Raw genomic sequence first — 52,936 nt, forward strand, 5'->3', positions numbered from 1 at the left:
CCATTTAGGACCAACTAATTATATTTTTAAGAAATATCGTAGTAAAACCCCATGTCAGTATCACTATCCACTCAGGAGTAGTTCCAAAAAGAACAATTTCAAGATTGGCCATACTGGATGTCAGATGGGCAATATTTTCATCTGGACAGAAGTCATCTTTGCTAACCAAGGTTCTGATATGTTAACCCTATCTACTCCTTGGTGGATCAAGCAGACAGTTCTATGCTTCAGGTCTGTAAATTTCATTGGATGCAAGCCACTGCATCCAATCAAAATTAAGTAGTTCAGATCTGAACACTGTTCCTACATGATCCAGACAAGGGAGCAAACAAACTGAATGGACTTGTAAATAAGCACTTTTCCACTGCCAGTCCATGTTTGTACAAATACCTTTCACTCAAATACACCTGTAATGGCTTCTCTTTGGTGTGTAGTCATACATTCGATGTTAAACTTACTAAGTATCCTACTGAAATCAATTGCTGCCACCATTTTTGGCTGATGTACAATGTACCACTGTTACACTCTCATAGGTGTCAACTCCTTGTGATGAAAACCTGTATGCCAGACCAATAAAAACATTACAAAGACCAATAAAACCTTACACGAAAAAATGTATTCATACTAATATTATATCAGATCAACAGTTTTAAAACAGCAAATGCTATACACAAAGTTTTTTTTAACAAATATTTACATAATTATTTACATTTCTGAAACTATTTCATTCTTTTAACTTATACCACTATCATCTTCCTGCTGGGACTAAGCAAAGAAGCTTTTGGTGGATGCTCCCTTCTTCATTTCAAAATTTCTGTCATGCAGTTTTGTCCTGAATTGTTCCTCCAGATCATACAAATATGCTCAACACCACCACTTTAATGTCTTTACTGCATATTTTACAAAAAGCATGTGAAGATCCTAACTTGGATACATCTACAATGCCAGGGAAGTCTTAAATCCAATCAGCCTGAAACTTGCCACCACCTTGGTCAGTGTCTTCAAGCTTGTGTTTCTTGAGTTAGACTCGGCCATTTGATAGATGGAATATTTCAACTAGATAAGAGAAATAAAAAATTAAAAAATTTAAAACTTTAAATTTGATATGTGATATAGGAAGATCTCCCAATTACAAATGTGTTATGAATTTATATTTTTCCCCATAAACCCCAAGATATTATGCCAGGAACTCTCCAAAAATTAAAATCTAGAAATAAAAAATTGACACAGTAGCAGTCCAGAAGTTTATACATCGTAAGCTGTTGATCGTTTCTATTAAAATTGCGTATCTGGTGTTTGAAAAGTTATAAATTTGCTATATGGTGTGCCGATTTTGGTCACAAACTTGATATAAATTGGCAGTGTTGTGTGACATATTTTCCAGCCACGAGAACGACATCACTCAGTATCTGTACTACGTCCGTCATTATGGCAATGCATCTTCCTGTTTGCATCACAGGGGCTCGTATCGTTGCTTACAATTGACCTGTCATGTACTATATAATAACTAGTCATTATATAGTACATTTATGACAGGTCAATTATTATTAATAACTAGTTATTATATAATACATGTATGACAGGTCAATTGTAAGCAATGATATGAGCCCCTGTGGTTTGCATTACGCATCTGACAAACTCAAAACTATAACAGCATGATAAAATGCCGGTGCTAAAATCAGTCGAGTATTTATTTTAAATTAGTATGTTGTTAAAATTTTAATAAATCGACTTTATCTCTTTCAGAAAAGTTGGATGAATTACGGTTACACCAACATGATTGCCACACTATGTAAAGTATGAAAATTGATGTAAACTTTATGCATTTGATAGCAATAAGTATAAATAATAAAATAATAATGTATAAAATAAGAAAACATACTTACTACACAGATAGTTAGTCAATATTAGAAATCCGAGTGAGCGTCAAATGTCAGAGCAATAAACAACAAGATCTTCACACACAGGAGTTGAACCAGGAATGAAACTCACTTCATTATCAAAGGAAAAGCACGGTTTTCAGTATGACTGGATTGGTTGTTTCGGGCCACCCTTGTCTCACTGAATTCACACAAAACAAAAAGGCTATAATAATAAAAAAACGTACAAAATGGTTGCACGGCCGTACACTGACGAAAAAGAAAAACGTACAAATTACGGGTAAACCATACAAGTTGACACCTATGCACTCTACTGATTAGCTGGCATTACATACTATGGGAGTCAACTCAAGAAATCCAATAGATGTCGCTAGGACAAAGCACTAAAATATCTGCTCGATCCACCAAGGTGTATATGGGGTTAGCATATCAGAGCCTTGGCTAGAAAAATGGAAGCAAGTAGACCTCAGAAGATTATCACTAACGTAAAAAAGAATGTAACAAGTGCAGGCAGTTTGTTATATAAATATAAACAGAAACTAGGTATTTATAAAGCAGAAAGGTTTACATAAAGACAGTCAACTCAATATTACAATACAATAACTTATTTTTGCCCTTTATATATGTACATGGTCCTCATGTTTCTGTGATATGAACTTGGATGATCTGATGCATATTGGACTTGAAATGATGACCTTTGAAACACTGCACTCATTATTTTGCCACTCGGGCATCATTTTAAGGGCAAACTAATGCTAGAATTCATGCCTGATGCAAGTTTGTTCATGTCATGTGACATTTCTCTTATTGCTACTGAAGCTTGTTTTCTTGTCATTGGCTTAATATGTTCAGTCCCAGGCAGCCCTTGTCGTTTGGCATCCTGTTCAAACAATTTCATGGCCTTGTCATTTATTTTAGCACACTCCTCACGCACAACCCTGGCTGTCTCTGCTTTCATCTCTTCATGATTCTGTTTGATTAAATATTAAGTATCAGTATTATTATAATACATGAGTTACACAACCCAATAGTATCATTATAATACATGATTTATAAAACCCTATAAGTATTATTGTAATACATGGGTTATAAAACCCTATAAGTATTATTGTAATACATGATTTATAAAACCCTATAAGTATTATTGTAATACATGACTTATAAAACCCTATAAGTATTATTGTAATACATGATTTATAAAACCCTACAAGTATTATTGTAATACATGATTTATAAAACCCTACAAGTATTATTGTAATACATGATTTATAAAACCCTATAAGTATCATTATAATACATGATTTATAAAACCCTATAAGTATTATTGTAATACATGATTTATAAAACCCTATAAGTATTATTGTAATACATGATTTATAAAACCCTACAAGTATTATTGTAATACATGATTTATAAAACCCTATAAGTATTATTGTAATACATGGGTTATAAAACCCTATAAGTATTATTGTAATACATGATTTATAAAACCCTATAAGTATTATTGTAATACATGATTTATAAAACCCTATCTGTATTATTATAATACATGGGTTATAATTAAACCATATCAGTATTATTGTAACACATGAGTTTTCCACATGTTGTTATTTATATCAATAAGAGTCCTCAGTATTAATGATAATAACCATTACATAAACTGGACAATGTTGGCATAAAAAATGTAGACCATTTTATAGAGGTGGCCACCATTTAGAGGCATGATAATTTTTGGAACCAAACTATTTGTGTGCTAAGGAAGCTGAATATTCATTGTAGTAGTAATAATAAAAATAATAATAATAAATACACACTCAAACTCAGATTTAACACACAGGTTTTAGTATCAGATTTACATTATATTATACTGTCAGCCAATCAGATATACTAAGTCATGAATAAAGATGCTCACATCATATATTGGTCCCAATAAGGCCATTTTGAAACTAATCAAATTTCTTTACAGTAGCCATCTCTATAAAACATCCAAAATTGCTGGTTCCAACAGCATCTGGTTAATGGAAGTTTTACTATTTACGATTATGAAGAAAATCCGTCTTGCATGTCTTGAAAATCTAACTTGGTCTTTCAATACAACATGTACAAGGCTAATTCGATATGAATTTCTTAAAACTTACAAAACATTTCTTCATTTACCTTTCTTCTAGCTTCAGCCTGTCTCTGTTTCTTCTCAATGTCCTCCATAGTTGTTATTTTTGCTTTGCATTGTTGGTTTTGAAACCGTTTAGGAACTTTGCCTCCATTTTGGTGACCAAAGTCCACAGTGAAGGATGTGGAAATTTGGGACACTTTTGGAAAGGCTTTGTCTTTGTTTTCTTCTGTCATCTGAATAAAAAAAAAATGCATACTGACAGTATACTGTATTTCAAATACCAGTTCATATTTTAAAAGCTGTAGTGTTATCTAGAACAAATTACCCCTAAACCTTGCCCATGGCTTTTTAAACTATAAATGTCCCTGGTTCTTTAATGTCAAATTCATCTACGTTTATATATGGAAATAGTTTTATTTTGGGGTTTTCTATACTACAGTGTAACAAGTATGTTTTTAGTTCTGGGATATTGGAGCAAAGTGCTTTGCCCATGGAATGTCCATGTAGCCAACCCAGACTGATTCCATAATAGGATCTGAAACCTGCACCCATTTTAGGATCTGAAAGCTGCACCAATTTGTTTACAAGTCTAGCATGATAGCAACTGTTGGTATACTGCATTTTAGTTAAATCTTTAAAATTAGTTGGGTTTTTTTTTTTCTAAGTTTAAAATACTGACCTTTGACCTTCTGAACAACATAAATTGTCTCCTGTTACTTAGTCTGATGACATTCTACTGGCACAAACATGAAAATCAGTTAGACAGGAATGAATGGATGAAAAGATTTTATGGCCAAGAAGTTTAAGATATTTAAGAATTATTAAAAGAAAGTCAATGAAAAACAAGTTGTCCTTCATCATAAGAACATCACAATTATAAAATTTCTCATAATGAATATCAAACTCGATACAAGCTGAGGTTTAGTCAACTTCATAATGCAAATACTTTTGTTACCATACAAGCTTCATATGGACTGTAAATTGTTAATTATTGCAACAAGACCACTTTATATAACATCTCTTTACATATATAAAATAAAATTTTACTTCACTTATAAACGGTTTTTGAGACTGTAAAATCTGGATAACAATTTTATATATATATATATATATATATATATATATATATATATATATATATATATATATATATATATAATATAGTATGATTATTTTTTTTAAATCAGTGATGGTCACATGCACAATATTTACATGCTCTTACCGATAATGCAAGATATTGTGATACAGTTCTGTGTTAGTTTCAACATTTATACATATTAAGCAATCCCCGGCAGAGTCATACCAGAGACTTAAAAAATGGTACTAACAGCTGCCTCGCTTGGCGTTCAGCATTAAGAGGTTAGTGTTAGGATTGGTTGGCCTGGTGTCAGGATAATGTGACTGGGTGGGACATCATGCTACATGTCTGCGACATGATGCCCCAGTGCTAGACATCACTATAAACTGCCACATTGCAGACATCGTAGCGATATGACTGAAAAATTGTTAAAGCTACGTTAAAAATAAAAATCACATCACATATACATATTAAGCACACTGATGTGCATATGACTGGAATGGACTATTTTTTAATGGCTTTTACTTTAAAAATTCACAAAATAACAATTTATCTTTAAATAGTTCCAATAACATTATGAACTTATTATTAACTATACAACTGTAACATGCATCATTGCAAGGATTGTGGACTTGACAAGATGGAAGAATTTACTAGTTCTGACAATGAGTATCCTATATCTATCTAAGCTTTAAGCAAATGTAAATGTTGATACATGTGTATTTTGCTCCTGGTGAGGCACTCAAAAGAAGCAAAAATGACCAATATGCTACCCTGAAGAGAATTGCGTTAAGCAGACTTTACCTGTATAGAGCACATCATAAGTGTTATCTTCACCACCAATGATAGAAATTAGCTTGAAGAATATATTTTGTATGCAAATGGTTCTATATCCATCAAAATTTATATTTTCTAGGTTATAAAATTCATATGCTTCTCAATAATAGGCAAATATGCACAAAGAAACATTTATATTTGGCAAAAGTCATAATATCTAGGCACTACAAAGTTTATGTAGCAGGAGCATATATATTATAATTTTATATATTCATGTTGTAATTAGGCAGAAGTAGGTATTTTATTTTATGTAGTTAATGTTTATTAGTGAGTGAAATAAAGTCATCAGTTGCAATTATTGTGTTTATTCTCATTTTATACATATTTAGCCACTTAGGTAACTTTGAACCAGGATTAGCTGTTCAAGTTTTGTTCACTGAGCAATGACGCTAACCTGATTACTGTTCATGCTGGGTTGTTCTACTGTATGACAAAAGTGGTAAGTTACTTTCTGGTTGGTTAGTTTGCAACTTGTCTGTATGAACAACATATTAGTGGTGGTCAGTCCATTGGAGCTTCTGAAGGGTGCTGGTTATGGTAATGCTTTAAGAAAAGTGCCTGATGATTCTTTTGCTTGAAGGAAAATGTGAATTGGCCTTTGTCCCATATGATAAGGGTGTAACAAAGCAGGAGAAATGTATCAATCTCCACTTATCAACCTCAATGCACAATAAACCCAATAATGAACAAATACTGGACTTGTATCGTCTATTCAGTGAGTAGAAGGCAAGTGCTGTAACATTTACAGCAGTGCACTTTACAGTTGTATAATTATGGCAACTCAAAACCAACAACTATATGATGTATAGAAAGATAGGTAATTTTCTATTCATTCTTCTGTCAAAAAAAATACATAAATGGCCCCTATAAAGAAAATATAAAACCAAAGAAGAAAAATGACACACCAAAGTGAAGTCATACATGTTTGGCAATTAATTAGGAAGTATTCAACTTGCAGAAAAATAGTTTTATATTGTATCTTTTTAAGAAATTTTACGTACATGCAATAATATTTCATGTGTCATATATGTGAAATAAAACATATATTTAAAAGAAAAATATTACATATCGGACAAATTCGTATATGTGAAATAAAGAATTATTGTTAATTCTCATTTTTAGGTTTCTGATGCCCGTAGTGCTCACTTTTCAAAAATCTTTCAGAAACCGGATGTTTACAATCTTACAGTGTGACAACAGTCACGTGATTTTTGGCTCTATTGGTGCCGAAGGTAATAGAATCCTCTTAAAATTATATCCTCGGTATAACACATTGCATTACATAATAAGACAAATTAACTCGTTGGAGCTATTTTACCCACTGTAAACAATAAATAGTTTAATTCAACAATCAGTCATATACTACATACAATTATAATTATATTTTATGCTGGGGGGGGGTGTGCGAGGCCGGGGCCTGATGTCCCGCTTGCCAAAGGAAAGTGAAGCGTCTCTCATAGCCTCTCCTTCTCAGGTGTAGTGATCGCCGCAGGACCACTGTCTCGCTTTGTGGGGCAGGAGGTTACTTGCTTATGGCCTCTCCTACACTATTGTGTCCACAGCAGCACCTTCACGCTGGGCCCCCTGTTTTAACAGAGCCTGATGTGTGGCGCGACCGAGTGCTCGGTGGTATAACTGGGTGGGCAGATTGGGCTCGTTAGCCTTGGCAGGCAACCAGTCTAAGAGAAGGGAAACTCTGACTCCAAACCCGGGCAGATGAAGCTCGTTAGCCTTGTCAGGCAGTTCATCTAGGAGAAGGAAACTCTGATTCAAAACCTACCAAGTCCCATCCATTGGATTCTGGCTCCACTGCCTTGTGGGTTTCTTCGGAAGAAGGAAAGGCTACGGGAGTAAACCCAGACAGAAAATCCGGAGTGGAGCCCCTAAGGCGGCTGGGGGTCGACTACGACTTCCTTCCGGCAGCTCCTGCATCCAAACTGGTGCCAAATGTCATGCTCAGCATTCCTTTGGACCCCACCAGCAAGGACGAGAGGGAGATCCTGACGTCTTGGCAGCCCAGGATCTCCATACTCCACGCCCAGGCTTGCGCCCTGGAGAGGACACTCCAGTCTCGCTACAGAGTGAGGAAACAACACAGAAGCTGACAGTTTACGGGTTATAAGTCCCACCCGATTGGCGTAGGGAAGGGGCGCCACCGGTCAGCTTTGACGGTGGGAGGGATCACCGTGTCCCACTGGCCAACTATCGCCCGCCTCAAGCCGGGCAGCCCCCGGTCAATAAGGTGTTGACCCGCCATCGTCTGCCTGCTCCAGTGGGTGTCTGGAGCTCAGTGTGTTGTTCAGCATGACAAGCAGACGGTAATTCCACACCAGACAAAAGAAACAAGAAACCAATAAAGAAGACTTCAGCTCTTCGATTTGCAAGCTGGAATGTGCGCACCATGTGTACAGGCATCTCCGACGACCTCAGAGAAGTGGACGACACCAGAAAGACGGCCATCATCGATAGAGAACTCACCAGACTAAATATCAGCATAGCTCCCCTCCAGGAAACCAGGCTCGCCTCTGGTGGCTCCCTCAGAGAGGAAAACTACACCTTCTTCTGGAAGGGTCGAGAACCTGAGGAGCCCCGCCAGCACGGAGTGGGCTTCGCCATCAAAAACAATCTCCTGGCCTCGGTTGAACCTCCCACAGGGGGCACTGAGCGTCTCTTGTCCATCCGTCTCACCACTGTTTCAGGTCCTGTCAACATCATCAGTGTCTACGCCCAAACCCTCACGTCGTCAGAAGATGCAAAGGATCAGTTCTATGGGCAGCTGGACGAACAGATCAAAGGATGCCCCAAAAATGAACCACTATTCCTCCTCGGCGACTTTAATGCCAGAGTAGGTGCGGACCACGAGTCCTGGCCTGCCTGCCTCGGATATCATGGCACTGGAAAGACCAACGAAAACGGTCAGAGACTGCTGGATCTATGCACCTACCATGGCCTGTGCATCACAAACACCTTCTTCAAGTGTAAGCCACAACACAAAGTGTCATGGAAACACCCAAGATCTCATCACTGGCACCAACTCGACTTGGTCATCACCAGGCGCTCTGCCCTTAACAGTGTCCTCTCCACCAGAACCTACCACAGTGCAGACTGCGACTCCGACCATGCCCTCGTGAGCAGCAGAGTACGACTACAGCCACACACACTACACCACTCAAAACCAAAAGGACGTCCTCGCATAAACACCGCGCAGATGTCAGTCCCCGCCAAAGTGGAGGAGTATGTGTCCGCCCTGGACAAGGTTCTCCAGGACCTGCCTGAGCACGACGCTACAGCTAAGTGGAATGCCATGAAGGGTGCCATCTACAGTACAGCTATGTCAACGTTTGGCAAGAAGGAACGACCCAGCCAGGACTGGTTCAACGCACACCTATCAAGGATGGAACCACAAATCGAGGAGAAACGAAAAGCCTTCATAGCTTACAAAAAATGCCCTAATGAACGGACACTTGCTGCTCTCAGAAATGCCCGAAGTAACACCCAACGCATCGCTAGACAGTGTGCGAACGAGTACTGGCAACAACTGTGTGAAGGGATCCAGCGCAGTGCCGAGTCCGGACACATCCAAGGTATGTACAGTGGCATCAAGAAGGCTCTAGGCCCTACAGTGAAAGGGGTCGCTCCCCTGAAATCTCTGATGGGAGAGAAGATCACAGACCGTGGGCAACAGATGACCAGATGGGTGGAGCACTACTCAGAGCTATACTCCCGAGAAACGTCAGTCACCGATGCAGCCCTCAGCAGCATAAAGAATCTGCCCATCATGGAAGAGCTCGACAAAGTGCCAAACTTAGAGGAGCTCAGCAAAGCAATCGACTGCTTTCCAAACGACAAAGCACCAGGTAGTGACAGCATCCCGCCTGAAGCTATCAAACGTGGAAAACCAACATTGATTAAACCACTTCATGAGCTACTTTGCCTCTGCTAGGAGGAAGGAGTAGTCCCCCAAGACATGCGCGATGCCACAATTGTGACCCTTTACAAAAACAAGGGCGACCGCAGTGACTGTAATAATTACAGAGGGATCTCGCTCTTGAGTATCGTTGGTAAAGTGTACGCCCGCATCTTACTCAACAGGCTGCAGTTGCTGGCGGACCGTGTGTACCCGGAATCTCAGTGCGGCTTCAGAGCAGGCAGGTCGACGGCAGACATGATCTTCTCCCTACGATAACTCCAAGAGAAGAGCAGAGAGCAAGGTCAACCACTCTACAGGATGTTCATCGACCTCACTAACGCCTTTGACTTGGTCAGCAGGAAGGGCCTTTTTGAACTACACACCAGGTCCGACGGGAGGCTGTTCAACCTGGCACGACTGCGCTCAAAGACCAAAGTGAGAGCTGTGCTTATCAGGGAGATGCTTTTTGCAGATGACGCAGCTCTTGTGACCCACACCGAGGAAGCCCTCCAGAGACTGGGAGACCGTTTTGCTGATGCCTGCATGCAGTTTGGTCTCACCATCAGCTTGGAAAAAATAAATGTCAGCATGCAAGATACCACCATTGCCCCTTCCATCAAAATCAACGGTGTCACCCTGGAAGCAGTCAACAACTTTACCTACCTGGGGTCAACCATCAGCAACACTCTCTCGATTGATATGGAGCTGGACAGAAGGCTTCGAAAGGCAAACACCATCATGGCAAAATTAACGAAGAGGATGTGGGAAAACAACGCGCTGACAGAGCACACCAAGGTCCGAGTCTACAAGGCCTGAGTTCTCAGCACCCTTCTATATGGAAGTGAGACCTGGAGTACCTACATGAGGCAAGAACGCCGGCTCAACTCCTTCCATATACGGTGCCTAAAACGCATCCTGAAAATCAGCTGGCAAGACCGTGTTCCACACAGCGAGATCCTGCAGCGTACAAGTACCCCCAGCATGTACTCCTGTTGAGCAAACGCATGGAGAATGGAAGGCGGCCAAAGGATATCCTATATGGACAGCTGGCCACTGGCATGAGAAGAGTCGGCCGCCCCTCACTCCGTTTCAAGGATGTATGCAAAAGGGACATGAAGGCATGCAACATTTCACCCGATGGCTAGGAAGAGCTGGCCGAGGACCGAGGCACCTGGAGACTGACGGTAAACAATAGCATATCAGTCGCTGATGCGAGGAGAGGCCAATTGGCGGCGGTGAAACGTAAGAGAGAGAAGAACGCGGCAGCAACCACAGTAACACAGACTTCCCAGTATAACTGCATCAATTGCAATAGGGACTGTCACTCACGTATAGGTCTGCACAGTCACAGCAGACGATGCCAACAGAGACAGACAACACCCCAAGGGCGCTATTCGCATGGTCTTTCGAGACTGAGTCGCCAATGATGATGATGATGATGGGGGGGGGGGCGGTATAAATGCATACCCATCCCCCAATTATAATTTACATTTAATTATCTATGCAGGAAAATTATATTACGTGCAAAGATTCTACTCTCTGTTAAAGTACATGCAGTGTTAAAATAAACATACCTAATGGCTGGTCATTTTATTGATTTTGATAAACTGAAACAATAATAACTCTAGTCCACTTCGAACCTATGTAATCTGGGGGGAGATAATAAGTGCGCAATGGAGTTTTTTTGCGAAATGAAACAAAGAGGAATTATATTGTTTCAAATGGAAATACGGTTATTTTTGGCGAAAAGGCATTCATTATACGGAAACAACTCATTACGTAAATATAAATGCGGAATGGAGTCATTGTACACTATACCTTTTTTCTTAATTTGTTCAACTATTTAATACTATTTTACTTATTGTTTTACTTCAAACTTCATGCAAGCTATAGTTTATTTAATTGTTATAATAAAATCAGTCATCACTTTAAATGATATTGCAAACTGCAAACTGGAAAATTGGCATGCGGTATGAAGCATTGACAATTAACAGTTGCTAATTCTTACCTTACTCTATCCGTAAAACCATGACACTTTTTTATATGAATTATTTGTTTACGGTATAAATATTTTACTTCATGTTTTTTCCTAATTGTTAACAATGTAAATTCCTAATGCGAAATGGATTTGAGGGATAAAAAATGGAATCATGCCCATGAAAAATGAGTACTGGTTTGCGAAATGATATCATAAAACAAACAATGCTCTCAATTATTATTTTGAAAAGAAAATATTTAAAATACTGTGATCATTCATCCCATTATATATAGATCAGAAGACTTTTGTGTGAAATATAAATGATTCGTACTCGAAATGTTATCATAACAACTCTCTTTAAGTTTAGAAAAGAAAAACTTTCACATAAAAAAAATATTGCATAGTTAATTTTAAAATATAAAAAATATTAGATATTGAAAAATGTACCTTTTCCTGTAATTTTTTTCCCGCAATATTGGAAATCGTCATGCAATATAGTGTTGTAAATTATACATAAATAATTATTCCTGCTATGTAATGCTGCTTTATCTAAAACTTAATGCAAACAATTGTTTAGCTAGTTGCTTAAGTAAAAAGCAAATAGCCATCACTTTCAATCCTGCTGTATATTGATTTGTGTAGGAAGCTGGAAAGTTGCCATGAGAAATAAAGCATTGATTATTTATAGTTTCTGATTTTCTAAGTTAATGAATCAGTAAAATCATGAACTTTAAAACGTTTAAATCTTCATTTCAAAATTTTCCTAATTCTTCAAAATGTGTTTCGCATACCGTGTAGTCCTTACACCTATGTCAAATCCGAACGAGGAGTCAGGTGACCTGTTGTTGTTGAGTTTAATTATAGTAGCGTTCGCACAATTGTGCATGTGCCACTTTTTTCTGACTGCACCGCGGCCTGCCAGTTGTTCCTGGGGAAGGGGACGGTGCCACCTCCCCCAGGCTTTTATGGATTCAAGGAACCCTGATAGTTTGGCCTCAATCTGTGGGTCCATAAAGGTCCCTACAGTTGAATGGGTGGCTGTCATTAGTGGGAAGGAGAGCTCGGGAACGGTCCTGCTTGCTTTACATCGCTGGTTTCTTGTTGCATTTGCCTGATGTTTTTTTTTTTGTTTTTTTTTTTTTTTTTGTTTTTCTCTTCAAAATGTTCTAAAAGGAGGGGGGATGTTCTATGCTGTTTATAGAGGTTCTTAGTAGATATCATGTATGAAGAGAGATTTTCAAGGTTATTATGGGATTACTAGTCGAGGTGTTTAGGGCGTGTTTCCTACGTTATGTTATTTATAAGTTTTTAGATATTACCTCTTTAAGTTATTTATTAATTGATGTTTTTAGAGATTGAATGTTATTTATACTTTATTTAGCAAGAGACCGGAGTCCTAGCCGATTACACGGTTCGTTAAGGACATCTAGGAGAGGAATCCTAGCTGATTATTCGGTTCGTTAAGGACATATAGGACATCCGATTTTGCGGTTTCCTTAGTTTTTTTATAGGTGCTTCGTAAGTGAATTATTTATTAATACTTTTATAAAATTGAATGATATGTTATGTTTTTTTATGTGGTGGCTTCTAAATTTATTTAGCTAGTTACTGGGTCTTTTGGTTTTGTGGGGATAGTAATTATATTTTGTTCCTAAGTCCTGCTGAGTCTATGAATTGATTTATATTTTTATATGCTGATTGTTTATTTTTTATTAGAGTCCATCAGCTGACCTTGTTACGAAACGGCTAATAAGATATCAAGATACAAGATGCGGGAAATTTTCACGTCAGTAGTCCCGGTAATATGAAACATTAGTTTTTGAATAGTTATTTAACCGACGTGACATGAAGCAAATCCTACATTTTCAAAGGACAGGTACACATCCTGTTTTTGAATGATACATGTATTACAGTCCGAAATTTTATCTTTGTTTGATAGAAAGGTTTAATGCCAAAAACTCCTAGATTTTGTGCCACCGTTACAACTATCAAAGAAATAGAGTCTAATCGATTGTCTTCTTTAAATAAAGTCTAATCGATTGTCTTCTTTAAATAAAGTCTAATAAATTGTCTTCTTGGTGAGAAAGTTTCGATTTTTTATCACAGTTCCAAAGTTTGCGATCAGGTGTCGAGCTAAAGCCGGAAATATGACAAATCGCTCTGGGGAAGGAAACTGTCACATTCTGAAGCGCCAGACGTAAGACAGATACAGCGGGATTTCACTCCAACGTAAATACTAACCCCAAAGGACCCGACAAGACTAGATTATAGGTTGTGTAGCCAAATGATTTCTGCTACAATAATGTACACTCTCTAGATGGAAAAGTGAAAAGCAATTACAAAACTTAGCTCTCCTAAAGCGAGTGATTATTTGATATTCTAGTTTCCCAAAATGTCCGTATAAAACACTTAAAATAGAAGGGAAAGGATAGCAATTTACACCTTTAAGTCAGGCGTCAATAAAGGACACTCCCGCTCCGCTCTCTGTTTTTGCCAATAAAATCAACATAAACTGGATATGATGGAAAAGGAGGTGAAGGTGGTACAACCGGCAAAGGTTCTTTAGATGTGTTGATGTCTTGTCTAAAGCGGAAACAACATCGGGCAGACTTTGAGTAGAACCAAAGCCAAATATCCTCTACGAAGAGAGAATGTCAAAATCTTCACCATTTCCTGCCTCTGGAAAACTGTCCAAAATCGAAGATCATGTTTTCCATGGACACCTGCCAAAACGTTAACTCATCGTCGTCGCACGCAATGCGATCCTCAACGGAGTTATCGGTCAAAATCATTTCGAGTTCACATCACTTAAATGTGTCCAAGATGGAAGTCACCCGAGATGCACGGGTATTGTTTACCAAACCATTTGAATATACTGTTACAAGCCAGGGGTCCATACTTGACCGAGCGGTTGTCAAACCCTGGCGCGATTCTCGCTAGAAGTCATAAGTTTACCCCAACTTTCCAAAGACTTCCATACAACTTCAGTTGTAAATTAGAAAGCCCGACGTGTCCCTTCTATACCTAAATTTTATTCTAATTAATGCAAGACTACAGATAAAACAACCTGCCAAATATCTATCAACCGCACTTCTGTATGGTTTATCTTCATCAGGTTTCCGTACCGCCAGCCAGCCGTTCACGACGTAGAAACTATCGCCAATATAACTGCACCACATTTGCCCCCCTTAGCTACAAAAACGGTATCTGCCGAGTCCCTTTTTATTTATTCCTTTGTGTAATTTACCGGTTTCCTACCGTAAATACTGCCACTGAAGTCACACCACCAATGTACACCACTAGATTTTAATATGGACTATCTTAGACATTCATTCGGTTTTGGCCTGAATTCACTGCTAGTGAACCATGGCATCATGGAAACTCACTAACATTTCACTCCGTGATGACGTTTGCTCCTAGTAATTGGCTAATTATTTCAGGCTAAGGATATTTCCATTGCGCCGAATTCCAATAATCACACAAGTTATCACACAAATCTAAGAATTCCTGAAAACGGGGCGCTATAACCAAATGCGCATACTCCAAATTTATTACAATACCTTTGCTTAGAAAAAATGCCCTGGAGGTGTATTGTCCTGGATACAGATAAAAACCGATGATCCAGGACAGCACTCAACGGCCCTTTTCAGGGCCACCCATGTCTGTTTGAAAAGAGAGAAACTACACAAATCATTGTCAGTATGTGTTTTATGTTTGTATGTTGGTGTATGTATATGTCTATGTTCGTTCACAATCAACTACAACTTAAACACCCTTTAAGTACGGTTTATTTCTTAAGTATATTTTCGTTTTCATTGAAAATTTATATTTATATTTAGGAGTGACCTGCGTTTCCAAATCCTGGCTGAATCGCCATAACATAGCAATATATTAATTTCTTAATCATAAATAATGGACCAAAGCCGTGCAGATATTTGTACACGAATAATAGCTGCATGTTGCTGAAAACCAAACGTTCAAGACATCAGCGATCAAAGCAGTTTCGTGTACGTATGTTACCAACTCAATAATCAACAAATGGTGCAAGGTATTGGTTTTGGGATAAATTAATGACTTATTTAATACAGTAATCTCAACAATTTTCTAAACTTTATATTATTTTTATGTATTTTTTTTTAAAATCACAGCCCCTGCCCCGCTCCCACCTACCCCCTTGAAAGTTTAGTGGTTAGTTCCTACTGGTGCGGTGTCTTTTATGTGCAATGTGCTTTTCGTGTGTGTGTGTGTGTGTGGTCTGTTTTAGTTGCCTATTTGTCATCTTTAAAAATATTGATTTTATCGTTTAAGTTATCGAATTTAGTTGGTAAAATTAAAAACGTATATGGAGATAATTTGCGGGTGTGTGTGTGTCAAGATTCCGACTGCCTAAGGGCCTGCACAGGGATTAATCCAACACTGGTCATGGTGTGTCCTGGGGTGTTTAGTGAGATCGGGCACAAGGACATCTTAAATAATAATAACAATTATCCGACTTATAAAAAAAAATTAAAAATTACCATTTAAATAAACACGGTAACTGAATGCTTTTCAGATTAAAAAATCAAACAACAACAACAAAACAAACTCCATCTCTACTCCCATTAACAAACAGTACATCGTTTCCTAAGCAATACTAAGCAAGGGCCTTAATCTACCAGATGTGTTTTTTGCCCGCGGCAGGTTCCATTCACTGGTTGGTATTTAATATCCGGAGATGTTGAATTACGTGGATATTCGTCGATACAACACATATATAGTACTACGAAGCTTCTGCAGCCACGTGCTTATTGGCGGGTTCTGAAAGCAGTTGACTGGATTCTTCCACTTCGAGAGAGAAATGTCGAAGACCGAAAAGGATCACAGAGATCTGTATAGGGAAACACCGGTTAGATATCTTGGTGCGTATAAATGCTAATACTCGAGCGAGTTTTAGGGTCCCATTTATGAAATATGATCGGTTACTAGAAAAACCGAAATACACTGAAAAACCGAAATATACATGTATTTACATGTTCTTTCTGTATATATCGGTTTCCACACACAAATTATTAATTATTTTTATTTGAATAATAACATAAAGCAACATAAAATATAATTTATGTGATTTTGATACGTATTATTTACTTTTTCCTAGTTATGGGGGCAGGGTCCAGTTTTTATGTACAAATTTAATGCCGCAATCAGTGACCTAGTATAAAAAATCATAAAAAATCAAATACACAAGTGAGGTCAAAAAGGTCCATATTTTTAGATACCTATATTAAAACAGAGCATAAGAATAGTATTCACTTGACCAGAGAAGTCAATGGCAGTTCATAGCAGAAGAGGTTTATGCACCCCAACCCCTATTTTATACCTGCATTTTTCACATCCAAATGCCATTTTTGACAGCATGTAGTACTCACAGTGCAAACGCAAGCCCTTTCCCTGGATGAAACTTTTGAAAAACATTGTCTACTAAATAGTTTGATGCAATTCAGAATAGTTGTCATCCAAGCCGTTTTTGAGATACTCGGCTTGCCTTGAACCCACGTGTCTACTGCTATGGGAGGCTAGCTCTTCTTCCTAGCCAACTATTGGTATTTCACTATCAACATACTGCAGAGCAACTATGGAAGGTGTACATGACTGACATCAATTTCAAGAACAACACAAGCCCAAAACACCTAGTTCACAAATATATCCATATCTATAAATAGTAAACAATAATAGCTGAAAAAGTCACACCATAGCCTTAAGTTAAGAAATTTGCCAGGGGCCAAATTACGAAACTGGACCCTGCCACCTATAGCACGCGTCAGTTGGTCGTACTTTATTGGACAGGTTGATCGTTCCAAAACGGAACGAATTTAATCTCCGGCACGGACGGTGTAATTCGGCTTAATTCCTATTGTTTCAAGTCGCTTAATTAATGTTCTAATTGACTGCACTGCACACACACATTTATTATTCTCCGTTTGATCTTATTTCTTATTCAAGTTAAGAAAATCTATTTTTGTAAGTTGCTTAATTCGGAATGGACAGTTAAAGTCGGCTTCATCTTTTAAGTCGCATAATTCATTTTCGAATTTACTGCACACACTTTATTGTCATCCCTTTGTACCTATTTCTTACTCAAGTTAAAGCAAAATGTTGAATAACACGTTTTTTTTACAGAAATGCTTACCTGAGTTGTCTTTGTCTGTCATATATCATGGCTTGCTACAATTACAATATTAATCTCACTTTTGCATATATACTATCGTATACACTTTTGGTACTTTGTTACATTTCACTTTAACTTTGTGTATGTATTTCAATTCGCTGTTTATCATATATATATGTCAAATCAAGTAAAGAATAAATAATTCATATAAATTAAAATTATTTTGCTTTTTATTATTATTCAAACATTTATGACTATTCCCCGTTCACATATTTCGAAGAAGACTTTCTTAACACCCTTACAATCAAATGTCATATCATCATAACCAGTATGTATATGCCAAATATTTGGAAACCTTTTAAACAAAAATTAAATTAAATGTTATTTATTTGTCAAAAACTATATTATTAAAGGTTATAGTAAATATATCATATAATGTCGGCAAATACTTTTGATACTTCAATACATTTCCCTTTCACTCTGTGTATGTATTACTATGATTTGTCATATACTGTCGAATCAAGTACAACTGAGTGAAATCATTGCATAAATTGAGTTATAAATAGGAAAAAAGTAAATAATTTGTATCAAAATCTCATAAATCATATTTTAATTTGCTTTATATTATTATTCAAACAAAAACAGATAATAATTTGTGTGTGGAAACTGATATATACAGAGAGAAAATGTAAATACATGTGTATTTCAGTGTTTCTAGTAACCCAAATATGATATATAGCATTGACATCACAGACACGGCCAGACAGGATCCTGCAACACCAATGTAAACATGTTTCAGATAAAAAAACATATATTGCAGAGCAACATAAACAGAATATAATGTCCCACAAATTTACTGGACAAAATTACATAAAGAAATTTAATTTAGCATTATTAATGTTAATATTTGGTTTTGGAAAAGTTTTTATCAAATAATCGGAAAGAGTAAACTTGGAGAAAATTTGGGATATAGATTTTACATACCCCGCACCCACTCTGCAGGGTATCTCATTGGGTGGGATATATGTTATTTTTCACACTGCTGGTAGTTATCAGCTTTTAAATTTATACAGATACAAATTATAATAATTGTGTGATAATGTTGAAAAGTTTATTTGTTAATCATAATAACTAGAGAAGCACAGGGGCTTGTATCATTGCTTACAATTTACGTACAAATTAGGTCTACTATTTAATCCTACAAGGGAGGATACTTCTGTCTTTTCTTGCACAACCTATTTAAGAATGAACATTTGATATTTCAAGCAACACTTAGCATATATTAATGTATTTGGCACCTTTGTTGAGCTCAGGCATTCAACTTTATACGATTACAAAAAGCTTGACTTGCCAGACCATTTTCCCATGTTATTGCTTATGCCTAACGACAAGCTGATATTCAGTAGTATTCCATTCAGTGCATTGCACTTGCATATTAAGTGGGAATAATCATGGCCATGCTTAGCCACTGCCTCCCACTAGGTTTAATTTATGAAACGTTTTTTAAAGTAGGGATGGTAAAATACCTTACAAGTGTTTGGCATTTGCACAGATTTGTTAGAAATTACTCATCAGTGTCCAATTAAAAGTTTGTTGAAATATGAAACTGAATTAATTTGAGGCAGATCACATTACATAGGTCCCTTGATAGCTCGTGTATAATAGAAGTGAGGACACGAGTTACTGATAGACCTTTGCAAATCTAATAGAGGGACGGAAATCAACAGCGGGAGGTAGGACTGCCCAGGTTTTAGTAAACATCTATAGGGTACCCATCAATCCTGATTGGACACCTGGATACCCTATCAAAGGGAAGTGTGTTAAATGAGTACAAACCTGAACTGCTTTGTTATTTGTTGACATGGCATGAACAGCATGCAGATCACCAGATGTGGAATTTTGATTGGTCAGAGTGAAAATAAAAGAACCGCTTTCTGTGTATTTAGTCATATCGAAATATTTCGTAAATAAAATGAACAAATGGTGATAAAACTGTCATCTAGTAAATTGTTGTGGTCTAGTCATCATAAATATCGTCAAACTCCCTTTCCTTGGCTGACATTCATGTCGGTGCTGATGTAGAAACCAAGCTTGGGCTCTGTAAGTAAGACTTTAATTATACAGTTTGTGAAATCTGTTAAAAGTTGCAACTGAACATGTATTGATTGTGCAGCAAGATCAAATAATGACCCTCTGTTATTGCCACTGAGCAAGTTTCACACTTGTGCCTCAATCTGAGGGTTGTCACATGTGAAAAGAAGCTAAGGAATTAAGGTCAAACATTTACTGGAAGAGGCAAAACTCTGCTTGGCACTGAATAAGTTGTAGCTGTTGTAGGGTTTAATGCCATTCTTCAGCACAAAATAGGCTATACATGGTGGCCAGTATTAATGGTGGAGGAAGAACCCGGGAATACCCCGGAAAGAACCACCGACCCACAAGAAGCTACTGGCAAGCTTTCTCACATACCCACATTGGCCGAATCCAAGACTTGAACCCTCGCAGACAAAGGTGAGATGGCAGTGATCCGTAACGGATAGCACTTTAGACCACTCAGCCACACGGGGGCCCCACTGAATAAGTAAATGTATTAATGAACATAAGACTTATGAAATTGAACAGAAGCTGAGTTGCCTTTACAAAGCCAAAGGTTTATTATGCACTGGGAGAAAGCTAGTATATAGTAAAAGTGTACCCGGTGGCTTATTATCAATAGGTGGGTACTCGAGTACCCGTGTCTCCATCGGCAGTCTAGAGCAAGGAGAAAGTAGGGGAGGGTGGCATTGTTGAATACTGTTATTGTGTTGAAATTAACTGTAAATATCATTGATCTTGCAGTTCCAACATGCTAGGTCAGTGTCACTCATAATGGTCCCTGCTTTCATTGCTAAGAACAGGCTCCTATTCATGGGAAATCAGACTTTTGTGGTAAAACCCCATATTCTCTGGACACTTTCTTAATTTTGTTGAGGTAGATTTTGTCTCTTCTTGCTCCAGAAAGAGTAAAACGATGACATTAGCACAGATTCTTCATCTTGGATAAAATGGTTTATCTACTGTGCATATGGGGAATTAACGATCAGATGAAATTAATAATAATTTTGGTTTATGAATTTATGGCAGTCACAACAACAGTTGCATTTAAGCAAGCCTGTTCTGTAGCTGACATTATGAGCCATTGGACAAAGGTGTCATTAGGTGCCAGCGTCCATGGATTTACCCCAGCAGTTTTGCCACTAGCAACCACCTACATTCAATAAATCAGTACATATTTTTGAAGACAAAACATCGTATGTAAAATTAGTGAATAAGTTCCCTTTCTCTTGCATCTGCCTCAGAGATCTTCATCATCACCAGATTGGCTAGGCTGGTGGAGTCCATGGCCATGGCACAACACATTACATTCCCAGGTCATACTGTAGCTTCCCTGGAAGGTATTTTCTTGACAAGCTTGATTTGCATGATGCAAAAAATTTCCATTCATATGCTGCTCTCTGGTATATGGAGTCTAAATTTGAGCTGGACTAGAAGCTGCTTCCCATTACCTTGGAGGACTGGAGATGAACTGTGATATAGGTCGAAGTAAAGGCTTTGAAGCTGGCGTTGGATTGGAACTTGTTCTTTTAAGTTTTAGAACATTCCAAAAGCTATAATGTAGCTAGGATGAGGGACTTGAGTCCCAGAACAGGAAGGCAATGCAGTTGTAGCAGTTACATATAAAATTTAAATTAGTTTACCAACCCCACCCACCTTTCAGAAATTCAAAATATAACAAACTACATTTTCATTGGGATGTGAAGTGGATTCTGTTGTTATCGCAGATCATTGTTGGGATTTTTAATTCTTGTTTTGTAGCAACCAGAAAATCTATAACAATCACTACTTAATAAAAGTAAATTCTTACAAGAATAAATTGAAGTTTTAGATATTTATTGATGATACTATAATTGACCGTGATGTCATTATTTTAAATTTTCAGGGTATGCAAATGAAGTGGGTGAATCCTTTCGATCCCAGGTGCACGTTAATGTGGTGAGATTTTCTTATGTTGTGGCCAGTGGGTATGTAGTAGCAGATGCAGTATCTAAAGGGTTGGAAGCCTCAGTGGTAAATAATGACTTTATTTTGCTAAGTTGAGCTTTCTAGGACATTTCTGTGTGTGAGGTCTCTTTATCAGACATTATTTAAAGGAACTTTATGTGTTGGTATGATAAGGAAATATAACTTGAATACCTTATTTATTGTATATCTTGGGATAGATAAAATAAATTTTTGTTTCCTGTTCCATAACTTATGGTTAAATTCATCAAAAAACCAAATCAACAATTCTAAGTATGTTTGTTAAGGTGTTTGTTAAAGATTTTTTTTTACATGCCTTGCAGAGTCTGCCTAAAAACAATAGGTCAGTGGTAAAAGTAAGCACCCATCTAGTTCCTGAGAAATTCATTGAATGGGACCTAAATATTATAAAGGGTGGACTAGTAGAATTGAATACTGGATAGCACTGTGTTGGTTTCATTGTGTGGAAACTTTTTAAGCAATAATTTTGAAGAGACTGGAAGAAATTAAAATAATGCTGTACATTTCTCACATTTTTTAAAATTTTATTAATGGAATTAAACTAGCTAATACTTGTGTGTGATTTCTTTTGCCTTTTATATGCTTAAAAACATAATCTCTCTCTCTTTGTTTCAATAAAATTAATTTAATTAAATTTTGTTTGTTTTATGAAGCACCTAAATAATCTCAGTATTCTTTGCTAGAAATGTATCTTTCATCTCTTGCAATATATGCATGTGAATCCATTGTAGTGGGCGAGTGTTTGAATATGCATGTGAATCCATATGTAGTGGGCGAGTGTTTGAATATGCATGTGAATCCATATGTAGTGGGCGAGTGCTTGAATATCCATGTGAATGCATTGTAGTGGGTGAGTGTTTGAATATGCATGAGTACAGTTTGGAGCATTCTGCACTTTGTACTATAGTTGAGCCTACCAGTAAATTACACACATTGTAGAGGACATCTACCCTTACATGATTATATTGCTGCGACTTTCTGATTGGGCCAGTAAATCATAATTCATGGAATAAGAGCCATAACATAGTTCCACGAAGTTCACTTTGTCCATGCAGCATGAAAGGATCAAGATCCACCGTGGGAATGTGTAATTTCTGTACAAAAAAAAAACAAAAGACCAACAAACAAAAAAAACAAACCAGAAAATGTGATGCATGTGGTGTACTTCACAATGGAAAGTGATGTTATCTTATGGTTTCTGCCAGAAGACGCCTTATTTAATTTTAGTGATGCTTATTAGTTGGTAAAAGTTTTACCGACCTACCTAACATTTATAATACATTTGTTAGATTAGGTTCCCCTGAAACTTCAGTCAGAGTACTTCTTACTGCCATTTGTCTTATAAATTTATGTTAGGTAAGTATTCGGGGTCGTAAATTTATGTATTTGTTACCCTTGAAATTGGTAAATAGGTCTTGGAAAAGTTTTGGAAAAGCCATGTAATTATATTTTTAAAGGTTGCAGGAACGATGTGAATGGCTAGTCTTATTTTAATTTTTTTTTTTTTTTTTTTTTTTTTATTAACCCCGTAATAGGTTGACCAATGGGTCGGGGAACCATCCCAGGGTCACCTTACAATCAAACATTTCTGGTTATCAGATAATCTAGGGATAATAAATATAATCTACAGAGAAAGTAAAAAAGAAAACACACACACACACACACACACGCATATACACATGCATATGGCACACAATCTAGGTGACATGGCCTTTGTGATATTACAATATTTTGTTCCTGTTTACCATCAAGACAGAGACAAGTTAAATGTTCATTGTTGAGGTCCATTTTTGAAGAAATTGGTCCTCTTTTTTATTTACCTTAGCATTGTATTTTTCAATGTTCTTATGCATTGCAACTATTTGCTTGAAGGCAAAAATAGAAGGATTTTTCATATTGAATCTGCAAGTATAAATATAATATTTTGCCAAAATAAGCAGAAAATTACCCAAACTGTCCAGTTGTTCACTTCCTAAAAATGTTTCTTTTTTGGACAGATGTACAATATTTGGGCAAAAAGGTGCAAAATCTTCAATAAAACGGTACCAAAACTGTGAAGTAATACTGCAGTCATAAAAGAGATGCTGAATACTTTCAGTTTCACTCTTACAGAAAGTACATTTGTTGTCATCAAATATGTTAATTCTTTTAAGAAAATCATTAGTAGCGATTATTCTATGGATTAATTTAAAGTTAAAAGAGATCAACTTGGTATCCTTGGTACAGCGTTTTGCCCGGCTGTATATATCAGACCACTCCTCACTACTTATATTTTTATTAAATACTTGCATCCAAGCTTCTTGCTTCGCAGTGTGTTGCCTTTTAGTTTCCTGTAAAAGATCTTTGTAAACATACTTGAGTGAATCTTGTTTTCGCAAGTTCGTTATTTTATCCTCCTGCTTATCAAAATTATTATGTACTAGATGGCTTTTTATGGCATCTTTCCATGCTTTAGGAATTCTGGATATTAAGGAGAAGTATTTCAAGAAATCATCGCTTCCAGTTTTTTGTTTTATTATCTCAAAAGGTATTAAATTACCGTGGTCATCTACTAGATCGTTCAGAATTTCAAAACCAGCTTCTGTCCAGGATTTGTATTGATAAATCATTTTAGGGGGGACAAAATTTAAAATACTCATGGATAGATACTCGTTAGGACTTTGCGGTTCTTCTTTCCATTTAGATACTGCCAAAATTACATCTCTCCAAAAACTGTTTTTAATGAACTTACTAAATTCTTCTAATTTCCTTCTCCCTAAATTCCAAATATCCTTTTTATTTCTGAGTATAGTTGTATTGACTAAGTTCTGCCACGTTCCATCTTCCTTTTCCAGCAATCTTTTAACCCATCTTATCTTAATATACCTAATGAATGAAAATATGTGTATCATATTTAGTCCTCCCTCGTTTTCTGGGGAAACTAGTATATCACGTTTTATTCTCTCTACTTTTCCACCCCATACAAATTTAAATAACATGCGATTTTGTTCTGCTTCAACTTTTGCTGATGGGTTAGGAAGTGCTGAAAAAAGATGTATGAATATGGGCAGAACAAGAGTCTTTACAACAATTACTTTACCAACTATTGACAGATGTCTTTGACTCCAGCTTGCCAGTATTCGTTTTGCCTTTGTTAGTTTCTTCATATAATTAATTTCCACCATCTGTTGTAAATCTGGAGAAAATTCTATGCCAAGGAGTGTAAAGTTTGAAGAGGACCAAATTAGGCCCATTTCGGGACATATTCTTTCATTAGAAAATTTCCTGTTTCCAATCCAAATAGCTTTTGTTTTTGTTATGTTACATTTAAGTCCCGATAATAGAGAGAAACCTTGCAAGATATTCATAGTTGCTTCAAGAGAAAAACTAGATCCATCAAGAAGAATAAAAGCGTCATCGGCATACTGACCCAATTTATATTCACTGGCGTCAAAGATTACTCCCCGTACATCCACGTTTTGCTTTAAAGTTATAGCTAAAATCTCAACCCCAATGATAAACAAATAAGGTGCAAGGGGATCTCCTTGACGACATCCTCTTTCAAGTCTAAAAAAAGATGACATATGTCCATTATTTATAACACAACTATTAGAGTCATTACAAAACAGTTTAAACCACTTACAAACGGAATCACCAAAATTAAAAGATTGTAGAGCTTCTTCCACAAAGATCCAGTTAATTGAGTCAAAGGCATTTTCGAAATCCATTAACAATAATAAACCATATCTGTTTTCATTCTCAAGTTGGTCCATGATATCATATAATAGTCTGGTGTTTTCTCCAATGAATCTACCCTTCATATATCCTGTCTGAGTATCGCTGATTATTGATGGAAGAACCTTTTTAATCCTAGCTGCAATTGCTCCCGAAGCAATCTTATAATCAGTATTTAAAAGTGATTTAGGTCTCCAGTTTTTAAAATATCTTCTGTCTTTTTCCTCCTTTGGTAGACATGTGATGACTCCTTGAGTCTGAAAATCTGAAAGTTTTCCTACAGTATATCCGTAATTTATTGATCTACATATAAATCCCCCCAGAGACTTCCAAAAGAATTTATAGAACTCTACAGTGAATCCATCCGAGCCAGGACTTTTTCCATTTTCCATCCGTTTTAGAGACATACCGAATTCATTAATTGTAAGCAGACCCTCGCATGATTCTCTTTCCTCTCGACTAAGTTTAATATTGTGATAAAAAAATCTATTTCGAGTTTCTTGAGTAGCCTCATCATCAAGCTGAGCTATTCTGCTTTTGAACAATTCCATATAAAACTGTTTTTGTGCTTCTAAAATATCTATTTGGTCAGATATATTTGTCCCATCATGTAAAATAATTTCCTTTATTGTCTTATTAACATAGTTTCTTTTTTCAAGATTTAAAAAGTACTTTGTGCTTTTTTCCCCAAATTCATACCATCTAGCTTTAGATCTTAATATAACACCTTCTATGTATTTTTTCCTAGATTCCTCTAATTCTGCTTTTTTTCTCTCTAAATTTTCCAGAATTTCCTCATTTATGTTATTCGACAGTCCCCCCTGAATTTCTATTATTTCCTGCTCAATTTTCTTTAATTTTTCCCGTTTCTCTTTTGATTTCCTAATAGAATAACATATAGTTTCAGATCTTATTTTCATTTTCAAAATTTCAAAGAACATTTGGTCGTTACAGGAAAGAGAAACATGGAGAGAGTCATCTTTATTTCCCCCTACATAATATTCATTTACAGTGTCAGTTATACACTTTTTGACCAAATCAGTATACTCAGTGTTCCTCAACAGTTGGTTATTAAATTTCCAATATCCTTTTCCCCTTGGAAACGTTGAAAACGCCACACTCAAAACAATAGCTGAATGATCAGTCTTGTACCCTGGTAAGATACATGCATCAGCTGTATTCGTATGAATGTCATCCGATACAAGAAAGTAATCTAGTCTACTTTGTTTCAAGGGAGATTTTTGCCTCCAGGTATACATCTTTAAGTCTTGGTTGGAATTTCGCCAGGGATCAATTAATTCCAATTCGTTTTTCAGGTCTTGAATCGCTGCCCTAGACTGTTGGTGTTTGTCATGTAAAATATTATAAGTATCCAAATCTAAGTCTTGAACAGTATTCCAGTCTCCGCACATTATAATTGATGAGTTCTCAAAAAATAAAGTCTCCTCCTTTAACTTTCTAAAGAAGCTAGGATTATCATCATTATAACCATACAAATTCACGAGGGTTATTCTGTTGCCATTAATTGTAATATCTAAAATAATAAATCTCCCTTGACTGTCACATCTTTCTCTATGGATTATAAATTCAAAAGTATTTCTAAAAAATATTGCAACCCCAGCACTCTTACTAGAGCAGTGGCTAAATATACATTTGTATCCCCATTCAGCTGCCCAATATATTTCATCGTTCTTTGTACTATGAGTTTCTTGCAAGCATATTATAGATACATTCTTTTGTTTTACCCAGTGGAAAATATCCCTTCGTTTTAAGACTGAACCTTGCAGGCCTCTAACATTAATAGATATAATTTTTATGTTATTATCCATGAAAACAGCAGAAATTTTACACATACATATTCTTGTACAGGAATGTATGAAGTAATTATCACCTTGAGTTTATCATATGCATGGCTTTCACACTCACACTCACACAGAATACAAACATCCATAATAAAATCATCCATGGTGTTACAGTAAATGCTGTAGCTTTGGCTGCGTTTAACATTGATACAGTATACTATGGACAACAAGTGAAACAACTCCATTTGCGATAACTCTTATGCACCTCTGACAGACCTTTCCGGAGCTAAGACAGTTTTGTAAACCAAACAGCACAGATTAAAAAGAATATAAATTACAACTTAATGAATGAAAAAAGGGGTAAAAGGGAAGAAAAAGAAAGGGTGAAAGAGCGCATACATGGGAGTGGTGGGTGATTGAATGTATGAGCAAAAAAAGTGAGACTGAGAGATTTATCGTGGAGGAGTAATGTTGAGAAAAGTGAGTAAACAACTGAGTAAATGTGTATATGAGAGTATAAGAGTGAAAGATGATTTATAAACTAGTGAGGGAATTTATTAGGGAGAGATATAACAGTGGACCAGCGAATAAACAAACCTATTAATTAAGGATAAAATTGGTGAGGGAAAGAAATGTCTTATAAACAAAATATTAAAACAAATTAGAGTAGAAAAAGGAGTATAAAGACGAAAGTTCACATACCTATTCGGCCAATTTCATAAGTTCATAGAATTGCATATTACACTTATAATCTAATTTTCTCATCAATTTCATCATAGATGTCAAATTTTATCCTTTTTCCTGATTTGGTTTTACCATACACAGATCCATTAAAATACCATGCACTGTCAATTTCGTGATGCCTAGATAATTTATTGATAAGTTCAGTATTCAGCCTGGTTACATCCTCTACCAGTCTAATTCCTTTGTACTGCAGAAAATCCTTCCTCTTCTTGATAATTGGAAGTTTACAATCCAGACTCCAAAATTTGACAATCACTGGCCTTGGTTGTCCCTGTCGACCTGGAATCCTATGCACAGCCACTATGTCCCTGTTATCTAAATTATTAGATTATTTTAATGGGTTTTCACCAAAGGACTTCAAATGATGTCTTGCTACCGAATGAAAATCATGCCAGTCATAAAACCAATGTGGCTAGTTTTAAAATCTTGTTATTGCTCAGAAATGTCAAACGTGGTAGTATGAAATGAAGTGGAAACGTCTTATTGTCATGAATCATGAGTGAATGTACACAATGTTTCCGTAGTTATCCAGCTGAGCTGTTTTAGGGGGACTTCTTTGGCCTCTTGTTTTATGCAACTTGCTAATTTGGGACTTGGGACTGGCATCCATTTTTAGTCTGAAAATTCGATCCATTTGTGGAAATTCTAGCTGATTCAGAAGCAACATAACCTTATCTTGATGGTTTCAAACGTCAGAAAAGGATAACAAAAATAAAAGAACATCAAAGACAATTTTAGTAAGTTCTGGATCATAATTATTATTTCCTATATGTTTATTGTGGAATGAACTGTAAGTTTCTGAGCCACATAGTTTACATAATGCCCTTTTGATAGTATTTGCTGTGTGATTTAGGGTCTGACCCAATGCATGCAGAAAAAAAACTTTAAGCTCCTGTTGATGTCCCTGACTTGCCTTTCATGTTCAGCATCCCCACCCATTCAGTATTTACATTTCATCAGTCTGTATATATGACTGAAGCTTCTCCCAGACATTGCCTATTTTCTCTTAAATTACATAGCTTTTCATGTTAACACTGGTTGAACTTAACATATTCCTATGTTCAGACTGGTTCATACTTGCTTTCCCTCTTTGGTAGTTTGTTAAGAAAACTTAAAACCATTCGTTATCTCATCATCATCATCAGTCCTGTAGTCTGAAAGACGATTGGGGCACCCCACAAGACCTAACAACCAGCTTCCTCCATTCCTCTTGATTTTCCATCTTAGTGAGTCGCTCAGTGTCAAACCTGTCCTCTCTCGAATGTTTTCTTGCCACCTCTTTCTTTGCCTGCCTCTCTTTCTTCTTCCTTGTACAGTGCCTTGTAGGATTGGCTTGGCAAGTCCTAATTATCGTGAGACATGCCCATACCACTGCAGTTTCCATTTTTTCACTATGATCAGGAGGTAACTAGCAAATTCCAGGAGCCTCAGTCCTCTCTCATTTGTCTGTGCATTGCAGCAGCGCCCAGTTCATGTAAGCGTCCTCGTCTATCTTGGCATTCCAATCACCTTGCACTACCAGAATGTCTTTATGGTGTTTTATCTACAATTTCTTGTAGCTGGTCATAGAAGTCTTCCACATTCGTGTCATCATAGTCTGATGTTGGGTGTATGCCTGTATTGTGGTGATGTTGAATGGAAAAGCTCAATTTTTTTATCATTATAGAAAAAAATAGTAAATCACATGGAAATGATGTTTCAATAATGTTAATGTAATATTGATATATTTTTTTAGAGTTATTTTGATGCAGATATTAAAGTATGCAGTTTCCTGTTTGTGGCTTTTGGAGAGTTTGGTTATCAGGACCCCAGTAAACTGATTTCTTTGAATAGTGTATGGCATGTTTCTATACGTGGTGTATTGCTTTACAGCTACAGTTACTGTGGCTGAATGGATTTAGTGTGTGACTTAGACAATTCAGACAAACACATGTGAGCATGTGGTAGTTCGCACATACTGGTGGGAAATTTTCTTTCTTTTGCTTGCATGATGTTATAATTTCAGGTATATCTGCCTCATTTTTTTCCCAGACCATTTTTCTATGAGAGAGAGAGAGGAACTTTACAAAAAACTGTTAATGGTCTAGAAATTACTCATTTCTTCTCTTTTTTCTCTGATGGTAAATTGTGTGTGTGATTTGGATTTTTAACATAGTTTTAACAATTTTCCAGTCATATCACTATGATGATGCAGTGTGGCAGTTTATAGTGATGTCTAGGTCTGGGGCATCATGCCGTAGACATGTAGCTGCATGTCCCACCCATTCACATTATTCTGACACCAGGCCGACCAGTCCTAACACTAACATCTTAATGCTGAGTACCAAGTGAGGCAGCTGCGTGTACCATTTTTATAAGTCTTTGGTATGACTTAGCCAAGTTCGAACCCAGCGACCTTCCACATCCGAGGTGGACGCTCTAACTAATTTTGTTACAGTGTAGTTCTGCAGAATGGGAGTGGAACAGCTGTAGGTCTCATTATTAGCAATGACAGGTCAAATTACATCTATGTAAGACCATTGTCTGTTTTAACAACTATTCTAATTAATGCAAGGAATGGAAGACACCATATAATATTTAAAAACTTGATACTGGTTGTATTGATTTGTTCACAAGTTTTTCTTTCTGTCTCAAATATTTCTTTTATGCACGTAGCCTACAGTCATACAGTATGATTCTCCTATCCCTGAGTACATTGTATTACACATAGCCTAGTCATACAGTATGATTCTCCTATCCCCAAGTACATTGTATTACACATAGCCTACAGTCATACAGTATGATTCTTCTATGGCCAAGTACATTGTATTACACATAGCCTAGTCATACAGTATGATTCTCCTATCCCCAAGTACATTGTATTACACATAGCCTAGTCATACAGTATGATTCTCCTATCCCCAAGTACATTGTATTACACATAGCCTAGTCATACAGTATGATTCTCCTATCCCCGAGTACATTGTATTACACATAGCCTAGTCATACAGTATGATTCTGCTATCCCCAAGTACATTGTATTACACATAGCCTACAGTCATACAGTATGATTCTCCTATCCCCGAGTACATTGTATTACACATAGCCTACAGTCATACAGTATGATTCTCCTATCCCCGAGTACATTGTATTACACATAGCCTACAGTCATACAGTATGATTCTCCTATCCCCAAGTACATTGAATTACACATAGCCTAGTCATACAGTATGATTCTTCTATCCCCGAGTACATTGTATTACACATAGCCTATAGTCATACAGTATGATTCTCCAACCCCCGAGTACATTGTATTACAACTCTGTGGTCTGAAACTAAGTAAGATAAAAGAGCGAAAACTAACAAGTTTTGTAATATTCAAGAAATAAGTTAGTTTCCTAGAATACAAAAGTGAAAATTTAAAAAGAACGTACAATATTCTGAATTAAATCCCAAATAGTTCTAAAAGTTTTATCACAAGTCCAAATATGTAAAGTTCCAATTTAATTTCAGTGGTGTTCCAGTTAGAATCCAGTATTGAATGTGTTGATGTGCCTGTAGTATTGAATGTGCCAATGACCTCAGGTGTGGCGACGTGATAAGTCTTTTGAAGTAGCACAGTAATATAATCCAAAATGCCCTTGTCTGAATTCACTATAATTACAAGTTAATGTTTTTGTCCAAGAATATTATTGAATACTTTATAATTCCAGTGAATCATAATTTGAATAAATAAATCAACCCAAATTAAGAACTGAAAACAACAAAAAGACTGATTCTGCTTCAGATGTTAAGGCAAGAATTAGTAATTTTTCAAGTAAATAGCATTGATATAAAAAGTTATGGCACAATAATAGAGCCAGGATAAATGTAGGTAAGATTCCTTTATACAGCATTCATTGTTGTCAGCAAGTTGAGGAATTTCCAGGTGGAAAACTGATGTCAGGGTCTCTGCTAGGCTTCACATTTGTCGCCAGATGTGAAAGAATTTTGAAATTGCTGCTAATTTTATCTGATCGGTGAAAGTTGCTGGCAACAGATTTTTATAACATAAATTTTAATTTTAATAAGCAACTCTGTCCACTTAATGCCTGTTTTTGATGTCTGCAGCAGTCAGTGGATCATGTCGGTAGATGAATAAGAAATTCTTTGAACATGACTGCAACTAACTGCAAGCTGTCAGTCGGTTTTGGGAAGCAATTAAATGCTATTAGTAGGAAATAAGGAATTACTGGGGAAGATACTCTATTGTTAATTTATATTTATTGCAAAATGTGAGTGTGAGACACACTTGGGACTGCTTAGCGTTTTAGGGATTATTTACTTAGGTAACATGTTTTTGTGGTCTGAACTTAACTGAGTAACACAGGATGCTGCTACAAGGATGCAAGTTGTTGACCTAAAGGACCCAAGTCGCTTATATCAATGAAAAATAAAAAATTTACTTTATAAAACAAGTCTGTATCAAGCACAAGGAATATGGCTAATCTAGCTCAGAAAACAAAGCTTTATATTCAGCTGCATCTGAGGCAATTACCAGGTTACTTGTTGCCCCTATTTCTATTGATCACTTGAGTGTTGTTTAGAATTTTGAGTTCAGGAAGGCATTTAAGAAATGGTCTGGGGGAAAAATGAGGCAGATATTGATGAAGTGTCAGTGTCATTGTTCATAAAGACTAAGCAGTATTTTGTATTATCAGTTATAAGGAAACACTTTTATTCATTCTTGCCATTCATATGCTATACATTGAACTTCACCTATATATAATGGTTTGTTATATTTATTAATAATTATTCTTGTGCTTTGAAATGTAATAAAAACACGTAAAGAATTGTTTTGTTGTCATGTTTATATAGATTAAAAAGATATTTCTGTCTCTCTCTCTCCCTGTCCTCTGTAGAGATTGCTTACAAGGGAGATTGCTTACAAGGGAGATTGCTTACAAGGGTCATAAACAGTAAATCATGCATATATTCAGACCATCATTGTTGTTAACAGATGTAAATCCATGAGAAATTGTGGTTAGCAAAGCTATTGTCCACAAGATGCCACAACAACTCCATCAGGATATGCAGAGAAATGGTGTAGGTTATTTTTCTTCTTGATGCTCTTCACCCTCACCATGAAGCTTGGGGTTCTAAAAATTGCTTGAGCTGTACTTTATCATTAAGAAAACAAAGGCCTTCTTCATGACAGATCCTTTTTTTGTTTGGCCATTGTCATTCAAGGAAACCATAAATTCCACAAAGATAGATGTACTTGGAAAATAGTGAAAAACCAGAGTATATAAGAACGACACTTTTTTTTGTAATGGACTTATTTGCTGATAATTGCAACAGGCATTGCATAACATGATTTCTAACAACTACCAACTTCTGCATTATATCGTAAAATTTGTCTTTTACAGAAACCAAGTCCTAATGAGGATGTACGAAAGACCAATATCAGAAGGACAGTATTAGATACTTTAATCTGGCAGGGACTTGCCTCAGTTGCCATACCAGGATTCACGATCAACAGGATCTGTGCTTTCTCTCTCTTCATTTTGCGTCGAGTTTCCAGCATCCCAGAGCCAGCAAAGAAATGGACAACCACTGCTGTTGGCTTGGGATGTATTCCTTTCATCATAAAGCCAATTGACAGATCTGTGGACTATTTTATGGAACAGACTTTTCGAAAATGGTATCACCAAGATGCAGTCATGCAAAATGTAGTACATGACACTAGTGATGATTAGTTTTATAAATATTTTGTATCAGTTACTATTACAGTAGTCTTTCTTTCTTATACTAGGATACCTATTACTGCCTTTTCATAGATAGAACTTCACTTCTATCATTTTGCAATAATCAGAATATTAGATCATCTAATTTGTCCTTGTCATTATCAGATTAGTCAGAAAATTGAGATCTGTCTGTTTGATAAAGATTTTTTTTTTGTGCAAAGTATTATTGCCAGAATCAAATCATGGAAACAGTAGTACATTTGACTGCCAAAGTTATGACATAATTATGTAAAACTGTTTTGGAAATGGATATTAAAAACATATCTAACCCATATGTGAAACATGTACTGGTTTCCATGTACATGTATGTTAAATAAACATAAAAATAACGTAAAATATAGAGTTCCTCAGGAAAATATATAATTTGTTGTTATGCAGTTGATAGCTGGTAAATATGTATTACTAGTACATGTTTTTCTCAAGTCACAAAAGGATATATTTTACTTGTTTTTGGAATTTACAGATATTTCACATGACTGTGCATGTCACGTTTCTGACGTATATAGGTGAAATGTGGCAGCTTTAACCATATAGAGATGTTTATAGATATTTTATATCTGCTTTTACCTCTGATGGTCATGAATTAGAAGAGCTTATGGGATGATCCATGGTCCATTTTCTGTCCATGTGGGATGGTCCATGGTCCGTTGTCTGTCCATGTGGGATGGTCCATTGTCTGTCCATGTGGGATGGTCCATTTTCTGTCCATGTGGGATGGTCCATTGTCTGTCCATGTGGGATGGTCCATTTTCTGTCCATGTGGGATGGTCCATTGTCTGTCCATGTGGGATGGTCCATTTTCTGTCCATGTGGGATGGTCCATGGTCCGTTGTCTGTCCATGTGTCATCCATCCATATGTTATTGCTTCTCCTCCTAAACTACTTGGAGGATTGCCAGAATGTTCCACACATTGATCACATGATCTAGTTGACCCAAAATGAAAATAGTGTGGCTCAGACATCCAGTATGACCACCTCAGCAGCCATCTTGAAAATCTTGTTATCTGTATCGGCCTGATTGGATGGTCATATCAACATGGCATTGTCACTAAGACATCTTAGGAGGTTTAGTAAGTCAGATTGATATGGAGTTTGTTTTCACTGATTTCTTGTCATGTCTAGTTGACCCTTGGTGAAAATAGTTCTGATCTCATGACAAAATGTGGCCAGCATGCTGCCCATCTAAATATCTTGCTACAGCTGCTCTTCCTATATGGATAGTCAACATGGGATTTTCACTAAAAGACTTTTTATGATATCTACATTATTGTTAATGAAAATGGTGCTAATCTAACGTCTAATATGGCCACTACAACAGCCATCTTGAAAATTTGGTATCTGTACACCTGGAACAAAAAAGTCCTATTGACCTGGGTTTTCTTTCTAGAAGGCTTATGATGTATAGTTGAAAATCTTGTTATCGATACTAAACCTGATTAAACAAGTCATGTTTATATGGGGTTTTAACCAGAAGATTTCTTATGGTATCCTTCCAGAATGGAAAGTCCTATCAGCATGTGGTTTTGACCAGAAGGCTGATAATGTCTTGTTGGTCCTGAATTAAAATTGTACTGATCTATGGCCGCTGTGAAGTCGATCTTGAAAATTGTTATCTTTAATGTTAAATGGAATCTCTACCTTTCATACAAAGACAGCTGTATCAACATGCTGTGGACTTCTTAGTGATACCTAGTTTTTCATAATGAAAAGAGGCCCTGAAAAACTGAGTGGTCTGAAATGCTGGCCTTTACCAATAACTGGCATTTCAACTGTATTTGTGTGGGTTTGAGTTTCTGGCTTGGCCAATTTGGGTATGGGAGAAAGCTTGCCAGTTTCTTCCGATGGGTCAGTGATTTTTTCCAGGTTTTTCCTCCACCAGATATAGCCTCTGAAGCAGACCTTAATGAAAATGGTACTGATGATAATTGAATATGTCTGCCATGATGGCTGTCGTGAAAATCTTTGTTGCTGATCCCCCAGAATGGATGGTCTTATTGACAAGGTGTTTTCACCAACAGACTTATATTGATGTCTGCTGTTTTATACTTGAAAATGGTGATAGTTTGACATCAGCATGTCCACCACAGCAGCTAATTTGAAAAATCTTGATATCATTGAAGAATGTCATAGTTGGTTTCAGTACTCTGCAGTTAAAAGGACAAAATGGTCTTATCTTGAATTCCTGGAAAATCTTTCTGGCCAGCAAAGAGTTCAGCCCCTTTGATGGACTCTTGTTTGTTATAAAAGTAAGATTTGCTTAAATTATCTTGCATACACACTACCTCAATCTTGTGATTTTTGTTCCATAATGAGACTGGCTTATCAGAGAAAAACTAAATCAATTGGACTGCTGTGAAACCATTATGAGATATTCCAGTGAAATTCACTGGGAACCTAGGGAAGGCATTTTCATTGTGGAGTAATCACCCAAAGATGCAATTTAGAATTTTTTGAATAACCCTGGCATGTAATTTTTTTTAAATGCGTTCTCTTGGTACCATGTACATTTAAACAGCACAGCTTTATTTTAAGAAGTATCCATTTTTATTATTTTGCAATAATTACATTTTCCTCTTTACTGAAACTGCTAGGTATATAGTTACTTTCATTGATGAATAATTATTCATCAAGTTTATTAACTGAGTGGACGTACTGCTGGATATATAGTGACTCTCAGTGCTGAATGGTTATTGAGTGGTCATATGGCTGGATTTGTAGTGATGAGAAGTTCACTTCAGAGATGAATAATATTAAATTTAAATTTGTGACCCGTAACAATGAAAGAAAGTAAATTCACTGTTTTTTATGCAGAATTGAAGAAAGTGATACCACACAAGTTCAATTATAGAAGTGTAGTTCATCATACTAGAGATGGTATTTTGTATTATGTTAATTGTTTGTTGTGTTATGTTATACAGTAGTAATGTAGTTTTGATAGATAGTACATAATTTGTAGAATTTTGTCATAATACAGTATTAACTTACTAGTCATATGTGTTTGTTATTAACATTTTATTCAGGTTGTGAATTATAACTTGCTCAAACAATGCATCAGATCTCCTATGCAAAATTAACTGTGATTTAACTTTGATGCTTTATTACCTAGTGATGTTGTACTGCTAAGCAACCTTGTGGTATGGTCTTTCATCCATTGTGCATTGCAGCTTAACAGAAAAAAAAAAAAAAGTTGCAAATAATAATGCAAAAGGCCCTTCAAATTTGTTCAGTAGATGCCAGCCTTGTTCAGTATTGCCACTATTACAAAAACATAACAACCTTTTAACAAAAAGTTCTTAAAAACCGCTCTTCAGAATATGACCAAATTTGTCAAAAATGCGTCCTGGCATAAAAGTCTTGAAAATGACTTCAAATGATGCTGAGCTAACATCAAATATAGCCACCATTATTAAAAATAATAAAATCTTTAATGACTTCTAATATAATCGGACTAAATTCAGCAGATACATTCAGGTAAATGAGAGCTTTGATATTTGTTGAAAAGAGCCTGATTTGACATAAAATATGGCCGTCATTACTTAAAATAGGAAATAATATTTGACAGAAAAACATTCCAGCACAGAGTACTTTCAACTTTATACAACTGTGCCCATCCACAAATACCCACTTAATTTTTGTCATGTATCTGTAGGATGATATAATGGTGTACAGGTTGGATGATATAATGGTGTACAGGTTGGATGATATAATAGTGTACAGGTTGGATGATAAAATGGTGTACAGGTTGGATGAGGTTGGATGATACAATGGTGTACAGGTTAAATCCAACTGCAAACTATATAGATACAGGTATGCCATTGCATTATACATTGGCAGATCTGGGTTTGTGTCTTTTTGTAAGGACCAGTTCAGATGAACAACAAAACAGACCTTGATCTGCGAGTGCGTTATGTGATCGGTGTCTAAATGTTTCAGTTTGACCCAGCATACAAATGAGTATATACAGCAATTTTTTGCTTGGAAAATTAATGTTTGACTGGTTGCAGACTTCCATAAATGAAAAGTAGGTTACTATACTCTGTATTTGAAAAACATTACAATTATAATTCGACATACAGAATCTCTCATTTCCATGGTGGAACTTGAATATGTAAATTTATTAATAATGTAAGTTTTAGATGGGGAAGAGTAAATTAATTAATTTATTTATTTTAGTAAGTTGTATGCACAAGTAAATGTTGCTTAATCAGCTAGAGGATTCTACATGATATAAAATACAGTTGCTAGAATATCAACATTTGGATCATTAAAGGTTGGGACATATCTATGTTATCAAGTAAAATATTTCAGAAGAAATTTGTTAGCACTTGCAAATTTATGATGCATATAATCATAGAAATTTAAAGTGTTTTAGAATCAGATCTCTTGCATAGATTTGGATTCACCTTTTGGACATTATGTATCCCAGTTTCTTGGTTTTAATGATTTATATTTTATTCATGTACATGTATCGACTGGCATCACTGTATATTAATGGGAAAATGTGCCTTATTGACTGGAATACATTTCTTTTGTAAGAAAATATTTCAGTTAGGAATTTTTGGTCAAGCTTTCTCATTGGTTTATAACCTTGTGTGTTTTTTTTAAAACATGAATGTCGACACAAAATAATGTGATTGTTTTTGTTTTAGATGGTGCTTGTTTGTGTGTTTGATATAGTGACTTTCTGCATGATGGGGGGGGGGGAACTGTGGTAGTGCAGTTGGTTGAGTATTGCATTCATAATCCAAGGGTTGCTGATTCAGGACTTGTCTGGCCAGCCGGGGTCAGGTGTAAATCATGTAACAGATGTTAGTTACTGTTGGAGGATGCAGTTTTGCTGTGATAAAAATAGAACCAACACGAACAATGCAACAGAAATATGGCAAAATAATTTAAAATTTCTTTGCCCCTAAATAGCACTTGTTCTCTTTCTCTCTGTTCCGGCCAGTAGCTGTTGTGTGTCCTTGTGCAGGGCACATTACTTCAATTGCTAAAAAACTTATTTGTGCAGCTGTGTCATTAAACACCAACACTTGCATTACTTATCAAGCAGGCAAGGTGTAACAGTTTCTACCAAATACAAGATTTTCAGTGTTACTCCAATTGTTGCATTGTAGTCCTAAATTTAAATATGCACAAGTTCTAACAATTTCACTCAGCACAGTAGACAAAAGCTATTATTGTACTGCACCCACGCCACACCACCCCTGTCTGTTGGCATCCACACCTTTAAAAGAATATACATATGTGAAGCCTCATTGCACCTCAACAAGTCTTTGCTTCTATGCCCAAAGCAACAGTTTTGGTGGGTTTCATAGCACCTATGTTCCTGGTAAGCGGACAGCATTACATGTACCTTCTTTTTTGCATTCAGCCTGTGGTTGCTTGTTTTTTTGCAGCCTATGTACATAATATTACACCTGCAGTCATTAAACTTCTTGATGGGATCAATTAGTGCTAAAAAAAATAACAAAAGTAGGTCACTGCTACACATGCCACACTTTACTGTATTTTGTTATATTCTGTCTTTGTAGTTTATTTTTCATGCTAGAATCACAGGATTATTATATGGATCTTTATTAGTATTCCACCTGTACAACAAAAGGTGACTGACCTACATTTCACTAGCTTAGGTTGAGCTGGTGTGTGTCATGATTGCATAGTTGTCACATGCTATGTAAGAACTATCCTATCTAAAATTATGGAATTTGGTGGAAAGAAGAATTGTAATGAAAATTCACCCTCCCTAAAAAAAAAAGTCTCTGACTTAAAGTTCATTTAAAAGTAGGTTATTGTGGCCCATTCATAGCCACCAACCCTCACGATTTTGGCATGAATTTCACAACTTTCTACAGCAATTCACGGATTCACACCGCATGTAAAAAATTATGAATTCCCCAATTCTCAGATATTTTACTTTTTCCTGTTAAGTGCTAGTTGTGATATCAGCCCTTGCCAAAACAGTCTGGTACTGCTAGTTGCTTTATTAGTAGAACTATAGTCAATTGGTACAGTTGACCAGGTAGCAAGCATTTTAACATATTTTAATCTATATTTATAAGAGTAGTTTTAAAAATGTTTTTGAAAGAAACTGGGGCCTAACTGGAATTTTTCTCAGCACATGCGTCACCAACACTAATTTGAATTACCGTTCAGTATTGCATCTTGAAAACGTCTACCCCACCAAGGAAAATAAATGTATTGTACAAAAAATGAAGTTTTATTTGGAATATATCAAACATTTGCCGTGCATTCAGCCATCAAATACCAATATGCATCATGCTTTTTGCACATAGTGTGCCACAAATTTCAGCATTGGGCATGGTGGCAGAGACGATGTGAGGAAGCACATTAGTAGCGAAAAGCACATAGAGGTTCGGAAACTACATGAAGACAGATTTTTATAGTGTTGGAATGTTTTTGATTGAAAGATTAGCATATATATGATAATTTGCTTGAGTTCACCGTTTGATGTTTTATCTTCTGGATTAATACCATTTCGTAATTGAGCTACAATACACTTAAAATGTTTTCACCTCGAAGGAGAAAGATTTTTATTCCACAAAATGTGAAGTATAGAATGGACTACACCAAAATTTGGCCTAGCGTTCAGCCATCAAACATCAATGTACATTATGTTTTTCGCACAGTAGTCTGACAGAAATTTTACAATTGGGAATGTGCACAAGTTTTTATGTTAAGCTCATTATCACTATTTTTTTTTGAATGCTACATGTATACTATCCTACCAAGAATTTTGAAATCTGGTGAGGGTATGCAACTTGACAGGTACTATGTGCTTTTTTACAAAATGACACCTCTGTCCTATATTTAATGCAGCCACATTTGCCAGCATTACATAGGCCAAGATCACTTTAGTGTGAATTTTGACTTGTACATGATGGCAGCTGGAAACAACTATCAGAGAGGCTAGCCATGTAATTGTTTACTACATTCTGGATTATATATGCTTTAAAGTTTACAAAGAAAATAAAATTGGAAAATGATCCACAAACTTCTATGTTTCAGTTGTTTAATTATTCACAAATTATACAATTTCACATTTTTAATATATACACTGTACCAAGTATATATTACATCCCCTGATATGTTGTAAGGAAAGTACATGTAATAAAAATGATTTAATATAACAATGAGTGTCAGCATGGATCATGGCAAATTAACAATGTGATAATAAATACATTAACAAATTTAGACAGAATTACAAGATTTAAATACCAACCATTTTATCTTTCGAGAAAGACATCTTTTCGATATAGATGTTAACTTTTCCAAATGGAAAACAGAAATGAGTTCATCAAATACTCTCTTGTAAATGTAGACAGACATGGCAATCATAATTATTTGGAGCAATGGGGCAGGAATCCACCACTAACACCACCACCACCACCCAGGATATAATAATTGGGGTCTTGTGAAAGTTTTGTTTTCATAACGGCTTCTACTTTTAAAACTTGTGCTTTTGGTCCTAGTCAATGAATCACCATTTCAAGGATTGAGTCTGAAAATAGACACCATAATGTTTACTAAATGTTTGTTTAAGACAGAAAAAAGTACTTGTGTCTTGTAAAATTGACATAAATCTATTATTAACAGTCATAAACAAAAGACTAGATTGCTATATAATATTACAGTAACTCCAGTCATACATAAAAGCTATTTGATGAGGTGTACAAGTAAATGTGATGTCATCACGTGTATTCTCTTTCACAAGTATATGTGATGTAATCACATCTACTGTATTCTTCAGTCCGATTAAAATGAGATCTCTACAGTCCAACATGGAGATCTGACAGACACCAATAAAATTTCATGTTTTGCTAACCTTTGAAATTCTCAGTCGATTGATTTTAGTTGTCTTTCCAATAAAGCATGACAAATTCATGTTAAGGAGAGTTATCATTAGTAACATTATGTTCTGATTGATGTCACTTTTAAAACTTTGAAAGTTTGACTTGTTTGGTAAACCACAAGGTCAACAGAACATGGTATCTTAATGGTAACCATCAGATCTTCACATAGGACTGTGAATCAGATCTTCACATAGGACTGTGAATCAGATCTTCACAAAGGACTGTAAACCAGATCTTCACATAGGACTGAATCAGAAATTCACATAGGACTGTAAAATCAGATCTTCACTTAGGACTGTAAATCAGATCTTCACATAGGACTGTGAATCAGATCATCACCTAGGACTGTGAATCAGATCTTCACATAGGACTGTGAATCGGATCATCACATAGGACTGTGAATCGGATCTTCATATAGGACTGTGAATCAGATCTTCACATAGGACTGTGAATCAGATCTTCACATAGGACTGAATCAGATCTTCACATAGGACTTTGAATCAGATCTTCACATAAGACTATGAATTGGATCTTCACATAGGACTGAATCAGATCTTCACACAGAACTGTGAATCAGATCTTCACACAGGACTGTGAATCGGATCTTCACATAGGACTGAATCAGATCTTCACCTGGGACTTTGAATCAGATCTTCACATAGGACTGAATTGGATCTTCACATAGGACTGTGAATCAGATCTTAACATAGGACTGTGAATCAGATTTTCACATAGGACTGTGAAGATATGATTTTAATGAGATTGGACGACTCCTGCTTCACTAAATGTGATGTGATCTGCTCAACTCTCCTGTACAAGTAAACATTTATTTTGACAATATATAAACAACCAGTCAATTTTTAAAACAGATATGACAGGATTTCATTGTATCTGTCTCTCTACATCTGACTTTATTTTATTCTTCATTGTATTAAGCTGTTTTTAAAATCACTGGGTGTCATGTGCTTTGAAAAAGTCTTGGTTTGTGTGTAAAATCTGAATTTGGGACAAAAAATTAAATTCAGTATAAGAGTAGAGGAATTTATGTTACTGAGTTATAATTTACTGAGATACAAGAAAGAAACATCAAGACCAGAAATGTTATTTGGTTTCAAGGAGATTTTAGTTCAATGATATTTCTATCTTGAGGTTTTAGCATGCATGCATCAGTGTGACCTGTCCGCTTGATTTTTCATTTGAATAGTTGTCATAACATGATCCACTTGGGAATACGGTAAGGGAATATGCATCACTCATCAGTTGCTCTTGCTGGATGCACATGAAAATATTTATCTTGGCCATGCAAACTTGATGCATTATACTAATATATATTTGGCAAATGGACACGGCCCAGATGAATACAGAACTGAAAGGACAAATGGATACGTCAAACTAGCTAACCTGCAGGGATGCAGAAATCCATCGAGTTGGAAATTTTTCTTACGGATGAGCAACTTTTGCAAGGCTACTTGTTCATGGAGAAATAAATTGTGACCTGAAAAGGCAATAGTCCCGTTTTATGTGAGCAAAGTTTACACAAGCTCCATTCATACTAATACCAGCAAGTACCATACGGCTGTGTTGTATATTTACATAATGTATGCTGAAATTTATTGATTAGGACTGAAACCAGTCAGCTTTAATGGATATGACCAATGGAAGCAGACAGGACTGGTTTTGGCAAGATCTGATGATGGTTGCATTAAAACAAATTTCATTGGCTGAAGGATATGGCTTCCCCGTGGAACATTATTTTGAACTCTGTACTCAAACCATCATACATGACTACAATGAATTTTCCTAGGGAATGCACCTGGATGGATCATTTTCTTAAAAAGCTTCGAATGAATGGTGAAAAGTCAACAAAGAGGTCTAAAAGTAAACTTATAGTACAGACAAGGTTATTTCATGTTGTCACATATTTTGTCATATTTTATTGATAAAATGTCAGATGCCTGTGGTAAGAGATACCCTTCAACTACAGACAAGACCAGTGGATTGTTTGCAGGACATGTTATCACAAGGAAAGACACTGTTAAGTTAACATACCAAAAAAGTGCAAAGCACAATACCTGTCAATTCAATTCTGATAATGAAAAGGTCAAATCTGAGAAAAAAATGTTGAATGTGTTTTAGACAGAGTGATCAATAAATACAATGTGAGCCAAACAAAGCATCACAAGATGCTGTTTAATACAGCATATGCCATAACAAAGCAGATAATTTTTTTCAGACTGAATTGTGTTGTAAGGTTCAAATCAGAAATGGAGTTGAACTTGGAACTGATCACATCAACAGAACTCTATCATAGACTTCATCAACAGTATATCTGACATACTACTGAAAAATGGCGAGGATAAATTATCCAGAGCTAAATTTATATTCATAGGCTCAGATGCTGGTACTAATTCAGCAAGATCACATTCTTGTTAGATTTGTAGACCCTGACCATGAAAGTCCAAAAAAGTTTAAATATCCTGTATATTTTATATTTCATATTCATACTGCACACCTTTCAATCATGCAGCTTAATAAAAGTAAAGAGTCTGGTCTTCAACATACAAAACTGCTGCCAGCCCACCAGTCCAATGCCAGCTAATTTCATGGTGGACTGGCATGATAAATACATTGCCATTCCACCTGGCCAGTTAGATATTTAGGTATATCTATTAAATTTTATCGACAAATTGTATATTTTATCGCATTAAAAGAAGTAATGGAAACCAAGTGAGAAATAATGGTAACTTGTTACTGATGATCACTGACAAATCTGGAGCACAGCAATCCGATCTGCTAGGTGAGATGAGAAAATAATAACATATATGCATGCAACAGATGCCAGTAACTTACACCAATCTGATCTGCTAGGTGAGATGAGAAGATAATAACATATATGCATGCAACAGATGCTGGTAACTCACAGCAATCTGATCTGCTAGGTGAGATGAGAAGATAATAACATATATGCATGCAACAGATGCTGGTAGCTCACAGCAATCCAATCTGCTAGGTGAGATGAGAAGATAATAACATATATGCATACAACAGATGCTGGTAACTCGCAGCAATCTGATCTGATAGGTGAGATGAGAAGATAATATATATACATGCAACAGATGCTGGTAACTCACAGCAATCTGATCTGCTAGGTGAGATGAGAAGATAATAACATATATGCATGCAACAGATGCTGGTAACTCACAGCAATCCAATCTGCTAGGTGAGATGAGAAGATAATAACATACATGCATGCAACAGATGCTGGTAACTCACAGCAATCCAATCTGCTAGGTGAGATGAGAAGAAAATAACATATGCATGCAACAGATGCTGGTAACTCACAGCAATCCAATCTGCTAGGTGAGATGAGAAGATAATAACATATATACATGCAACAGATGCTGGTAAATCACAGCAATCCAATCTGCTAGGTGAGATGAGAAGATAATAACATACATGCATGCAACAGATGCTGGTAACTCACAGCAATCCAATCTGCTAGGTGAGATGAGAAGATAATAACATATATGCATGCAACAGATGCTGGTAGCTCACAGCAATCCAATCTGCTAGGTGAGATGAGAAGATAATAACATATATGCATGCAACAGATGCTGGTAACTCACAGCAATCTGATCTGATAGGTGAGATGAGAAGATAATATATATACATGCAACAGATGCTGGTAACTCACAGCAATCTGATCTGCTAGGTGAGATGAGAAGATAATAACATACATGCATGCAACAGATGCTGGTAACTCACAGCAATCCAATCTGCTAGGTGAGATGAGAAGATAATAACATACATGCATTCAACAGATACTGGTAACTCACAGCAATCCAATCTGCTAGGTGAGATGAGAAGAAAATAACATATGCATGCAACAGATGCTGGTAACTCACAGCAATCCAATCTGCTAGGTGAGATGAGAAGATAATAACATATATACATGCAACAGATGCTGGTAAATCACAGCAATCCAATCTGCTAGGTGAGATGAGAAGATAATAACATACATGCATTCAACAGATACTGGTAACTCACAGCAATCCAATCTGCTAGGTGAGATGAGAAGATAATAACATATATGCATGCAACAGATGCTGGTAACTCACAGCAATCTGATCTGCTAGGTGAGATGAGAAGATAATAACATACATGCATGCAACAGATACTGGTAACTCACAGCAATCCAATCTGCTAGATGAGATGAGAAGAAAATAACATATATGCATGCAACAGATGCTGGTAACTCACAGCAATCCAATCTGCTAGGTGAGATGAGAAGAAAATAACATATGCATGCAACAGATGCTGGTAACTCACAGCAATCCAATCTGCTAGGTGAGATGAGAAGATAATAACATACATGCATTCAACAGATACTGGTAACTCACAGCAATCCAATCTGCTAGGTGAGATGAGAAGATAATAACATATATGCATGCAACAGATGCTGGTAACTCACAGCAATCTGATCTGCTAGGTGAGATGAGAAGATAATAACATACATGCATGCAACAGATACTGGTAACTCACAGCAATCCAATCTGCTAGGTGAGATGAGAAAATAATAACATATATGCATGCAACAGATGCTGGTAACTCAAAGCAATCTGATCTGCTAGGTGAGATGAGAAGATAATAACATACATGCATGCAACAGATGCTGGTAACTCACAGCAATCTAATCTGCTAGGTGAGATGAGAAGAAAATAACATATGCATGCAACAGATGCTGGTAACTCACAGCAATCCAATCTGCTAGGTGAGATGAGAAGATAATAACATATATACATGCAACAGATGCTGGTAACTCACAGCAATCCAATCTGCTAGGTGAGATGAGAAGATAATAACATACATGCATGCAACAGATGCTGGTAACTCACAGCAATCCAATCTGCTAGGTGAGATGAGAAGATAATAACATATATGCATGCAACAGATGCTGGTAGCTCACAGCAATCCAATCTGCTAGGTGAGATGAGAAGATAATAACATATATGCATGCAACAGATGCTGGTAACTCGCAGCAATCTGATCTGATAGGTGAGATGAGAAGATAATATATATACATGCAACAGATGCTGGTAACTCACAGCAATCTGATCTGCTAGGTGAGATGAGAAGATAATAACACACATGCATGCAACAGATACTGGTAACTCACAGCAATCCAATCTGCTAGGTGAGATGAGAAGAAAATAACATATGCATGCAACAGATGCTGGTAACTCACAGCAATCCAATCTGCTAGGTGAGATGAGAAGATAATAACATACATGCATGCAACAGATGCTGGTAACTCACAGCAATCCAATCTGCTAGATGAGATGAGAAGAAAATAACATGCATGCAACAGATGCTGGTAACTCACAGCAATCCAATCTGCTAGGTGAGATGAGAAGATAATAACATATATACATGCAACAGATGCTGGTAAATCACAGCAATCCAATCTGCTAGGTGAGATGAGAAGATAATAACATACATGCATTAAACAGATGCTGGTAACTCACAGCAATCCAATCTGCTAGGTGATATGAGAAGATAATAACATATATGCATGCAACAGATGCTGGTAACTCACAGCAATCTGATCTGCTAGGTGAGATGAGAAGATAATAACATACATGCATGCAACAGATACTGGTAACTCACAGCAATCCAATCTGCTAGGTGAGATGAGAAAATAATAACATATATGCATGCAACAGATGCTGGTAACTCAAAGCAATCTGATCTGCTAGGTGAGATGAGAAGATAATAACATACATGCATGCAACAGATACTGGTAACTCACAGCAATCCAATCTGCTAGGTGAGATGAGAAGAAAATAACATATGCATGCAACAGATGCTGGTAACTCACAGCAATCCAATCTGCTAGGTGAGATGAGAAGATAATAACATACATGCATGCAACAGATGCTGGTAACTCACAGCAATCCAATCTGCTAGATGAGATGAGAAGAAAATAACATATATGCATGCAACAGATGCTGGTAACTCACAGCAATCCAATCTGCTAGGTGAGATGAGAAGAAAATAACATATGCATGCAACAGATGCTGGTAACTCACAGCAATCCAATCTGCTAGATGAGATGAGAAGAAAATAACATATATGCATGCAACAGATGCTGGTAACTCACAGCAATCCAATCTGCTAGGTGAGATGAGAAGATAATAACATATATACATGCAACAGATGCTGGTAACTCACAGCAATCCAATCTGCTAGGTGAGATGAGAAGATAATAACATACATGCATTCAACAGATACTGGTAACTCACAGCAATCCAATCTGCTAGGTGAGATGAGAAGATAATAACATATATGCATGCAACAGATGCTGGTAACTCACAGCAATCTGATCTGCTAGGTGAGATGAGAAGATAATAACATACATGCATGCAACAGATACTGGTAACTCACAGCAATCCAATCTGCTAGGTGAGATGAGAAGAAAATAACATATGCATGCAACAGATACTGGTAACTCACAGCAATCAAATCTGCTAGATGAGATGAGAAGAAAATAACATATATGCATGCAACAGATGCTGGTAACTCACAGCAATCCAATCTGCTAGGTGAGATGAGAAGATAATAACATATATGCATGCAACAGATGCTGGTAACTCACAGCAATCCAATCTGCTAGGTGAGATGAGAAGATAATAACATACATGCATTCAACAGATACTGGTAACTCACAGCAATCCAATCTGCTAGGTGAGATGAGAAGATAATAACATATATGCATGCAACAGATGCTGGTAACTCACAGCAATCTGATCTGCTAGGTGAGATGAGAAGATAATAACATACATGCATGCAACAGATACTGGTAACTCACAGCAATCCAATCTGCTAGGTGAGATGAGAAAATAATAACATATATGCATGCAACAGATGCTGGTAACTCACAGCAATCTGATCTGCTAGGTGAGATGAGAAGATAATAACATACATGCATGCAACAGATGCTGGTAACTCACAGCAATCCAATCTGCTAGGTGAGATGAGAAGATAATAACATATATGCATGCAACAGATGCTAGTAACTCTGGTTAAAAACTCTTCTGCATCTGTATATAGAGGATTTCAAATGATTGAATTGAAACAACTCTGCAATAAAATTCTTCTTTAGCTTCAAAGTGGCACTGAAAACCTGTCGACTGATACTAGCATAAATAAATAAGTACTGTTAGTAAGTAAAGTTTACAAACAATAGGTCTTTTAATCAACAATGTAAAATCATTTTCTTAACGTCATGGAGGCATTTTTGTTGGTGGAAGGTACATCCCCCATGTACTTGTGTTCAAGTTGGGTTTGAATTTTACAGCAAGAAACAGTGTTTCATGTGCCATTAAAAGATGAGCATACAATACCATACAATGCTTTATTGGAAATACCATTATCAGATAAGACACCTTTGCTCTAGTGAAACAATATTATGTGAGAAGTACTGCTTTAAATTGACAAGTGTTGTTCAAAAAAGAATGTATATATTAAAGGCCAATGATCTTTGTTATTGGTGACAATTGGTAAATGGAATTATTTGTACAGAAAAGAAGTGTCAACTAAATTATATGTACCACAAAGGTTACTATTATACCATTAAAGCTGAAGCTCACAGGAAATGGGGTCAGCAATGTTTTGACAGCTTTGGGTTTCATACAGCAGGTTTTTTTTGGGGGGGGCATAAAAAAAATGTACATTTTTTTTTTATGATTACAACCTGACGTTATTGTCAAGATCACAGCATAGTCAGCATAGGCTAAATAAAAACTGTGTGGATTAACACACACTGAAAGTAACCTTGAAGAAAACTGGGTACCAGACAAAGACCCAAAAATCATGTGACAGTACATGTATTGCTTCCTGTATAAACAAGACATTTCATTTACTCTTCAAAGGTTTCATCTGTATAATTAAATTGTAGTAATGTACAATTAGCAATATAGGAATAAATCATTACAAAACTTTAACATGTCATCACATAAACAAAGAAATAATATTTTGGAAGAAAAAGTAAATTTATTCGATTTGACAACAATGAGAAAATTTTATGTTGGGAATACTCAAATAAACAAGGCCGTAGCAGATAAGAATATTCTGTAGCATTGGGAAAATGGAGTAAATTGAAAGAATTATTTAAAATATAAAACAATTTATGTACCAAGATGCAAATAATATTTTTGAATGATTTTGCAATGCACATGCCAACAATACCCCACTTAAATTTCACACCTAAGAATACGGATTAATTTATGTTAGCTTGAAATAACTATGTTTTTAAGACAAGAAGAACATTTTAATAATTATTGCTACTTGTAAATGAAGATATTAACTGCTTTAAGTTAAATGTAACTTTCTTACTATATACATATACATATCACAAATAAAGTGCCCCTCTACTAAAGCCACTTTCCCTGGGCAGAAGGGTGGCTGTATAAGAGGGGGACCACTGCAGTGACCCTTACATGTGCTTTTACTGGTGTATAGTGACCCTTACATGTGCTTTTGCTGGTGTATAGTGACCCTTACATGTGCTTTTACTGGTGTATAGTGACCCTTACATGAGCATTTACTTGTGTATAGTGACCCTTACATGGACTTTCAGTTGTGTATAGTGACTCTTACATGAGTGTTTATTTGTGCATAGTGACCCTTACATGAATTTTACTTGTGTATAGTGACCCTTACATGAACGTTTACTTATGTATAGTAACCCTTACATGAACTTTTACTTGTGTATAGTGACCCTCACATGAATGTTTATTTGTGCATAGTGACCCTTACATGAATTTTTACTTGTGTATAATGACCCTTACATCAGCTTTTACTTTTATACGGTGACCCTTACATGAACTTTTACTTGTGTATGGTGACCCTTACCTGAACCTTTACTTGTATATGGTGACCCTTACATGAACTGTTACTAGTGTATAGTGACCCATACGTGAGCTTTACTTGTGTATAGTGACCCTTACATGAACATTTACTTGTGTATAGTGACCAATACATGAACTTTTACTACTGTATAATGACCCTTACATGAGTTGTTACATGTGTATAATGACCATCACATGAGTTTTTACTTGTGTAGAGTGACCCTTACATGAATTTTTACTTGTGTATAGTGACCCTTACATCAGCTTTTACTTTTGTATAGTGACCATTACATGAATTTTTACTTGTGTATAGTGACCCTTAGATGAACTTTTACTTCTGTATAATGACCCTTACCTTGTGACAAATATTCAGCTGCCAAGTAGCACATGAATGGCACACCCACATATATATATTTCAGTGATTTTGGATCTCCTGGGACATTAGTTACATAAAATAAAAAAAATTCCAACAAGATAAATACTTCTGAAAAGTGATGACACGGCCACAATTATTCTATTCCACTGCTGAATCCATTAGAAGAGAATGCACTATATTTGCAAATAGTCTTAAAGGTTCTTCAAAGTCTAGCTTTTTATTTCGTCACAAATGAAGACAAGTATCGAAATATGTATAGACAAACATAAAAACAGAAGCACATGTTGAATTTTTTTTCCTTAATTCTTTACCCAGGTACAATAATGCACATGTTATAAAGAATAATTGACAGTTTATTTTGAATTACCTGTATGATATGCTTCTGTCTGACCAGCTAATACTCTGTGACAATATACACACATATTTCTGTTATTTGTAAGTTATTTTCAAAAGAATAAATCAATAGTAAAGAATATACATGATTTAATGTTACTATCGAACAATTAACTGGTGACTAAAAAAAACAAAGAATGGGCAAAAGCAATGAAAACAAAATATAGCAATATATACACATATTTCTATTCTTTGCAAGTTATTTTCAAATATGAAAGAAATATACAGCAAAAATGAACAAAAAAATCATACTTTGATAATTGAAGACTGGAAGACAAATGATATAATGGATATATTAAAGAACACCAAAACCCCTTTTGTTACATTACAGCACAAGACATAATTTTATATACAAAGACCGAACATTCCATGGCTACGATCTGACATATTCTGGACATAATGGCCATATAAATGGTTTTTTTAAATATAGAGGTTTACAACATCACTGTCAAAACCATGTACTGAAAATCTTGTTTGACAACCTGCAGCAAAGTTATTTTATTTTAGAATTTCATGATCGGAAACTATTTACAAAATATAATACTTACAAATCTGATTTTATGAAAAAACAAATATACAAGTACAATCAGCTCAAGAAATGTAATAGCATAAAATCATGTGACTGCATTAAAAAATACCCAAGGGACTGGTATTTCAAATTTTTGTAGGTGGGGGGCCTGTTTTTAAAAAAAATATTCTCTCACCACTGACACTAAGAGTTCTCATCCCATGCCCATTAATTCACATGTTCATTTGTTACACCCTCAATATTTTTGGATGGACGCTTGATGAAAATCTGTATCTGGATGCATATTAATGAGACCATAAAAAAAAAAAATTCAGGCTTCAGTGACTTCTATTGTCAGTTGCTGGGGGGGGGAGGGTCTGCGGCAGTGTTGTTCTTGTTATAGAGTTCATATGCTTCACCAAAATTACACTGGCAAAATGGTTTGAGAAAGCAAAGTAGATCCCAGAATTTACCAATATGTTAAAAATATAATTACTATCAATGACAGTTTACAGCCAACCACATGCTGGTGAATGCACATAATATATAAAAATTGGAATTCTCAAAGTCTATGGTTATTGTACACAGTGACACAAAAACAGTGCAACAACAGTATGCATCTTGTACTGCCAATAATCACTGCCATAATTACTGTAAATACAACTGGAACAATTCCAAAGACATATCTGGCAAGGTATATGTTAATACTGTAAAATGATGGCACTGGAAGCTTTCCACGTCATTTATAAATATGTCAGTTCTAAATTTTATCAAATGACTGAGCTACTTTATTTAGTTTAGAGCACCCATATTATCATACCTATATATTT

General features: G+C 36.1%; 2 protein-coding genes across 3 annotated transcripts; one reads left to right on the forward strand and one right to left on the reverse strand.

The window, feature by feature from the left end:
• Positions 1–596: 596 nt before the first annotated feature.
• LOC149779785 (uncharacterized) lies at positions 597–16,590 on the reverse strand. 2 transcript variants are annotated; one of them, XM_089940649.1, is made up of 4 exons: positions 16,452–16,590; positions 4,038–4,226; positions 1,887–2,850; positions 597–1,056 (listed from the first exon to the last, which is right to left on the reverse strand). In XM_089940649.1, the coding sequence occupies exons 1-3, from the start codon at positions 16,545–16,547 to the stop codon at positions 2,614–2,616; spliced, it is 522 nt and encodes a 173-aa protein (XP_089796775.1). In that variant the 5' UTR covers positions 16,548–16,590; the 3' UTR covers positions 597–1,056; positions 1,887–2,613. The 2 variants fall into 2 exon arrangements, with proteins under 2 accessions (XP_089796775.1, XP_089796776.1); XM_089940650.1 differs by lacking the exon at positions 16,452–16,590 and adding an exon at positions 7,055–7,080.
• On the forward strand, positions 16,557–41,061 carry LOC149779786 (mitochondrial fission process protein 1-like). Its single transcript, XM_089940651.1, has 3 exons — positions 16,557–16,694; positions 21,921–22,048; positions 33,669–41,061. The coding sequence occupies exons 1-3, from the start codon at positions 16,634–16,636 to the stop codon at positions 33,996–33,998; spliced, it is 519 nt and encodes a 172-aa protein (XP_089796777.1). The 5' UTR covers positions 16,557–16,633; the 3' UTR covers positions 33,999–41,061.
• The last annotated feature ends 11,875 nt before the right edge of the window (positions 41,062–52,936 follow it).

The sequence above is a fragment of the Sinohyriopsis cumingii genome, chromosome 17 (genome assembly GCF_028554795.1).
Source record: "Sinohyriopsis cumingii isolate HCF-2022 chromosome 17, ASM2855479v2, whole genome shotgun sequence".
Classification (NCBI taxonomy): Eukaryota; Metazoa; Mollusca; class Bivalvia; order Unionida; family Unionidae; genus Sinohyriopsis; species Sinohyriopsis cumingii.

Excerpts from the sequence above, each read along its gene's own strand:
- LOC149779786 (XM_089940651.1), top strand. The coding sequence starts at position 16,634 with ATGTCGAAGACCGAAAAGGATCACAGAGATCTGTATAGGGAAACACCG. Across the intron at positions 16,695-21,920 it reads AACACCGGTTAGATATCTTG|GGTATGCAAATGAAGTGGGT; the intron begins GTGCGTATAAAT and ends TTAAATTTTCAG. Across the intron at positions 22,049-33,668 it reads AAGGGTTGGAAGCCTCAGTG|AAACCAAGTCCTAATGAGGA; the intron begins GTAAATAATGAC and ends TGTCTTTTACAG.
- LOC149779785 (XM_089940649.1), bottom strand. The coding sequence starts at position 16,547 with ATGTGTTGTATCGACGAATATCCACGTAATTCAACATCTCCGGATATT. Across the intron at positions 4,227-16,451 it reads GCGGGCAAAAAACACATCTG|ATGACAGAAGAAAACAAAGA; the intron begins GTAGATTAAGGC and ends TTTTTTATTCAG. Across the intron at positions 2,851-4,037 it reads AGGCTGAAGCTAGAAGAAAG|AATCATGAAGAGATGAAAGC; the intron begins GTAAATGAAGAA and ends TTAATCAAACAG.